The sequence below is a fragment of the Pecten maximus genome, chromosome 16, assembly GCF_902652985.1.
Source record: "Pecten maximus chromosome 16, xPecMax1.1, whole genome shotgun sequence".
Classification (NCBI taxonomy): Eukaryota; Metazoa; Mollusca; class Bivalvia; order Pectinida; family Pectinidae; genus Pecten; species Pecten maximus.
The window spans coordinates 13,997,208-14,069,296 of NC_047030.1; the positions used below are offsets into that span (position 1 = coordinate 13,997,208).

General features: G+C 37.6%; 2 protein-coding genes across 3 annotated transcripts in view; one reads left to right on the plus strand and one right to left on the minus strand.

Annotated features, from left to right (window-relative positions):
* LOC117345388 (transmembrane and coiled-coil domain-containing protein 4-like) overlaps positions 1-12,746 on the plus strand; it is an 18,504-nt gene extending 5,758 nt beyond the window's left edge. The window contains exons 6-14 of the mRNA XM_033908462.1: positions 2,038-2,135; positions 2,500-2,643; positions 4,372-4,521; positions 5,308-5,469; positions 5,840-5,976; positions 6,801-6,885; positions 9,132-9,249; positions 9,682-9,802; positions 11,120-12,746. Coding sequence (XP_033764353.1) covers positions 2,038-2,135; positions 2,500-2,643; positions 4,372-4,521; positions 5,308-5,469; positions 5,840-5,976; positions 6,801-6,885; positions 9,132-9,249; positions 9,682-9,802; positions 11,120-12,106 — 2,002 coding nt within the window. The 3' untranslated portion in view covers positions 12,107-12,746. The remainder of the gene's footprint in view (positions 1-2,037; positions 2,136-2,499; positions 2,644-4,371; positions 4,522-5,307; positions 5,470-5,839; positions 5,977-6,800; positions 6,886-9,131; positions 9,250-9,681; positions 9,803-11,119) is intronic.
* Positions 12,747-27,289: 14,543 nt separating this feature from the next.
* On the minus strand, positions 27,290-51,623 carry LOC117345279 (protein polyglycylase TTLL10-like). 2 transcript variants are annotated; one of them, XM_033908329.1, is made up of 10 exons: positions 51,181-51,623; positions 42,683-42,935; positions 40,305-40,423; positions 36,981-37,181; positions 36,575-36,737; positions 35,953-36,124; positions 34,149-34,289; positions 33,514-33,630; positions 31,880-31,973; positions 27,290-29,996 (listed from the first exon to the last, which is right to left on the minus strand). In XM_033908329.1, the coding sequence occupies exons 1-10, from the start codon at positions 51,203-51,205 to the stop codon at positions 28,666-28,668; spliced, it is 2,616 nt and encodes an 871-aa protein (XP_033764220.1). In that variant the 5' UTR covers positions 51,206-51,623; the 3' UTR covers positions 27,290-28,665. The 2 variants fall into 2 exon arrangements, with proteins under 2 accessions (XP_033764220.1, XP_033764221.1); XM_033908330.1 differs by lacking the exon at positions 51,181-51,623 and adding an exon at positions 48,138-48,169.
* Between the last annotated feature and the right edge of the window lie 20,466 nt (positions 51,624-72,089).

The window sequence follows — 72,089 nt, forward strand, 5'->3', positions numbered from 1 at the left end:
TGTTGATGATTTGCCTATAGTAGATGACCTATTCAGTGTAATTCACGTAACATTCTGTAGAGACTGTGAATGATTACAAGGTGTTGTGTAAATGGTCTGGTTTGTGTGTAGAATAATAATCAAGCTGGAACTAGAATAAATCAATGGAGATTCAAATATTTATGGTAGAGAGAGAAAATCTATTTAAGGAAATCAGCACTCAAACCTAGGTACATACATATTGACTCATTGTGCTGTGGTTACTGTCCTCAGGTGAACTTTTTTCTTCCTGGGATATTTGCAGATAAAAGATTATTACATGTATTTCAATCTATTAATTATGTTATGGGTGTGAGAGAATCAATTTAAGAAAATCATTATTCAAACGTATGTACATTGGGTCTGTATGTTGTTGTAATTAGGAACTGTATTCTTCCTTGGAGATTTGCAGATAAAAACATATACCGGTATGTAATTAGTCTATTTCTTTGATAAATGGTAAAATATATACCGGTATGTAATTAGTCTATTTCTTTGATAAATGGTAAATTTCATTTATAGTTATAAGTTGTGATACCTGTGATAACAAGTATACAACTACAAGTTCATTTTTAATTGATACTGACCAGATATAAAGGACAATTCTAATTTAGAAGGGAGATAACTCCACCATGTTTTAAGATGCATATTCAACTAATACAAACAATTACTGGTTCTTTCCTGTTTCACAGAGCGATGAGGTAAAATGGCTGCTAAATGATCCGTTTTGTTTCTAGTGCAATATATGTTGTTGACACAATTCAGTTTCAGAAACAAATTTCATTCAAAATATAAAGATATTAGAAGTCTTTAGTTTGACTACCGGTAGTTATTTTATTTGTACCAAATTACTGATGTTATCATGTTTGTTTTTGCATCCTCCTTCCACTCCCCAACGTTAAAGTACCCTCCACTCCTCCACCCCCATACCCATTTCATTTGTTCATCATTTACGCATCACTATTATGTGATTACAAACATTCATTATAAGTTATGATATTTGTATACTGTATATTTAATTTTGAATTCAAATTGCCTTTTATTTCAAGTTGAGTTTGCATTCGTTATAATAGATAATTTTATTGCATGGCAAGTATTTGGCTTATTGCTTTTATAATAAATTAGAAGTTTTATTGAAGTAGTCTCTAAATGATAGGTTGTATATGTAGAGTACATGTGATGACCTGTTAAGTTTAGCTATTAATACATGTATGTTATTTTTTTAACATATCAGTGGATAAAACCGTAAGTATTCAAAGTGTTATAATAGTATATTTAAAGTATCATGCTTAATTGTTTCATATACATTTTATACTGTGATATTATCTAGTGATATCTAAATTTGTAACTATATATGTTGGCTATATACACAGCCATGATTCTGAAGTTTATAGGACATAATTAGCTCTATAGGATGATAAACTTATCATTTTATCACTATGATGGCAGATCCAACATAACAGTTATTTGCTGTTTTCTCCTTTTCAAAGACAATTTATGTGATGTTTTGCTGGTTTTTTTTTAAAAATATTAATGAAAAAAAGTACTACTTAAAATCAAATTCACTAATGAAAACTCCGAAATGTACCAGGTTTTCCACAGATGGTGCACTAGCTACATATCTTACAGTATAAAGTACTTGACTGTTAACAACAGAAATATTCATTCATCGCCAGCGAAATGTTCATTTACATTGATATAAGAAGGAAAATTCTTTTCTTATGGAACTAAATTATGTTAATTATATTTTCATACTATGTAGCTGTTTGTGTTAACTGTCATAATGGATTCACATCACAAAAGATCAAAACTTTATAGGATTTTTGCAGGTAGGACATTTCCGCAGTATACCAATGTTTGATTCAGACTTGTGTTTTCAGCTTGTTGTTCCTTATTAAGCTCTAGAACACTCTCTGCTATTCACATTGATCAAGTGTTTCAAACAGTAATTTAAAAAGTGATATGATATGATATGAAATCAGCACGTCATTGGATTGTATCTGGTTGTTTGTAAAACAGGGAAGAAAAGAAGGAAAAACAGAGGAATTCAAGGAAGGAAAAGGCCAAAAGATTTGCTCTTATCGGTCTAGCTACAACTGTGGGAGGAACGTTGATAGGTAAGTAAACAGCTACTGTATTAGTATATATCGAATTTGTTTATAAATTAAACTCCACAATAATGTAACTGTGAGGTGATCTGTGTAATATGTACCACTATAATATAATTACATGTAAATAGAGATTTCTACAATGTATATAATTCAAGGTTTGACCAGAGGTCTTACAATGTATGTAATTTAAGGTTTGACCAGAGGTCTTACAATGTATATAATTTAAGGTTTGACCAGAGGATTTACAATGTATGTAATTTAAGGTTTGACCAGAGGTCTTACAATTATGTAATTTAAGGTTTGACCAGAGGTCTTACAATGTATATAATTTAAGGTTTGACCAGAGGTCTTACAATGTATGTAATTTAAGGTTTGACCGGAGGTCTGGCAGCACCGCTGGTGGCGGCAGGTGCGGGGGCAATCATCGGTGGAACTGGAGCAGCAGTGCTGGGGTCATCAGCAGGTGTGGCCATTATAGGCTCCCTGTTCGGTGTGGCAGGGGCTGGACTCACAGGTCAGTAGCTGGACATTCTGGCTTAAGATAAACAAGATTTTTACCTGATTCTCTAGGTTCTGAGGACGGCATACCTAGTATGCCGAAACATGTAAACCATTAAACCAGTTGAAGATCTTCCTGCGGATGTTGTCTGGTCATCTTTACTTATTATTACTGATTCTCTAATGCAAACTGTAAATTGTAAGCATGTTTGACTGTTTCCCATGAAAATAGCTAGAAAATCACAACCTGGTGAATAGTTTTGACTGTTGACTGGCATGGAACATCTGAATGTGCCCAAGGATTGAAATGATTACTAGCTCACCTGGTCCGAAGAACCAAGGTGAGCTTATGCCATACCATGGTGTCCTTTGTCCGTCGTCCATCCGTCGTCTGTCCGTCAACAATTAACTTATTTTACTTCTTCTTCATAACCGCTGATCGGAATTTAAACAAATTTGGTCAGAAGCATCCCTGTGGGTAGGGGACTCAAAATTGTCCAAATGATGGGGCTGACCCCCTGGGGGCTTCTGGGGTGGGGCTTAAAGGGGTCAATTTGGCTATATTGATATAAACGGCTTCTTCTCTGAAACCGAGCAATGGATATCGCTCATATTTCCTAGGTAGCATCACTATGGGGTGGGGATTCAAAATTGTACAAATGATGGGGATGACCCTCCAGGGGCCTGAGGGGCGGGGCCAAATGAGGTCAATTGGGCTATATTGATATAAATGACTTCTTCTCTGAAACCACGTAATGGATATTGTTCATATTTTCCTGGTAGCATCACTATTTGGTGGGGATTCGAAATTGTAAAAATGACAGGGCTGACCCCGGGGGGTCTGAGGGGCCGGGCCAAAAAGGGTCAATTTAGCTATATTGATATGAACAATTTCTCCTCTGAAACCAAGCAATAGATATTGTTCATATTTGACTGTGGGCATCCCTTTGGGGTCAGGATTCAAAATTGTACAAATGGTGGTGCTGACCCCCCGGGGACTGAGGGGCGGGGGCCAAAATGGTAAATTTTGCTAAATTAATATAAACTACTTTTTCTCTGAAACTAAGCAATGGATATCACTCACGTTTGTATGGTAGCATGGTCATGGGGTGGGGATTCAAAATTGTACAAATTTTGGGGTTGACCCCCCGGGGGGCTGAGGGGTGAGGCAAAAAGGGGTCAATTTGGCTAAATTGATATGAACAACTTATTCTCTGAAACTTAACAATGGATATAGCTCATATTTGACTGGTAGCATCCTTTTGGGTAGGGATTCAAAATTTATAAAGGAAGGAACTGACCCCATGGGGGGCAGAGGGCGGGGTCAAAAGGAGTCAATTGGTTTAAACAACTTCTTTTCTGTAACTAAGCAAGAGATATCACTCACATTTGTGTGGTAGCATCCCTATGGGGTTACGCCAAATGTCAATTTCATTTCATGGATTAATACATTTTTTGGCATAAAAACCTCACGTACCTATATAAAATGCCTATGATATTTTGACATAGCAATACCAGTGACAAATATACTTAAGCATCATTCTTGTTTCATATCTCATGAAAACCAAGTGAGCGATACAGGCCCTCTGGGCCTCTTGTATTAAAGTGTACTTCTGATGAAAACTGGAAATTTACCATGGTGTGAAAATCACAAAATCTCCCACAACACTATGGCAATCTTTTATAAATAAACATTTTAGATAGAAAAAGCTTGATATTGATAATATGGCATTATTTTTCTCAGGATACAAGATGAAGAAGCGAGTGGGTGCTGTTGAAGAATTTGAGTTTGAGCCACTAGTCTTTGGATCATGTCTCAATGTTGATCCTCATCCCGCCAAACAACTACACATCACAGTGGCAGTGTCCGGCTGGCTCTCCACCTCCATGACAGGTAAGAAGGAAACAATCAAAATTTAACATTTTATAATCAAAGATATGATAATTCCTTGTTCTGCCCCCGCCATGAAATGGGGGGCATATAGTATAGGGGGTATATACTCATGTCCATCCTGCCTCGTCCTGAAGCAATGTTACTAGCTAATCTCGGGAACTGTCGAGGTTTGGGGCATGTCAAGTGGCATTGGCGGCATTTATGTCTTACAGACATTTTCTAGTTATACCTTTATGAAGGATGACTGAATACGATATATATATATATACAGGCTAGAGAATAGTCTGCCAACAGTGGCAAATGTAGCCTATGATGAATTTTTATAAGAACGTAAACTTGACCAAGTGTAGACTACACTGACTGCATGGGGACGTGCACTGTCACCAAACACATTCAGACTCCGTTCTTGTGGAAACCAATTTATCTTTTACGAGTACAATATCAACCTTTTTTGCATTTCTCAAATTTAAACCATTGAAATATAAATCCTGCAGTTTTATGTGATTATTTTCTTAGTCATCGTCCCAAACAACTTACGCCAACATAGATTTGAAATTCCAAAGTGACCATGGCTAATGTGGTATGATTTATTTTTTGAAATTGTATTAAATGTACAATATCTAATTATAGAATTATCTCTTGATAATAAGAAAATAAATGTTTTTACCACTTGGTGATTAAATTACTATTTGTTAATAATAGCTGCTTAATTAATACCTGTGCCAATTAGATGAATCAGTTTTCATACAGATGACAAAACCTTAATGAGACGTTCAATATTCACAGACTTTCGGTACCCTTGGTACTCCCTAGCCGAGTCTCGGGAACAGTACAGTCTTCGATGGGAATCCAAGTACCTGATCCAGCTTGGACGGGCTCTCGACTACCTCCTAGGGGGCGCTATGTCTGTAGCGACACAGGAAGCCCTCAAATACACAGTACTGTCAGGTAAGGAAATGCTTAGCTCTCGGGAATGTCGAGTGGTCATATATAAGTCATATATTAAGTACTTTATGATGAAGTTTTTTCTGACTACATTTTCAAGAATAGAGTAAAAATGAAAGGAAGCCCATGGCCAGCTAGCTTATTTACATGTAGCACTTGCAGGTTAGGACGAATCTCTCCTGAGGAAGGTGCCATTTATTCATGATTTCTGCGAGATGGAGTAGCTTTCTGTTTTGGAACTGTCTATCCTACAATGGGTTTATAATGAGTAATTTAAGAGGTGGTTTCTAGTCATAATAGTGCCTATATAAACTGGTATGGTGTCACTCACTCTATCATATCTCGAGTTTCTACAATATTGATTCTACTACAGGTATCTTGTCTGCCATTACCTGGCCAGCGACCCTGGTTTCTATGGCGGGTGTGATTGACAATCCCTGGAGTGTGTGCATACAGCGAGCGACAGCAGTGGGCCGGGAGCTGGCAGAGGTGTTACTGGCAAGGGAACAGGTATAGAATTTGTTTGAAGGAAACAGATGATTGGCAGATTTTAGGAAAACAAAAACAGAGTCCATGGATGCTTCTATGAATAAATAAAAACTATACATTCTTATTGTGGACTGGCAAATGAATGTAGAGTGCATGTGGTAGACCGGGTAGTCTTTTCATTGGTTCATCAGGAGTATAAATTCAAGACTGTAAAGTTACAACTGTAGCTTAAAACAACTAGAAGAATTTTAGTTAAATCTAGATTGAACTAGCTGTCCCTTAGTCAGGAATAAAGGAACAATTTTCTCTAAGTGAAGGATGGCCAGGGGCACCTTCAGGACAGATGGGCAGTGATTAAAGATGATGTGGTCAGATTTTGAATTAAGGGGTGAATTAATGTTAATGGGGCTCTCTAGATAAAGTTTGTGTTACAAGAATATTCTGGGTATTATGGTTTGATCAGTAGCAGTATTCTTTAACTTTGACCATGATACAGGAAAGCAATACTGTACAGAATTTAATGACTATGATACAGGAAAGCAATACTGTACAGAATTTAAGGTCAGTTCCTTACCTAACAGTTTCGCCTTAAATCCAATAATGCTATCCAATACATTTTTTAATTCAGGGAATGTTGATAAAACCAGTGCCACAATTCACTATATATATAAGATAAACAATAGACATTTGTTTATTTCGTAAATGGTCATACTAATAACAGCTAAAAAACCTGTATACCTACAGATATGATATTTGTAAAGTAATTCGTAAACAGCTTAAAAACCTGTATATCCAAAGATATGATATTTTTGGAAGCAGAACTGTTCACTCTTCCTACTTTATAGGGTCAGCGACCAGTCACTCTGATAGGATTCAGTCTTGGTGCCAGAGTTGTCTTCTCTTGTTTAGAGGAACTCTCCAAAAGAAAGGGTAAGTTACATTGTACATACTCTGAGTGAGGTTGATTATCATCTATTTACTTTGGTCAGGTTGTTCCATCAAATGTGATTACATATACACTGTACTGATAAACAACAAACAATCACTACCATGCATTCAAATGGTGACACATGCGTAGATGAAATCTAGTTGCCATTGTCGAACCAAGGTAAAGTTGGTGGTTGAACCATCGACCACTACCATAGACCACTAGACATGCACATTTTAACTTGTTGGATAACATATAACCAAAGTAAGTTCTACTCTAGCTAGACCATAATCACTATCAATAGTTTCTGATCGAACTTGCTCAATAGCTTTGCACATGCACAGATTCTTTGCCTATTTGGTGTATTAGAAGTACTTTTACAACAATATGTAGTGGTCACCATCACAATGTAATGGTCACCAGTGTAATGGTCACCAATGTAATGGTCACCGATGTAATGGTCACCAAAGTAATGGTCACCGATGTAATGGTCACCAAAGTAATGGTCACCGATGTAATGGTCACCAATGTAATGGTCACCAGTGTAATATATGGTCACCAATGTAATGGTCACCAAAGTAATGGTCACCAAAGTAATGGTCACCAATGTAATGGTCACCAATGTAGTGCCCACCAATGTAATGGTCACCAAAGTAATGGTCACCGATGTAATGGTCACCGATGTAGTGGTCACCGATGTAGTGGTCACCGATGTAATGGTCACCGATGTAGTGGTCACCGATGTAATGGTCACCGATGTAATGGTCACCGATGTAATGGTCACCGATGTAGTGGTCACCAATGTAATGGTCACCGATGTAATGGTCACCGATGTAATGGTCACCGATGTAGTGGTCACCAAAGTAATGGTCACCGATGTAGTGGTCACCAATGTAGTGGTCACCAATGTAGTGGTCACCAATGTAGTGGTCACCAATGTAATGGTCACCAATGTAGTGGTCACCAATGTAATGGTCACCGATGTAATGGTCACCAATGTAATGGTCACCGATGTAATGGTCACCAATGTAATGGTCACCAATGTAGTGGTCACCGATGTAGTGTTCACCCAATGTAGTGGTCACCGATGTAGTGTTCACCCAATGTAATGGTCACCAATGTAGTGGTCACCAATGTAATATATGGTCACCAATGTAGTGGTCACCAATGTAATATATGGTCACCAATGTAGTGGTCACCAAAGTAATGGTCACCGATGTAGTGGTCACCAATGTAATATATGGTCACCGATGTAGTGGTCACCAAAGTAATGGTCACCGATGTAGTGGTCACCAATGTAATGGTCACCAATGTAGTGGTCACCAATGTAATATATGGTCACCAATGTAATGGTCACCAATGTAATGGTCACCAATGTAGTGCCCACCAATGTAGTGGTCACCGATGTAATGGTCACCAATGTAATGTTCAACAATGTAGTGGTCACCAATGTAGTGGTCACCAATGTAGTGGTCACCGAAGTAATGGTCACCGATGTAATGGTCACCGATGTAATGGTCACCAATGTAATGGTCACCGATGTAATGGTCACCGATGTAGTGGTCACCAATGTAATGGTCACCAATGTAGTGCCCACCAATGTAATGGTCACCAATGTAGTGGTCACCAATGTAATGGTCACCAATGTAATGGTCACCAATGTAATGGTCACCAATGTAGTGCCCACCAATGTAGTGGTCACCAATGTAGTGGTCACCGAAGTAATGGTCACCGATGTAATGGTCACCGATGTAATGGTCACCAATGTAATGGTCACCAAAGTAATGGTCACCAATGTAATGGTCACCAATGTAATGGTCACCAATGTAATGGTCACCAAAGTAATGGTCACCGATGTAATGGTCACCGATGTAATGGTCACCAATGTAATGGTCACCGATGTAATGGTCACCGATGTTATGGTCACCGATGTAATGGTCACCGATGTCAATGTGAGATACAAGAGGAGGTTTCAATCTCCTTCAGAGTTGCTAACCAAATGAATGAATTCATTTTTGAGAAAAATGTTGCATGTGTAAGATGTCATCAAAGCAGGCACTTATTTTTTGGTTGATCACATGACATTTTGAATAATCAAACCAAATTGAACAGAAAAGCTTTGTATAACCAACAAAATCACAGGTGTCCTCATTGCTTACTAGACTAAATATGGTACACTCACTGACAGGTACATGATGTTGTATTGTATACAAGATGTATGACTAAAAATCAATGTTGTATTATACAGGAAGTGAGGGGATTGTGGAAGACGCTATACTATTGGGTGCCCCAGTGTCAGGTGACCCCAAACTTTGGTGTGGCCTAACGAGAGTTGTTGGTGGGAAAATCATCAATGGTTACTGCAGGTAAATACTCCCTCTACATCCATGTACAAACACCCTGGATACATAGTACTGGGTAAAGGTGTTATATGATATATTGTATAGAGAGGAAGATCGAATAGAATAAAGAAGTATACATTTTTACCAATAGTATGAAATATTAATTATAAGTGTCCAGTTGATTCATTTCAATCACGAATATGGTGCTTTAATTGTTTTAATTGTCATCTTTTGTTCTGTCGATGATTTTTTTTGTTGAATATAATTATATAAGTCATAATTAAATCATCATTATAAAAACAAAGTTCTATCATTGACTCTTTTATCTAAATATAACGATAGTTCTAACCAGTGATAAAATCATGTATATTTGTTCTGTCAGTGATTGTTTTTATAAGATATAGATAGTAAATCTTAATTAAATCATCCATATTAATTTGTTCTGTCGGCGACTAGAGGTGACTGGCTGTTGAAGTTTTTGTTCCGTACGGCGTCAGTCCACTTAACAACCGTTGCTGGGCTGAGCCCTATCAAATTGGACAACCGTCGCATGCACAACATTGATCTGAGTGACGTGGTGAGTATGAGTTAATACATGCATGGAGAGAGATAAGATATGATAGTGTTGTGTTCTATATAATACAGTAATACTGTAACAGTCCACATAGAGAAAGATAAGATAGTGTTGTGTTCTATATAATACAGTAATACTGTAACAGTACACATGGAGAAAGATAAGATAGTGTTGTGTTCTATATAATACAGTAATACTGTAACAGTACACATGGAGAAAGATAAGATAGTGTTGTGTTCTATATAATACAGTAATACTGTAACAGTCCACATAGAGAAAGATAAGATAGTGTTGTGTTCTATATAATACAGTAATACTGTAACAGTACACATGGAGAAAGATAAGATAGTGTTGTGTTCTATATAATACAGTAATACTGTAACAGTACACATGGAGAAAGATAAGATAGTGTTGTGTTCTATATAATACAGTAATACTGTAACAGTACACACGGAGAAAGATAAGATAGTGTTGTGTTCTATATAATACAGTAATACTGTAACAGTACACACATAGAGAAAGATAAGATAGTGTTGTGTTCTATATAATACAGTAATACTGTAACAGTACACATGGAGAAAGATAAGATAGTGTTGTGTTCTATATAATACAGTAATACTGTAACAGTACACATAGAGAAAGATAAGATAGTGTTGTGTTCTATATAATACAGTAATACTGTAACAGTCCACATAGAGAAAGATAAGATAGTGTTGTGTTCTATATAATACAGTAATACTGTAACAGTACACACATGGAGAAAGATAAGATAGTGTTGTGTTCTATATAATACAGTAATACTGTAACAGTACACATGGAGAAAGATAAGATAGTGTTGTGTTCTATATAATACAGTAATACTGTAACAGTACACATGGAGAAAGATAAGATAGTGTTGTGTTCTATATAATACAGTAATACTGTAACAGAACACATGGAGAAAGATAAGATAGTGTTGTGTTCTATATAATACAGTAATACTGTAACAGTACACATAGAGAAAGATAAGATAGTGTTGTGTTCCGTATCAATTCGTTATTTTATAGCAGATGTTACATAAATTTTGTATAATGTTTTTTTCCGTGTATTTCATCTCTTTCTACACTTAGTATCATTATCTTAATGGGCCCAATATTTGGTTCAAGGGGCATATAATTGCTTGCTCATGGTTATAATATCCCGGTTATTATAATATATTTTTCAGGAAAGTAGAATTTTATTGTATGCAGGATCGGTGCACTGTGTAAACAAAAGTAGATCCGATTAGCTTGTCTGATATTAGAATGATTTAACCAGGATATTTAACTCTGTATCCACCAGGTGAATGGCCACAAAGATTATTTGAAACAGCTTGATGTCATCATGAAAGTTGTTGGGGTAAGAACAAAAGGAGATGTGAGTTTGCCTTCCAAGCCTGGAGAGTCGAAGTCTCGTAGGGACAGCTGTGATAGTTTTACAAGCAGTGAAGGTGAAGTAGACACCAGTTCTGATGTCATACGCAATACCGACCTCCCGGCTGACAAAGATCTAATGGCAAGGTGTTCGGGAGGAAATGTGGACGAATCTGATCTAAGTTTTGTGATTTTACCTAATGGAACCACATGTGGAGAAGGTGGTGTCGATTCTGAACCGCCACATTCATCCACTGATGAGGAATCAGTGCATAGTAATGACATGTTGAGTGGGGATGAAAATCTGATTAAGTCTAAACCAGTCTCAACAGAGCAGTCGGATCTAAGCTTGGAGCCTGATGTAGCTAAAAATGCTTCCAGGTCGGAAAAATTCTCAACGGATCCGTCAGATTTAAGCTTTGAACCTATAGCTGAAAATCCTGGCATGTCAAAAATAGAGTCAAGGGATAATTCTGATCTGAGCGTAGGGTCTGGAACTGAAAACCATGGCACGTCTAGAAAAGTCAAAGATCAAGCAGACCTTAGCTTTGAACATGTAGCTGAAAAACCAAAAGTTTTGAAATCCAAACATGTTAATAAAATCTTTGAAGATGATAATTCCACAGATTTGAGTTTCATGCCCATTGATGATGTACACAGAGAGCAAGATATTCAACTCGAGCAACAGGTACCATGCAGTTTTGAAAATCTAAGAATTAAGAAAGAGGACGTTGGCAAGGATATTTCAAACACTCCTCCTGAATGTACTATTGACCAATCAGATTTGAGTTTTGTGAAAATAAGTGATGACAGTTTGGAAAAGGATGGTGAGGATCAAATTTTAGTAGACTTGTCTAACACAAGTTTTAAACAATACCTTGGAACTGTGATCGATTGTGATCTGGAAGGAGATTGATCAACAGAATGTCACATCCTGTATCATATCAGCCTCAACTTTGTGCAATGTTTTTGTTTTCTTTGTACTTATTGATCAATGGAGAAATTACCAAATGTCAGTTAGGACTGTTCCATAGTTATTTGTGTTGGAGGGGTTGGAGGTCTTTTTTCAGAGGCGTACCCCACCGTCCAATAAATAGTTAAACATGATTATAATAATATCTATATCCCCATCATCCATAAATCTTTAAAACAACATCTCCAACCCCCCCAACACACAAAATTCTGGAATACTCTATTTATGTTCATGGTCTGAATTTTACTATCTTCACAACAGAGGGATAAAACTTTTTAGTCTCCACTTTTTAACCAATACTATATCTACGTATACTGGAAACTCCTTCAGTTGGATATGGGTGTCAAAACAAAGTAGATTATCCTCACTGGACCTGCATTATAAGGACATTTATATCTAGATAAAGGAGAATACCAGGTTTAGGCCTATTCCTGTAAAACATATCGGGAGGACTGCATAACTATAAAGACATTCTATGTATGATGTGTGCTGGAGAAAATGTGTCTTTTATTTCGAAATCCACGTGGGGCAGTTGCCTGGTATTGACCATAGGTCAGTGGTTTTTCTCCGGGTACTCCGGCTTTCTTCCACTTCCAAAACCAGGTACGCCCTTAAATGACCCTGGCTGTTTATAGGACGTTAAACAAAATAAACCAAAAACTTTCATTATTGATATGTTTGAAATAAATCGCTTCTATGAGTGGTCCCTGTTTGACAACTTTGCAGCCCTCTTGTTGGGTAGATAAGTTACAAGAATAGCCATAACTGAAACACATATATATTTTTAGCACTAGTTGACGTGTAACTACATAAATCAATAGAAAATGATAAGACTTGGTATCGCTGCTCATAAGGAGCATTCAGGAATTTTAATATTAATAAGTACTAATGAATACAGATGTAAGTATCAGACCGTTACTTAATGTGATCGATAATGATATGTTAAAAAGTGGGAATCATGTGGGGAAATTACCATATTTGTCCTTCAATATGTCCAGTAGGAAGTCTATGACTGGATGGGTTTATTGTAGGACACTGAGATATACATGGATGGGTTTATTGTAGGACGATGAGATATACTTTGGTTTTCCAATTGGAAAACTAATTTGGTGCTATTTCTATAGAAGAGCCAGCAACATGAAAGTTGTACATCCCCTGAGTAAACCGTCAGTAAACCATTAGTAAACCGTCTGAAATCCAGAGTTATTTTGTACCAACAAGGTAGCTCCATACTAAAATGTCATGATAACCAAATTTTAATATTTATAGTTTTAAGTTTTGATGATTGTTGATACATGTAGGACCCAGCGTCCATTTGGTCACTACTATTATACATAAACATATAGTTATAAGTTTTCATATGATAACATTAACCAATAATGGACCTATAAGCTTTTGAGGTAAATATTTGTATAGATATATACCTGATATAATTACATTTTTTGTATAATCGAAAAGATAGACCAAAGGCAAATATTTTCTATTTTACATGTACCTGGTCAGTATAACACCATATACTGAAACAAAGGTCTTAAATTTTTATATTAGATATGAAACTGAATTGTTTGCAAATGGCTGGAATGGCATTATATTTATCTTGCTAACAGAAAATTTACAATAGGGCATTGTGATGTCATAATGAATATGATGTCACAATGAATATGATGTCGTAAACACAATATTGAGATGTATCTTTTCATGACAATACTATTTAATTTTTTTTAGATATTCAACACAGCGACTGGTCCGCGCACTAGATATTGTATACAAATTGTACATATTTGTAGTTCACAGATAGTTCCAAGATGCCATGGTGATTTTTCAGTTGAAATTGTTTAGTAATTGTTACATGTACATGTTTACGCTGTTCTACTGTTCACGGTACATGTTACAGTTGTGTATGTACAGTATAGCTGGAGTTTATAGCTACATGTATCCATATATGTGGTTTACTGGGGAAGAGAAAAAAGTATCTAACCATATTTTTGATCAAATGAATAATATCAATTAATGAAACATAATTATGATTTATGGTACAAAAACACAATACAATAATCAACTTAATAAGTGCACCCACACCTTTTTCCAGAGAAAGAGGATGAGATCGTTAATTGAAAAAAGTTCCTCACTGATCTGCCAATATAATTTTCATTCTTAACCAAAGACTCCAGATTATTTGCTTCATATGTAAATGAAAAAAATGATATTTAATTCATCTAGATTTCACATGAAAACTTTTCCCTATTCATGGTTATATATTAAGCACACCCCTTTTGTGTTTTAGTAAGTACTGTGATAGAACAGTAAAAAATCTATCATCATGATATAGTGGTACTGTTGACATAGGTGTGTTACTGTTAGTTTTTGTTAATTAATTTAAATGAGTTCCGTGTATGGCAACAGCTTGTTTTAAACAAATAAGTTACTCTAAGACTTGTACTATGCATGTACATAATAGAATGATGAGAGAAGTGGTGTCGGATGCAGACCGTTTAAAAATGCACCAAATGTATATATTGTACATAAAATTATAAACATAATGTAACTGTCATATTGGTGTGACATTATGGAGATATAATGTACATGATACATGTATCTGTACCTGGGTTTACAGAGGTATATGATAAATGTATATGTATATGTACCGGGGTTTACAGAGGTATATGATACATGTATATGTACCTGGGTTTACAGAGGTATATGATACATGTATATGTACCTGGGTTTACAGAGGTATATGATAAATGTATAATATGTATATGTACCTGGGTTTACAGAGGTATATGATACATGTATATGTACCTGGGTTTACAGAGGTATATGATAAATGTATATGTACCTGGGTTTACAGAGGTATATGATAAATGTATATGTATATGTACCTGGGTTTACAGAGGTATATGATACATGTATATGTACCTGGGTTTACAGCGGTATATGATAAATGTATATGTACCTGGGTTTACAGAGGTATATGATACATGTATATGTACCGGGGTTTACAGAGGTATATGATACATGTATATGTACCTGGGTTTACAGAGGTATATGATACATGTATATGTACCGGGGTTTACAGAGGTATATGATAAATGTATATGTACCTGAGTTTATAGAGGTATATGATACATGTATATGTACCGGGGTTTACAGAGGTATATGATACATGTATATGTACCGGGGTTTACAGAGGTATATGATAAATGTATATGTACCGGGGTTTACAGAGGTATATGATACATGTATATGTACCTGGGTTTACAGAGGTATATGATACATGTATATGTACCTGGGTTTTACAGCGGTATATGATACATGTATATGTACCTGGGTTTACAGAGGTATATGATACATGTATTATGTACCGGGGTTTACAGAGGTATATGATAAATGTATATGTACCTGGGTTTACAGAGGTATATGATACATGTATATGTACCTGGGTTTACAGAGGTATATGATACATGTATGTGTACCTGGGTTTACAGAGGTATATGATACATGTATTATGTACCGGGGTTTATAGAGGTATATGATACATGTATATGTACCTGGGTTTATAGAGGTATATGATACATGTATGTGTACCGGGGTTTACAGAGGTATATGATAAATGTATATGTACCGGGGTTTATAGAGGTATATGATACATGTATATGTACCTGGGTTTATAGAGGTATATGATACATGTATATGTACCTTGGTTTACAGAGGTATATGATACATGTATATATGTACCTGGGTTTACAGAGGTATATGATACATGTATATGTACCGGGGTTTACAGAGGTATATGATAAATGTATATGTACCGGGGTTTACAGAGGTATATGATAAATGTATATGTATATGTACCTGGGTTTACAGAGGTATATGATACATGTATGTGTACCGGGGTTTACAGAGGTATATGATACATGTATATGTACCTGGGTTTACAGAGGTATATGATACATGTATATGTACCTGGGTTTACAGAGGTATATGATACATGTATATGTACCTGGGTTTACAGAGGTATATGATACATGTATATATGTACCTGGGTTTACAGAGGTATATGATACGTGTATATGTACCTGGGTTTACAGAGGTATATGATAAATGTATATGTATATGTACCTGGGTTTACAGAGGTATATGATAAATGTATATGTACCTGGGTTTACAGAGGTATATGATACATGTATATGTACCGGGGTTTACAGAGGTATATGATACATGTATATGTACCTGGGTTTACAGAGGTATATGATACATGTATATGTACCTGGGTTTACAGAGGTATATGATACATGTATATGTACCGGGGTTTACAGAGGTATATGATACATGTATATGTACCGGGGTTTACAGAGGTATATGATAAATGTATATGTACCTGGGTTTACAGAGGTATATGATACATGTATATGTACCGGGGTTTACAGAGGTATATGATAAATGTATATGTACCGGGGTTTACATAGGTATATGATACATGTATATGTACCTGGGTTTACAGAGGTATATGATACATGTATTATGTACCGGGGTTTACAGAGGTATACGATACATGTATATGTATATGTACCTGGGTTTACAGAGGTATATGATACATGTATTATGTACCGGGGTTTACAGAGGTATATGATACATGTATATGTATATGTACCTGGGTTTACAGAGGTATATGATAAATGTATATTTACCTGGGTTTACAGAGGTATATGATAAATGTATATGTACCGGGGTTTACAGAGGTATATGATACATGTATATGTACCTGGGTTTACAGAGGTATATGATACATGTATATGTACCTGAGTTGACAGAGGTATATGATACATGTATATGTACCTGAGTTTACAGAGGTATATGATACATGTATGTGTACCTGGGTTTACAGCGGTATATGATACATGTATTATGTACCGGGGTTTACAGAGGTATATGATAAATGTATATGTACCGGGGTTTATAGAGGTATATGATACATGTATATGTACCTGGGTTTATAGAGGTATATGATACATGTATATGTACCGGGGTTTATAGAGGTATATGATACATGTATATGTACCTGGGTTTACAGAGGTATATGATACATGTATATGTACCTGGGTTTATAGAGGTATATGATACATGTATATGTACCTGGGTTTACAGCGGTATATGATAAATGTATATGTACCTGAGTTTACAGCGGTACATTTGTATATGATAAATGTATATGTACCTGGGTTTACAGAGGTATATGATACATGTATATGTACCTGGGTTTACAGCGGTATATGATAAATGTATATGTACCTGGGTTGACAGCGGTATATGATAAATGTATATGTACCGGGATTTACAGAGGTATATGATACATGTATATGTACCTGGGTTTACAGCGGTATATGATACATGTATATGTACCTGGGTTTACAGAGGTATATGATACATGTATATGTACCGGGGTTTACAGAGGTATATGATAAATGTATATGTACCTGGGTTTACAGCGGTATATGATAAATGTATATGTACCGGGGTTTACAGAGGTATATGATACATGTATATGTACCTGGGTTTACAGAGGTATATGATACATGTATATGTACCTGGGTTTACAGAGGTATATGATACATGTATATGTACCGGGGTTTACAGAGGTATATGATACATGTATATGTACCTGAGTTTACAGAGGTATATGATACATGTATATGTACCGGGGTTTACAGAGGTATATGATACATGTATATGTACCTGGGTTTACAGCGGTATATGATACATGTACATGTATATGTACCGGGGTTTACAGAGGTATATGATACATGTATATGTACCTGGGTTTACAGCGGTATATGATACATGTACATGTATATGTACCGGGGTTTACAGAGGTATATGATACATGTATATGTACCTGGGTTTACAGAGGTATATGATACATGTATATGTACCTGGGTTTACAGAGGTATATGATACATGTATATGTACCTGGGTTTATAGAGGTATATGATACATGTATATGTACCGGGGTTTATAGAGGTATATGATACATGTATATGTACCGGGGTTGATAGAGGTATATGATACATGTATATGTACCTGGGTTTACAGAGGTATATGATACATGTATATGTACCGGGGTTTACAGAGGTATATGATACATGTATATGTACCTGAGTTTATAGAGGTATTTGATACATGTATATGTACCGGGGTTTACAGAGGTATATGATACATGTATATGTACCGGGGTTTACAGAGGTATATGATAAATGTATATGTACCGGGGTTTACTGAGGGTATATGATAAATGTATATGTACCTTGGTTTACAGAGGTATATGATACATGTATATGTACCTGGGTTTACAGAGGTATATGATAAATGTATCTGTATATGTACCTGGGTTTATAGAGGTATATGATACATGTATATGTACCGGGGTTTACAGAGGTATATGATAAATGTATATGTACCTGGGTTTACAGAGGTATATGATACATGTATATGTACCGGGGTTTACAGAGGTATATGATAAATGTATATGTACCGGGGTTTACAGAGGTATATGATAAATGTATATGTACCGGGGTTTACAGAGGTATATGATAAATGTATATGTACCGGGGTTTACAGAGGTATATGATAAATGTATATGTACCTGGGTTTACAGAGGTATATGATACATGTATATTTACCGGGGTTTACAGAGGTATATGATACATGTATGTGTACCGGGGTTTACAGAGGTATATGATACATGTATGTGTACCGGGGTTTACAGAGGTATATGATACATGTATATGTACCTGGGTTTACAGCGGTATATGATACATGTATATGTACCGGGGTTTACAGAGGTATATGATACATGTATTTGTACCAGGGTTTACAGCGGTATAAGATACATGTATATGTACCGGGGTTTACAGCGGTATATGATACATGTATGTGTACCTGAGTTTACAGAGGTATATGATACATGTATATGTACCTGAGTTGACAGCGGTATATGATACATGTATATGTACCGGGGTTTACAGAGGTATATGATACATGTATATGTACCTGGGTTTACAGAGATATATGATAAATGTATATATGTACCTCGGTTGTACAATGTATACCTGAGTTGACAGCGGTATATGATACATGTATATGTACCTGAGTTGACAGCGGTATATGATACATGTATATGTACCTGGGTTTACAGAGGGTATATGATACATGTATATGTACCGGGGTTTACAGAGGTATATGATACATGTATATGTACCTGAGTTGACAGCGGTATATGATACATGTATATGTACCTGGGTTTACAGAGGTATATGATACATGTATATGTACCTGAGTTGACAGCGGTATATGATACATGTATATGTACCTGGGTTTACAGAGGGTATATGATACATGTATATGTACCGGGGTTTACAGAGGTATATGATACATGTATATGTACCGGGGTTAACAGAGGTATATGATACATGTATATGTACCTGGGTTTACAGAGGTATACGATACATGTATATGTACCGGGGTTTACAGAGGTATATGATACATGTACATGTACCTGGGTTGACAGCGGTATATGAAAAATGTATATGTACCCGAGTGTTTAGGATTTTGTTTCACACTGATGTATTTGATCAATATAAGAATGCTGGGCAGTGTAACCTGGGTAGATTGTGGAATTATTTGAAATTATTACAGAACTTTGCAAATTTATCCAATAATTAACTGTGATAAACTCTTTTTTTCTGTAAATTATGGTGAAAAGACAATTACTGTCCAGCCCTTGGTCCAATCATTATATGATCAACTGGTAGGGAAAAGGTGCCAAGTCTCCATGGAAATGCTAGTCTCATTATCTGAATTGTGCTCATTGTATTATAATTATATCTTACCACAGGGACTTGGCACACATTCTCAGGCCACGGTCGATATATCACAAATCATATGGACTCTGTGAGTTGGGAATTTGTGTCTAATCCCCGTGGAAACTAGTCTCCCTACTTGTGAGAGAGGTGTGCTCAGTATTGTAATCATCTAGTCAAGTATTACTCATACCATTTGAAACATTTTTGAAATTGTAAAATACTTCTTGCTGTTAAAATGTTTTTGCAGATTTTTTTTGCTTGTAAAATTCTGCGAGATCCTGTTGTACAGTTTTAATGTAAATACTGTGTTAACCAGAACATTTTTAACCATAAGTGATTTTGAATTCCACCTTTAGTTATTTAGATTGTTAACTGAATACTTGTATGTATGTACCATATTTGACCTAATAAGGGCGCAGGGCGCGAGTAATTGACAGTGGGGGCGCCCTTATTAAGATTAGTTATTCTGAAGTTTTATGAAACAGACTATACCTTATAGCAGAATACCCAAGGTTGTGGAAACGGTAAAATATTCAGTCATAAAATTATTCCAGATGAAGATATCTATTCATTATCATATATTAAGCTTAAACATCACTTGAATATTCCTGTAAACTTGTAAACCATGCCAGCTGATCTTTAGACCAGAGAACGTGTGTTCCACCATTTATGTTAAATGGAACTCTTTTGTGTTCTATTTATAGAAACAGGTAATTTCCCAGATCATATCAGACATCGTTTTCTTTGACCTATAATTGATTTACAATGTCTTTTACTAGATTTCTGTTCTGAACAAAAGTTATTTATCAACAAGAATGAAGTCTTTAGTTTATCTTCAAATAAAGATGGTAATTATTATTTGTATGTGTGTTTAGTTTTGGGTGCTCTTTGCACTGACATGTCATCTGTAGCCTGTAGGAATACACAAAATGTGGCGAAAACATGTGTTCCAGTTACTTAATTTGCTGAAGAAAATTGAACACATAAAGTAGCAAAATATTTCTCATAAATTATTACTTTTGAACACCATTTTGACACTCAGTCAAAGATTTATTTCCTTGAAAAAAGGTAGGGGCGCCCTTATTAGGGCAGGCGCCCTTATTAGGTCAAATACGGTATGTGATTATAAAAAGTGCAAAGAAAAAGACATACCCAGGTAATTCGTATTTCACTTAGACTATACACATGTACCAAAAAGCGTGAGGATTCCAAAAGTTAGAAATATTTTGTGTATCTCATTTTGGTGGCCACAAGCAAAGATTTATTACCTTCTACAAAAACAGCATTCAGGTACATGTGTACTTGCTCGCCAAGAGTTACATATTGCCTGTAGTCTTTACAGGGTGAATTAAGAGGAGTAGGCAGAACAGAACCCTTTAAAATTGGCTCACCAGTGGGTCGCTAAGAAGTGTCACATATATACCTGTTAGTCAGGATGACCTCAGCTCCATAATCTGGTGGTATTCCAGGTGTCATACTCAAACATGTTAATTTATTCAAATAATATCCCTTATATCATTTTTTTTTTAATTATTTTTATTACACTTTGATTCAAAACACCAGGAGTAACATCACTGGCTGCTGGAAGATGAAGGGGATATATCCCTCGAAGCATGGATATTGATCATACTTTACATGTAGTTTATTTTGTAGTGTTTTCTACTGGCTGTTAGTACAACTTTGAATTTGTTGTGATTACAAGAGACATCAGTATTAAGTGGCTATCAGGTTTTATAGATATGTAACAGTTATAATTTTGTTTTATCATTTTGTGTTTATTGTAGCTTTATATGTTTTTGTTATTGACACTGTTAGTGATGTTGCAGAAATCACTTTCTTCAGACTTTGATATGAATGTATCAGCCTTGGGTGAAACTAGAAAGGCAAATTATCTGTGGGAACTAATTAGTTGTGGGATGTATTTATGATGGCGTGTCGGCGACAAATAGAAACTTTGGTAAATTAATCTATGGTAACAATTAGAATACTGAAATAATAATTTTGGTTTTTTACTTGGCAGGAATTGGGGTAGATATATTCAAAGGTGGATACCAAACTTTGTGTAATTTTTACAATCATTTTAAGACTACACTTATATATAATACATGTATTTGAATGAGACAAGAATTAGAAATGGAATATCTTAAAATGGACCCAATATATGGTATCCACTGCAATGCCACAAGGATGGTATAACAACTAAGTACATTATTCAGAAATGGTACCCAGACTTTTGCTGAAATTGTTTTTTCCAAATAACCTGGTACTTATATAAAGGATGTTCAGTCTGTCTGATATCAATGCTTTGAGTAGAGTTCTATTGAATCTGTATCATTAATAATCAAATAAAAAATGTTTGTTATTGCATAACTGAAGAGTTATAGTTTTAAGTCATTTTACATGTATACACTGGCCAGATAACCTATACATATATATACATACTATATCTACCGCCATCATGCCTTGTCTGTCATCATGCCACATCCACAAACTTATTATAATGTATCATGATATTTGCAATTTTCCCAAACTAATTATTCAATTTGAACAATTTGTGTTCAAAACATTCAATATCACTTATCAGTCACAGTGCAGACAATAGTTTGTACTCGCATTAACAAGAGGCCTAATGGGCTGGAATCGCTCACCTGCTTCTAGAGCAACTTTGAAGTTGATCTAGGTTATATTATATGTAGATACTCGCTGGTGCTGATCACCACTTCAGAGTTGAACGGCTGGTGGACGCCACAGCACAGCATATTTTAGCTCCCTTACCCTTCGGGCAGGTGACCTTATAATAAATAGGGTTTGAGATGTTGATGACAACCATGGAAAAGTTTTCTAATTGTCATGATCTCATTGGGAAATATTCCTTTTTGATATTAAATACCTTTTGGTTCTGTCACACTGTCAACATCTTATTTCTTATTTCAAGAATGTGACATTGACCTATATTTACAAGGAATGTGCATCTATGAAGCAGAAGAGGCAAACGCATCTTATTCTTCCTGTATGTTTTCTAGGGTCTCAATTTATACCTATAATGTTTTGCCCCAAACTTAATTCATTTTGAGAATTACGGTGTTAAATACTGAAATCAACAAAAAGCAAGAACTTTAAAAAAAAAAAATTGAATCAAAATTCTTTTCAGGAAAACACATCTCAATATCATAATTATAATGTATACCAAGTTGCAAAGAGATCGTTCAAACAATGTACGTAGGTCTCGGTATAAAAATAAAATACTGAAAGAAACAAAGGGCAAAAACACTTATAAAAATAATCAAATGAGATTCTTTTCAGGAAAACAAAAAGGTGAATAATTTTTGCAAAAATAGTTGAATCAAAATTGGGAACACACAGCTTCATATCATGATTGTAATATATACCAAGTTTCAAAGTGATAGGTTGAAAATGTGAAAAAACGCGATACCATATACTCCCGTCAAATTTTGACTTGTATATAATAATCACAATTGCTGTAAATAATCTTTGCAATGTTTTATTATTTCAGTAATAATAACATAACATGTACCACAGAAAACAACATTTAGAATAACATATATTAAATGCTGAGAAAATAATAATAAAAAAATAAATTTTTACTCTAACTAAATTCAACTAAGCAGTGCATCTGTTCACATCACCTTGTAGTCTTAACCTAGTCCTGAGGAATTTCAGACTTTTTTGGCCACACAACCCCAACAGGGCTTACAAACAATAGCTAATTACACAATCTCACACCAATATATAGATACGTGACATGGAGGTATATTTTAAGCACTTATCTTAGACTATAACCATTACATGTATATGAAAAATGTCTTGTTTTCGTAGATCTGTACATAAATACACTGATGATGTTTATAAAGTCATTATCAATTTCAACTCAATTGTAAAAGTACCAAAGTTATTGAATACACACTAGTTAATATATCTTCATAAAAATATCTCAAACAAAACCCAAATTTTCAGATTTCATATCTTTTTACCTCCAAATTTAGATTCATTTGTATTAAAGGCACTTGTAGTTTGGAAAATATATTTTACAAATAAAACTAAACCATACTTACATACACACAGAAAATAGGTACGTAGATATTACCTCCAGGACTCGTCACAGGACGAAAGAAAAAAACAATGGTATATTATCTTATCTTGACAATGTGTTCAGAATTTCAGTTCAATGCAATATGCATTGTTATGATAAATGTGGTTCTAGCTAGATCATGAAAACTTTGCAGGATGATTCTTATGATAAATACATGAACTGTCAAAGCTAGATTGTAGAATTACGTCAATGTAATAACAGTGAGGATGATGCTGTTTATGATTACTGCTCACGGAAACCTTACAGGATGATGTTTGTTACGATAACTATGGTAACAGTTCACAGAAACCTTACAGGATGATGTTTGTTACGATAACTATGGTAACATTTCACAGAAACCTTACAGGATGATGTTTGTTACGATAACTATGGTAACAGTTCACGGAAACCTTACAGGATGATGTTTGTTACGATAACTATGGTAACAGTTCACAGAAACCTTACAGGATGATGTTTGTTACGATAACTAACATTTCACAGAAACCTTACAGGATGATGTTTGTTACGATAACTATGGTAACAGTTCACAGAAACCTTACAGGATGATGTTTGTTACGATAACTATGGTAACAGTTCACAGAAACCTTACAGGATGACGTTTGTTACGATAACTATGGTAACAGTTCACAGAAACCTTACAGGATGACGTTTGTTACGATAACTATGGTAACAGTTCACGGAAACCTTACAGGATGATGTTTGTTACGATAACTATGGTAACAGTTCACAGAAACCTTACAGGATGATGTTTGTTACGATAACTATGGTAACAGTTCACGGAAACCTTACAGGATGATGTTTGTTACGATAACTATGGTAACAGTTCACGGAAACCTTACAGGATGATGTTTGTTACGATAACTAAGGTAACAGTTCACGGAAACCTTATAGGATGATGTTTGTCACGATAACTATGGTAACAGTTCACAGAAACCTTACAGGATGATGTTTGTTACGATAACTATGGTAACAGTTCACAGAAACCTTACAGGATGATGTTTGTTACGATAACTATGGTAACAGTTCACGGAAACCTTACAGGATGATGTTTGTTACGATATCTATGGTAACAGTTCATGGAAACCATGCTTTCATTTTTCTGACATGCGTCAAATAGGCCATTTTTCAAGAAACAAATAATGCATGAGGAATTTGGATTTCTGTTTAAAAAAGAAAATTGGCATGCTTACATGTATTTTATGTAAGAATTACAGATATAACTGCAATGAAATTTAATGTGTTAATGCATTTAGTGTTTGGTGGAGTAATGCAACACCAATCAGCCTTTGTTTTTTTAGTAACCATGACTTGTTTTATGGATTTAAATTTTACATTAATGAGACTTGAAATAACATAATCACAGATTTGAATCATTTCAACTAATTAAATCACAGTTGCTTTGATTTCAGCTTATGAACAGTTAAAGCTAACATCACAGTTGCTTTGTTAACAGATAAATATTCAATAATGCTCAGTAAAAAATCTTTTTAACGACAAAGCAAAAACAGTTAAAAAACAATTACAGTTAAACAATCGTGAGCCAGTGTATTACTGGTGTATTTTTATAAAACCTGGAATGTGATGACATTTAAAGCTCACACGTATACATCATGCAACCATAACATATACTGTAAATCTCTCTGATTTATACAGTGTAGGTAAAGTTTTAAAAGAAAATTGTACGCTTGACAAGGAGCTTCTGTACGGTTCCTGTACTTTAATTACACACTGTACAAAAAAATATACTTATTTTCTTAAAATATTCATTGATGAAGTTTATATACATTTTTTATGTGAAAGCTTTAAATTAGTTTTTACAGCCTCTTTGGGTTTTCGCTTGGTAGGGGTTTCATACACATAATTACACACTGAAACAAAATTTAGAAAAAACAAACAAATAAACATGACTGCAAAATACAATGAAATACATAAAATTATAGAATTATTAGAAGGAATCCCCAGAACTACAACAGTATTCAACAATAAAAAACCACACAGAAGCAATATAACTGCTTAATAAGTATGAGAAAGTCCTGCAGCTCACAAAACTTATATATAACTAAGTGCATGGTCAGACAGCCAACACAGGGAATGTACTGTATTTATCTATAAATAAATACCTGCATACCCACAAATAAGCCTCAGTCCAGGAATAAGCCTTTCTAGCCTCTTCAATTTTGCAGAACCATCAGTTTTAAAATAGAAAGCTAAAAGTGGTTAACAAATTAAATAAGCCCTCCCCAATGATTAATACTAAACTAATTTGACACTTACACTAGGGAAGGCTGGGGGCTCACTTGGGGATAAATACAGTATTATATATGTTAGTGAAGGCTGGGGGCCCACTTGGGGATAAATACAGTATTATATATGTTAGGGAAGGCTGGGGGCTCACTTGGGGATAAATACAGTATTATATATGTTAGGGAAGGCTGGGGGCTCACTTGGGGATAAATACAGTATTATATATGTTAGGGAAGGCTGGGGGCTCACTTGGGGATAAATACAGTATTATATATGTTAGGGAAGGCTGGGGGCTCACTTGGGGGATAAATACAGTATTATATATGTTAGGGAAGGCTGGGGGCTCACTTGGGGGATAAATACAGTATTATATATGTTAGGGAAGGCTGGGGGCTCACTTGGGGATAAATACAGTATTATATATGTTAGGGAAGGCTGGGGGCTCACTTGGGGATAAATACAGTATTATATATGTTAGGGAAGGCCTGGGGGCTCACTTGGGGATAAATTCAGTATTATATATGTTAGGGAAGGCCTGGGGGCTCACTTGGGGATAAATACAGTATTATATATGTTAGGGAAGGCTGGGGGCTCACTTGGGGATAAATACAGTATTATATATGTTAGGGAAGGCTGGGGGCTCACTTGGGGATAAATACAGTATTATATATGTTAGGGAAGGCTGGGGGCCCACTTGGGGATAAATACAGTATTATATATGTTACCAAAATGATCATTGATGATAGGATTGTAATAAATTAGATACAATTCATCACAAAACAACAATTAAGTTCTGGATGATGAAATGAGATATCACAGACATGTAAACGGTTCTATACAAAATAAATTATTTTTATAAAACATTAACAAGTGTAAGAGAACCCTGTTAAAGGGAGATAATTTCCTCTTTCAAAATATATATAAAATACAGGATATACAGCCAAGGATTCAAACATGTCTACACAAATTGATATATTATATCTCTGTTGTAATCATTGCATTTTTATCGTTCAGTTGTCGTGAAAAACTTCCCATTTCCTTGTGTAACAGGAGAGGGGAAAATGTAGCGGCCAGACCGGGGTTCGAACCCAGGACCTCCGAACACTAGCCGGATGTTCTACCAATTGAGCTACCTGGTCACCGATGATTGACCCAGTCCAGTCCCGCTACACTTGTATTCAGCTTTCATTATCTTAGTAATCTTTTTCTCTGATACTGTATGAATACTCATGTACTGTACTCATTATACTTAGTACAAGTCAAAAGCACCCCATATATATACAGTCATACCTGTCATATTTGACCTTCAGTGGGATCTTGGCACAATAAAGGTCATATATGACAGGTGGTCTCTTAATCCAGGTTTAGGTTACTATGACAGTATTTTACATTTGGAGGAAAACAATATGGTCACATATGAGAAGGAGTTGCTTAACTCGGGTGGTCACTTAGCTTGGCAGTTTGACTGTATACAATACAGACTTGTATAATACTGTGTATAATGTGGTACTGTTGACACATTTCCAGTTTTTCAGTTTGTGGTAATTAATACATTCACATCATAAAATCAATTGTAACTTGTTAGTCAAAACTTTCCAAAAAGGGAGATTGAATTTTACAGGATCAGTGTCTTTTAATTACTGTGAAAACGACATTTTGTTTGTGGGTTTGGTCTCAAAAAAATCCACAGCAAAAGACTGAAACTAACTGTAATCAAAATTGTATGTTTAAGAGCTATTGCAACTTATAAGGTATTACATGAAGATTAAATGAAATTAATAAAATTAAACAATGTTTTAAAAATATTTTTGGTTTGATAAATATTTATAGATTTTAAGTTTACACAGAAACAACAAAAATTAAAAATTGTACAAGATACTGACCCAGGTAATGTCTGAGTGTACTGGTAATGAAAATCTTAATTGATTGAACCTAGCTACACAAAATTAAATAAATTTAAATGCTTTTGAGAAAAATAACAATACTGTTGCTATACTGAGATAATATATATACATGTATTTGAAAAACAATATTATTGATTGAATTAATTGTAAAATAAAAACATGGGATTTAGTTTTCACTCCTCAAACTTTTTCAGGTAAACCTTACATGGCCAATAATATAGTACATGTATTATTATATCTCTTATATATAGTTTTTTAACATGATACGGCTAACCATACAAAAACATAACTTACATAATTTTGCACTTTAAATTGATTTTTAAGAAAATCTAGTAAAATTTAAAAGTTTACAGTTGACTAAATGTTTAAACCAATCGATTATTAGTTTCCACGATCAGGCCTGTCTTTGTCTCTATTCCTTCTGTGTGCAGATGTCAATGTGCTTTTTGAGGACGGGCGTGCCAGGGTATTATCAGAAGCTCCAGTAAAATTGGAGCCAAGTAATAGAGTGGTGCTACTCTGGCTATGACCAAGTAAAGAAGATGTAGACAGACTTGTGTCCCCGTGGCCAGATGAGGCTGAGCTGGCTCCAGCAATACCTGGAAACAAGATAGCCGGTTTGGTGGTGAGAGCTGACTCAGGACCGTTCATTTGGAGGCCGTTGGAGCCTAGAGTCCAGGTATGGCCACCAGCACTAGACCCTGAGGATGTGGAAGTCGATTTTGGTATTTCCCCGTTACTGTTTGTACTAGACGTGAAAACTTCACTCTTTATATGCTGGGTTGGAACATTAGAACTACTAGAGGTTGTCAGTGAAAGTGTTGGTAGTGTGGTCGTCAAGACAACAGTCTTTATTGGAGCACTGACAGGGTTTTTTACGTTTTCACTTGATGTTGTGGTTTTGGCCATCGATGATAAAGTTGGCTTAGAGGAAGTACTTGTCCTGAGCAATATTGGCTTATTTTTAGTATCGACTGACTTCACAGCGGACTTATTGGCAAATTTACTTGTAACATCTGCCGTTTTTGTCCGATTGTTAGTGTCAGCATTTGATACTTTAGTAGTTGTGTCTTTTGTGGCCGTGTCTTTAGTAGTTGTGTCTTTAGTAGCCGTGTCTTTAGTAGTCGTGTCTTTTGTGGCCGTGTTAGTTGTGGCCGTGTTAGTGGCCGTGTTAGTTGTGGCCGTGTTAGTTGTGACTGTAGTTTTGGTGCTATTGGAAGATGTATCTTTGTTTGTAGGAGCGGATTCTGTTTTAGTACACGATGCATCTTTTGTTGTTACAGCCGTTTCTTCAACCACTTGAGCGTCAGTGTCATTGGAGTTGTTTTTGTTTGCATTGCTATGAGTCATTTTTAATGCCACTAAATCATCCGCTGTTGGCACAGGTTTGGATACAATTGTTTCCGGGCTACATTCCTTCACACTAGCCTCTGTGTTTTTATTGCCTGTTGAAGCTCCTACCACCGGTGTACTGTTAGTCATCATACGATGACTCTTCACCGGAGATGCGTTCCGCGCTACAGCAGTGCTTGCTACAGTCGTCCGTGATCTCTCATTTGAAGAGTCTTTTACGGGCGATACACTGCGCGTGGACCGGGAAGACACATAAAATGGACGAGTCCCACAGTATAACACACAAAAGCCACGCTGAGAGTTAAGGGGAAGTAAGGATTGATGTCGCTTGGCCTTCTCAAAACACTCTATACTGATATCTGTGGAGTAAAACAATATACTGTAAGTAAAAGTAGATAATAAACTAGACAACATTATTACAAGAGATCCCAGAGGGATCTATGCACAAGTAGCTACGGATTAATGAGATCCATGAAGACCTGTCTGAGAAGTAGTGACAACAAACTTCAACTGACAAAATTCAAAATGGTTGCTTGTCGGCCATCTTGTTTTGTAATCAGTCTTAAAATTGTTCATGCTTATGTAACTAGGGACAGAGAAGTCAATTGCACCTACCTAAATGAAATATGAGAGAGATGCATAAAGAACCTTTGCACTAACAACTTTTGGAAAATTATGGACGAAAAGCAATTTGATTAAAAAATCAACATGAATGCTCCAAGCTGCAATTTACAACAAAAATATTAATTTAAGAAATAATTAACAATGATTCGTGTATTGTTGCAGGATATACCACGAGGACGAGGATATCTTGCAATTAAATTAATAACGAAGGCCACAGGCCTGAGTTATTAATTAAAATTGCAAAATATCCGAGTCCGAGTTGTATATCCGGCAACAATACACGAGTCAAAGTTGATTATTTCTATTCTACCATGTACTGTTTAGTTCTGAGATCGACCTCTTTCTAATAGAAAACCAGCAAAGAAACCCCGAGAAAACCTTGTAATTTATTTCTTGAGTATTGCATTATTTGTTGATGAAATATACAGGCAATACAGTACTACGATCAAGAGCATCTATCATATGGCATTGATTTTGAAATTTAAAAAAAGGATATAAAAGGAGGCCTCCGTAGGATTCGAACTCGCTTCGTGATAAAAAATTATTGAAAGACAAACCCTTTAGCCCACTAGGCTATAGTAACCTTTTAAAAAAAATCGGTGAATATTAGATATATAAAATTGTAACAGCCGTGATTCACGACCGTGTATTATTGGCACGAGCGTGGGTTATTGGAAAATAATACATGGTTTTAAACCAATCAAAAATGGCGTTGCATAGCAAACATGGTAGAATATACAATAATGTATGTATAGACAAACACTGAAGTGATGTAGCAAGCTAGGATAACGATTCCCTGTGTTTCTATTTATGATAATGGTGACCTCAATATTGACCTGATGGCCTTGAATTACAAACTCTTTAACAAGATCCTAAAACTGGTGATGTGTAATATCACTTAATTAAAAACAACTTGCTCAAGGCAACACTTAACTGGTCACATGTCTTTATAATAGCTAGGTGACATTTGAAGGAAAATTCATATCTGTGAAGAGCAGATGATAATTTTCATGTGTGTAAATTCTAATTATAGTAACAGTGACCTAGATATTGACCTTGTGACCTTGATTTATGTTTGAGGTATACTCATGGAAATGATGATATGTTTATAGTTTGGTGATGGATGAAGGGATGTTGCACTGTAAGAGAAAGGAGAAGGCCCTTTTTTACTGACCAATGGACATTGACTGCAACACTAACATATCCTATGATTTCAGGAACACATACAAACTTGGGACTGTCATGTAGACTTAATTTACTTTTTTTTTTTTATTATTTACTGGTTCTTTCCTCTATTATCTTCATTTTTTGATAAGATGATAAATCTAAAAAAATAGAAATAAATAAAACTGCTGGTGAACATATTAACCATTTATAATAACTTTTGTAGTTCACTTTTTAGAATTAGACATAGAAGTCAATCAGAGGTCCTCTTTCATGTTGAAGCCTTATTTTTGAGACCTCAATTCATTGGTTTAAGCTTTGTGGATTTACAGGAAATTGTAATTTTTAAAACAGAATCAATTTTTTTTTCTGGTGTTTAATTAACATCTGAGTCATGAAGTTTTTGAATCAGTCAGGCCATAACTTCTGGTAAAAGTTTTCTTTAATGACTTACGTAGTGATTCCTCCACAACTAGTGGGATGACCTCCTTCAGTGCTGAACAGTTACAATGGAGCGCTGGGTTAACATTGACTTCAATCAGCCAAACCTAAAACAGACATTCACATCTTACATAGTGTTATCTATCAAATATCACACAGCAAGCCCAATATAATACAATAAAATTAACTGTAAAAACATTTTAACATGAAAATACAATTCTTTTTACAAGCATATGTATCTTATCAAAATCATGTCCAGGAGTTGTTTTCTTTGTACCTTACTATTTATCATTAAAAGTAGACAGCCAGATAACTTTAGTTAAAATTATGGAAAATCATATTTACTCAAGTACAATATTATCACAGGGGTTTGACATGTTCTTTATGACCCAGAATGAAATATTACCCCTGAGTATGTCCCCCTGGGGTAATATTGAATTGGGGGTCGGATCCTGGGGTAATATAAATCTGGGGGTCGGATCCTGGGGTAATATTAATCTGGGGGTTGGACCCTAGGGTAATATTGATCTGGGGTTCGGACCCTGGGATAATACTGATCTGGGGTTCGGACTCTAGGGTAATATTAATCTGGGGGTCGGACCCTAGGGTAATATTGATCTGGGGGTCGGATCCTGGGGTAATATTGATCTGGGGTTCGGACCCTGGGATAATACTGATCTAGAGGTCAGACCCTGGGGTAATATTGATCTGGGGGTCGGATCCTGGGGTAATATTGATCTGGGGGTCGGATCCTGGGGTAATATTGATCTGGGGGTCGGACCCTGGTGTAATATTAATCTTGGGGTCGGACCATGGTAATATTGATCTGGGGTTCGGACCCTGGGATAATACTGATCTGGGGTTCGGACCCTAGGGTAATATTGATGTGGGGATTGGACCCTGGGGTAATATTGATCTAGGGGTCAGACCCTGGGGTAATATTGATCTGGGGGTCGGATCCTGGGGTAATATTAATCTTGGGGTCAGACCCAAGGGTAATATTGATCTGGGGTTCGGACCCTGGGATAATACTGATCTGGGGTTCAGACCCTAGGGTAATATTGATGTGGGGGTTGGACCCTGGGGTAATATTGATCTAGGGGTCAGACCCTGGGGTAATATTGATCTGGGGGTCGGATCCTGGGGTAATATTGATCTGGGGTTCGGACCCTGGGATAATACTGATCTGGGGTTCGGACCCTAGGGTAATATTGATGTGGGGGTTGGACCCTGGGGTAATATTGATCTGGGGGTCGGACCCTGGGGTACTATTGATCTGGGGGTCGGACCCTAGGGCAATATTGATCTTGGTTTCGGACTCTGGGATAATATTGATCTGGGGTTCGGACCCTAGGGAAATATTGATCTGGGGGTCGGACCCTGGAGTAATATTGATCTGGGGGTCGGACCCTGGAGTAATATTGATCTGGGGGTCGGACCCTGGGGTAATATTGATCTGGGAGTCGGACCCTGGGATAATATTTCATTCTGGAACATTATATGAACATGTCAAGTCCATATGGTATGTCAATGATATTAGTGATATGGGGACATTCATTCAGTGAAATCAGAACGTGTCAAGCCCCTGTGGTGTATACCCAATATAGAGGCTCGAAACAGAGGTTAAAGGTTATGTAGTTTGATTACCTTCATGTCTTGATCGACCATAAAGTCGAGGCCGAACAGGTCAAAATAGCCCACTCTAGCCTGCAGCTTGTGTTTTACACTGTTGAAGCAGTGGATCATTATCTTCTGCATTTGTTTCTACAAGTACAAATAATATTACTATTGTTATTGGTTTGTTTCCTCATTTAAGGGTATATGCTGCCATGTACATCAGTTACCTCCCTTTAAAGTCCATAGCTTGCATTTTGATATACAGTGTATATATTTTTTTATATCTGAATGCTGTCACCATATATATACATGTATATGTAACAATATAATATGAATTAAGACAGAAAGGCCTTGCAGAAAATTAGGTCTGCTAATCTAAAAAAAAATGTTTTCCTTAACAAGGAACTAATTTTTTACATTAATTAAATAATCAGGTTTCTACTAATTGCCACTCATTAAAAAATTATTTGACAAATATGACTGGTTGCTGACTTGCAGTAAATGTTCTGATTGGTTGAATTAACAGTGGTTAAGTTTTGATTGGTTGTTAGAATTAGATATCTCATTGGTTGTATCATCTTCAGTAAATCTTGATTGGTTGGTATACTTAGGGACCTGATTGGTTGTAATATAAATGGTACAATTTGATTGGTTGTTGTACTTACAGTAAGGGTATTGTAGACCCAGTCATGTTCTATATTTGCCTGTGACTTTATATGCTGATTGACATAGTCATTGAATTTATCCATTGACCATGCTGAATCCTCTTTATTCTCCTTGTAGTTGGGGTCCTTCTTCTGGACAAACTATCGAGAACAAATACAAAAATAGGATCAGGTCCCTGTCTCTCACATAGGTTAATGTTACTCAAATAATACACAAGAGTAATGTCATCCGTATAAAACTTGACTCACATTGTAAGACTAAACCTCACACTGGCATTAGGGGGTAAGTTCACAATCTAGAATCTATTTAGCACTATACTGGTATCCTAACAGTAAAAATTGTAACAGAAACAGACATAGTATGAATTACTTTAATTAGGCTTTACATTATAGAAAACATTGTGGCAAGAGAGCAAACTAGACATCATACACGTCAGCCTCCATAACTATGGGGTAACACAAATGGAAATACCAGTATAAAACTCTTCTGTTAGATTCGACTAATTTTCCTTGACCTTTTGGACCAAACATGCTTTACCTTTGGCCCAGGACCTTGATCTCTGGACAGTTGATTCCTTGTTTAATTCTGACCAACTTTACCTCATAAAGTCTTCCCAAAATGTTGGTGAAAAGGTACAAAATTGGACCTTGACCCATAAGCAGTGACCTTTATATTTGTCAAGTAGACTCATTTAAATTCCAACCAACTTTGATTCATTATCTCATAACTAAATTTTTATCAGTGATAAATATGTAACCTTGGCCTCTGACCCCAGTAACAATGACCTTTACACCATGACCTTGATATTTGGTCAATTGATGCCTTGTTTAATTCTGAACACTTTTGCTTCTCTTGTCAGGACAAAATTTTCATTAACAAAAACATACAAAACGTGACCCTGACATTTGACCCAATTACCTTATTTTTAATCAGTGACAACATGTTTAATTCTTACTAGCTTGCTTCATATTGTCATAATTAAATTTTTATCAGTAAAAAGATACAAAATGTGACCTTGGCCGCTGACTCAGTGCCCTTGACCTTTTGTAGAATGACTCCTTGTTATGTTCTGAACAATTCATAATGTCTTAACCAAATGTTCATCAGTGAACAGATACCAAATATGACCTTGACTTTTGACCAAATGACTTTGACCTACCTGAAACCAAATGTACACTTATAAATGAGTTGACTGATTCCTTTCAACACTTACACCAAAAACTTAACATTGTAAGAAGTAATCGTAAGACCCACAGGCAACCCTGAAACCAAATACTATAGCCCCAGTACACTTATAAGGAGTTTATTGATGCCATTCCATAAGCTCCCCTTCTCTTCAAGAGGCAAGCTAAAAACAGTTAATTTGGTGTTTATTTTTATAACAATTTCGTTTACCCATAAACAATTTGTATGACATATCAATGTACTTTTGCTTTCAATGATTATACACTAAATATTACCAGCTTAACTAAATTTGAGCAATGCAAAAGACAAATGAAGCAAAACCTATTAGTTTAAAACGGAACTATTATTTTCACAAGCAATCACAACTGTACAAAGCACATCCAACACATTCCTACATGCTTAAATATATACTTTATTTTGATTGTTGATTTGTAAGCCTTTACCTGATTGGTTGTGTGTGTCCCATATTGTTGATTTGTAAGCCTTTACCTGATTGGTTGTGTGTGTCCCATATTGTTGATTTGTAAGCCTTTACCTGATTGGTTGTGTGTGTCCCATATTGTTGATTTGTAAGCCTTAATTTACCTGATTGGTTGTGTGTGATTTGTAAGCCTTTACCTGATTGGTGAGATGTGTCATGAGACTTGTGTCCTTTGTGTCGTACTTGGTGCAGCAGAGACGTACGTATCCTTTGTGATAAAGGACAAGAAACGGAACTGTACTTCCAATCAACATGTACGCACGTATATCAAATTTCCGGCTGTCCAGCAGTAGGGGGTTATTTATATACCTAGTAAAGAACAATAAATCCCCTGTTAGTCATTATCTTTAAAATCTTCCATATTTTACTAGAAATATTAATCTTAGTTTTTTCACTTCTTAAAAACAAAAACTTTATATCAAAAATATATTTCACTAACACAACTAGTTAAGAAGCATAATTCTTTCATAATAGGCCAAAATTAATGCATGTAGTTCTTCCTCTATTTTTTATGTGTTTCAATAAATTTGTCTAATTTTGTATGAACTTTGAACTCTGCAAAACCTCTGACCTCTAACATTGTGCAATGTTCATGACCTTTAGAACATTTTCTTACCTTTTTAATTGGACCTCTTAACTTTTAATATCAGTTTAACTTTATTTTCTGTGAACTCGTTTGACCTCTTTATTATAACATCTAACCACTAACTTGAACTTCTGCTGACCCCTGTTTGACTTTTAAACTTTTTTGACCCTGACCTTTGCACGACCCTTGTCATAAGTGGCTTGGTGCCCTTTTGAGCCTGTTCCTTTTTGTGAACCCTCTCCTCCAATAGTTTGATGATCTCGTCATAGGAGCGGATGATAAAGATTCCCTTGCCTTGGTTTAACCCTGTTGGCTTGCATATCCACATTTCTCCATCTGAAATATTAAATTTCAATATGTGTTGATCAATTCCTTGAATAATCTTGCTGCAAGGAGGGCAATTTAAGCCTGAATTAATTATAGAGCACTAAAATCTTAAAACATATTTAGGAATAAACAGTTTTAAATTGTCTTTTCTTTAAATAATTTTAGAAGCAAATTACAACCTAAAGCAATACATAGCTATTGCATCATTGAAGAGAAAGATGCTATTCTGACATTGGTACAGTTATAAATTACCTTGATAAATTTTCAGAAATTCTTCTTTATCTTTTGCTTCGTCTAGCCTGTAGGTCTCTGGGACAAAGTCTGTGAATCGTAATCGGGGTGGTCTCCCCTTGGTACTGAGTGTGACCCGTTCATACTCCTGAAGACTGTTGAGCAAGCCCAGTTTATTGGTGAGGAGGTTTCCATTGGGGATGTGGTTCACCAGCTGATCTCCTGTCAGACAGATATTACAGACATTAATCCCATTGGCTATTCAAGCACAGATGTTATAGACATTCTCATTGGCTATACAGCCAGACAAGCACAGATGTTACAGACTTTCTCATTGGCTATACATATCAGACAAACACAGCTGATGTTACAGATATTCTCATTGGCGATATACAGTCAGACAAACATCATAAGCTGATATTTAACAGACATTCTCATTGGATACAGTCAGAGAAACATAGCTGCATGGTGTTACAGACATTCTCATCAGCTACAGTCGGATCAATGCAGATTTTATTTAACGTTCTCATTGGCTATATTGATTAAAGATCATGTCGTCATGCATTGACAACAAAAGCAACATCTTGCATGGTCAAATCTGCCATTGTAGACATGGCATCAATCCTTGAATGTATCAGATGTAGTTCATTCATCATACGAATGTATTATACATGTTCCTAAATGTAAACAATTAATATGGCTGATTAAACACATGGATTTGAGATGATGAAATATCAAACCATATCTTCTTAAGCAGATACCAAGTATACCTGTAGACTAAAAACTCACACAAGATCACCGAGTATACCTGTAGACTAAAAACTCACACAAGATCACCGAGTATACCTGTAGACTAAAAACTCACACAAGATCACCGAGTATACCTCTAGACTAAAAACTCACACAAGATCACCGAGTATACCTGTAGACTAAAAACTCACACAAGATCACCGAGTATACCTGTAGACTAAAAACTCACACAAGATCACCGAGTATACCTGTAGACTAAAAACTCACACAAGATCACCGAGTATACCTGCAGACTAAAAACTCACACAAGATCACCGAGTATACCTGTAGACTAAAAACTCACACAAGATCACCGAGTATACCTCTAGACTAAAAACTCACACAAGATCACCGAGTATACCTGTAGACTAAAAACTCACACAAGATCAGTCTCTCAGCTAATGCGGTGACATTATTATATACAATCTGCAGAACAAATTAATTGGAAGTACTGTAATACTGAACTCAAGAGACGAAGGAGAATAATCCCTGAAAACTTTCCAATGAGGAAATAACCTTAAACTCTATATAGCAGTGTAACTGTCATCTTGCAGAATAAATTCGAAAATTATGATTTGATATTTGATAAACATTTTCCCTATACATATATATTTCTGTTTATATGTGCATGAGCGAATGATAACTGGACGTCTATATACAGCTTGGGGAAATAAACAGGTAAATACAATTATATTGTTTTTGTTTGTTGTTCTTTTTTCACTTTTTTTTCTTGCCCAGCTAGGCTAAATCCACCTGTTTAAGAAGAATCTATAAACAGGTTGATGACTAATACATATAAATGACATTGTTTTTTTTCTCTTTGCTTATCAATGCTAAATCCGCCAGTTTCAAAAATATTCTATAAACATAATTTAAGTAACAGGTGACCTTTAGGTGGCCTTATGACAAACATACCTACATACAAATTTTAACATACCTACATACAAACATACCTACAAACTGTTGTACAGTAATAAGTTATATAAACTTTCAATACTATTACACAGTATATATTCTTGACATTGAACAATGCCTTAAGCTGATAATCGCCAATCAGTTAGTAAGTGGGTATTATTTAATTGAAATTTCACCTGAACTGCACAGTAAGTAGACGTCCCAATATATATACCAGTGTAGGGTGAACTGAACATTAGGCTGTAGTTACTGTGTCTGGTGAATCCCTAAACATTTGGAACCTACTGTAACATGCTGAATATCTTATCATGAGAAGCAAGTTATATGATGCTCCCTTGAAGAATGTTGAAGTAAATGATACGTGATATTTTCTTGGCAGACATTGAAGCAAATAATATGGAACTCCTTTGAAGGACAATGAAACATAAAGAGGGGGTCCATTGGGTTTGCAGAAGCAAAAATATGGGAATATTCCTTTTGGGAATATTGAAGCAAATATTTCAAGGCCCCTTTGGAGACTGTATGTTGAAGCAAAAAATGAGAGACCCCAATTATTGCATGTTGAAGCAAATAATGAGAGACCCCATGTTGAAGCAAATAATGAGAGGCCCCCATGGGGAATGTTCAAGCCTGATGACCTCTGGGGGATGTTGGAGTACTGTAAATCTCTTAGATTTCACAAACACTTTGTTTCCCAAACTTACCTCTTCAGACATATATTCATAAAAACATATGATTTTGCAAAGGTTAACTAGAAATGACTTTAAAATTTGTAAATGATGAACTATTAGATCCATGGACTCTACAAGACTCCTATATCAGTAGCCAATAGCTTGGCAACCATCCAAAGGTGTCATTTGTACAAATAATCACGATTAACTCTCCTTGCGACTATTAACATGAAAATAAATCCCACACAAAATATCAATGATATACAGTAGATGATACAGGATTCCCTCCCATGACCAACAAGTCTTGTCCTTAGGAGCTTTAATGGCCTCTTAAGGAGGATGTTGAAGCAAATGATGTTGAGTCCATTGCAACACATTTTATCAATTGCTCCAATGTGAACCATTGACTTCTTCTTTCTTATCATGTATGTTCTTTTGCTTTAACATTGGCTAGCTATTATAGATAAATGTGTTACTGGAAAGAATGTACAAATTGTGACAATTCCTTGCTGTGTTGCTTCATACATTTGTTTAACAATACATCTTGTATTAAGCTTCATAAAAATAAAATTCAATGAGTCTTTACCTCAGCAATATACAGTTTCATGCCTTTATTTATTATACAGTCAGAACTATTTCCCTGAGGTTATACTGGGGACCATGGGATGTGAACTGTCCTGAAGCAGCCTATACTGTTTACATCAGCAATCATGATCAGAAAGGGTACTTCATCATAATCATTTGAATGCTTAGAGGAGTGCTGAGATGTTTCATGCTATGGTCAACAGTTTTGATTGTAACGACAAGCTTGTTATGATTTTCTAGCAGTTTTACCTGAGAAACGTTGTAAAAAATACTCAATCTACGAAGGGAACCTGAATCGACTGCCTGAGATGACAATAGTGCATGTCTCATACTTTTAGGAATAAAACAAATCCTAGCTGTTTATGGTTGATTTTAAGATACAAACCTTCCTTATGGGAGCCATAGTTGATCCTTGTCTTGCACTCTGTCCACTTGAGTTTGAATCGCTCGTCGTACTTGTCCATAGTCCTTTTCCATCCCATTGCTGTCAAAGCCGATTCCACCCTAGAAATCATACAACATAATATAAAAGTTTTATACAGGAGTGGGTCAGTACGAGTGTGACTTGTAACTGTACCTGTATTATAGAGTCCTTACAGTGTTTTAATTTCATATGATCTTTAGTCTTAGGAAATTTTTATTTTAAAATGTGCAGGTCGTGGTAAGTCACCATAAATACTTTGAGACATGTTTCATTAAAAAACTCATATGAAAAGAAAATGCTTTCTAAAGATACTTATATTCTATCAATCAGGAAACTTGTACTCTGTAAGGTTTTATAAACAAGATGTGGTGGTAAATGAGGTAGTCTTTTTGTTGTATAATTTCTCATTCATGACATAATATCACTAATCTTAATATCATGATATCAAAGGTATATACCAGTGCAACCAATGAAAACACTCGAGGGTATGTTACACTGACATTTAGTGACAAAAATGTTACATGTGTAAATTCGTATAGTACTAATTAGATCTATTATTATGTGGTAGGTAGTATTGTCATATGGTCACTTCATTGATTAAGCATGCTTTTTATATATATATATGCTCATGCAGTTAATAAAGACCCATGGATTATCAAACAGAGGTCTCGGGTTCGATTCCTGTCAGCCAGCTGGTCCAATAATGGCAGCTAGGCCTGTGTTTCCTTTCACACATGTACCCAGTGTACAGTATTTATATATTAATGCACTAGCTACCTGAACACTTCACCTCAATAGAGCAGAGTCATCATATAATGATTAGCTATCAGTTTTAATTAATCGTTATTACTATAAATAGGAAATGCATTTTCCTAGGGCAAATAAATATTTGCAGGTAATTGAATCATATAATTGAATGTGTGTTTGGATACCAAGTCATGAAATGTTACCACCTTTCTGTCAAAAGAGTCATCAATATGTCAATACAATGAATTAGTTAGGGACGGATAATGGACAGTAAGTGCAATTCTATCATGGGCCTATGGTGTCACAGGCTGGGCATTGATTAACGAGAGAAATGCAGGTAGACATACAGGTGTGTCACGCTCTAGACAAATAGGTATCATAGACTTTATTGATTGTGACTTTTGGACCAGTACATACCCTAATTATACCTTGTTAATATGCAACACTTATTCCTATAAATAATGGCTTAAGTGTTTTAATTGATACCAGTATTATATTGCTAATTGGCAATCAGTGAATCTCTAATTGAATTAGACAGCAAAATTCTGACAGAAGTGTTTTCCCAGTACATTGTCACCCTGTGTTTCTGCTACACTGGCGATACTACAGCACTAATTGACAGTGTATACCAATAAATGGGCTGGTTTAACACTGTCTAATTGACAGTTTATACCAATAATTGGACAGGTTTAGCACTAATGGACAGTGTATACCAATAAATGGACAGGTTTAGCACTAATGGACAGTGTATACCAATAAATGTGCTCGTTTAGCACTAATTATGTATACCAATAAATGGGCAGGTTTAGCACTAGTTCACAGTCTATAACAATAAATGGGCTGGTTTAACAATTATTAACTGTATGTACCAATAATTGGACTGGTTTAACACTGTCTAATTGACAGTTTATACCAGTAACTTGACAGGTTGAGCACTAACTGACAGTGTATACCACTAGCTGGACAGGTTTAGCACTAATTGGCTGTGTATACCAATAACTTGACTGGTTTAGCACTAATTGATAGTGTATACCAATAATTGGACTGGTTTAGCACTAATTGACAGTGTATACCACTAGCTGGACAGGTTTAACACTAATTGACAGTGTATACCAATAACTTGACTGGTTTAGCACTAATTGACATAGTATAACAATTAACGGTGTACACCTCTAATTGACAGCATGTGTCACTAATTTACAGTGTGTGACACTAATTGATAGCATGTGACACTAATTGATAGTGTGTTACAGTGATTGATAGTGTGTGACACTAATTGACCCATTGCGTGACACTAATTGATAGTGTGGCACTAATTAATAGTATGTTACAGTAATTGATAGTGTGTGACACTAATCGATAGTGTGTCTAACTGATAGTGTTACAGTTATTGATAGTGTGTAGCACTAATTGACAATGTGTTAAAATAATTGATAGTGTGGAAAACTGACAATTTGTTAGACCGATTGACAGTGTGTTACACTGACTGACGGTGTGTTACACTAATTGATAGTATGTAAGACATGTTAATTGATAATGTTCAATACTTATTGACAGTGTGTGCGTGTAATTTAAATGATAACTGTACTTACAGAGATACACCATTGCCTCCACCTATGTAAAAGGTTGGCTGCATGTTGTTTGGAAGACTGCATGATGGAAGTTTGGATTGTTTTCCCCCTGGGGACTTCTTGCCCCCGATCTTTTTTACTGATTTAGACTGTGTATCTTCCTTCAATGATGAAACTTCCGGTGGAGCTGAAGCGGGGGTAGGGCCAGGAGCTGACCCCGGGACTGACCCGGGAGCTGACCCTGGGGCAACTGACTTTTCTGTCTCACCTGGATCTGTGAAATAAAAAAGAAAATCATTAAAATCACAGTGACTATTTTAGATTAACCAGGCATAATAGAGGGGCAACCAGATTAGTGGTGACTGGACAACCAGATTAGTGGTGACTGAACAACCAGATTTAAAGTGGTGACTGGACAACCAGATTAGTGGTGACTGAACAACCAGATTAGTGGTGACTGAACAACCAGATTAGTGGTGACTGAACAACCAGATTAGTGGTGTCTGGACAACCAGATTAGTGGTGACTGGACAACCAGATAAGTGGTGACTGGACAACCAGATTAGTGGTGACTGGACAACCAGATTAGTCGTGACTGGACAACCAGATTAGTCGTGACTTGACAACTAGATTTAGTGGTGACTGGACAACTAGATTTAGTGGTGACTGGACAACTAGATTTAGTGGTGACTGGATAACTAGATTTAGTGATGACTGGATAACTAGATTTAGTGGTGACTGGACAACTGCATTTAGTGGTGACTGGATTAAGAGACTGGGTATAAGTCCAGGGAACAACTGGATTAATGGTGGCTTGATTTCAAATAAACCTCATTAGGAATATATCAATGAGAATAGTCTTGATTAGATGTGGCTTGATGAACCTCTCTGAAGTTGTATATGATACGTTATATTCACAGTAATTATTAAAAGTCATCATAATCATTAATATCCTGTTATTAAAATAAAAATACATTTGGCACAAATTCCAGATCAAAGGTTAAATGACTTGTTACCTGATGATACTCTTGCCCTCACAAACCCTGCAATGGTGTTTCTCCTCTGAATTCTAACTCGATCAAAGAAATATGTTGCCTTAGCCCGGTCGAGAGAGTTAGTGACCTTTGTCTTGTCATTAGTATCCACTCTGTGCAGCGTGACCCTCTTGTTTTTAGACACGGCACATTGCAGTGCTACAGAACATTGTAAGGGAGGCAGCATGACCTTATACAATGTAGATAAGTCACTCTCCAGTCTGTGTTATGATATATAAAACTCTTTAGATACAGCTGTTCTGTATAACACAATTCAAATGTCTTCTGAATATCCAGTCCGCCAATCAACCAAAATGACTACTTATTACGATTTTTGTCATTACAATGAGGTATATCAATTTCTGCACTTAATTCACCTGAGTGTGATTCTCCAAAATGATGTCATTATAGTCCTTGAAAATTAACAGACACTGATCTGGCTGTCTGCGTTTGACAATTAAATATATCAAATTCTGTGATCGTCCTGCAGATCAGCAGAGAGTTAGGTACCTGATCACTCCTCACAAAGTTTAACACTGGCCGGGCAACTGTTGTGGCGTTGCTACTAACAAGTGATAATAAAAATCCTTTCAGAGTATATCTTGAAAGTTTAAAGCTTCAAGCAATGACAGCTATATATCACCTTAATTATAGCTTACACTCAGACGCCTCATGTTTTTAAATACTTCAACATTTGCATTTTTCAAACAAAGTCGACAAAGTTCAAGCTGAATAATTCAATCCTGTATTTCCTCACGAGAAACAAATGAAAATCTATCGAACTATATTATGATGAAAGAGAATGTAAAAATGGCTATGGTTTTTTTCTCCTAGCAACATGCATGCTAACACACTTGTAAATCCAAGTGCCAGAACAACCTGGCACTGTATAGACAGATTATATCTATCGCAAACATCATATTGACTATAATCAATTATAAAGGAGGCTTATGAATATTCAAAGGCTTATTCTTCCTCTTTCAAATAAAATGTTTAAAAGGAAGAAAAGGAATTATGATCACAGGTGATATTGGCATTTTCTGCTCTGCACGTAAGAACAGAATACTCAAAGCACATGCATTTAAACTCATAGAAATTGGACCTTTTGGTACACAATTTAGAACATTAACTCCATAAAAGGTCCATCATGTTCAGCTATGGTTTCACTCATACAGAAGGCAAAACAGAGACAGTTTGACAGAGCACAATGACGGACCAGAATCAATATGGGGATATCAATATGTCTACAGCTTCCAGATCGGCTCTAATCGATAGCTCTCTTTTCCTCCACAAGTCAACCGTACGGTAAATAGCTGACACGTATCAATCAATACATTACACTTATGCTTTTCAGGTAGGGGTTTTTTTCATCATTCAACCTTCTCCATGCAGACTGGCCCTTAAATTCATATCACGGAGTCTTAATTTTACATTCATATGCACTTATGGTAAATTAAACTGCTATTTCACTGCAAAATTGTTATTCCGATCATTGATGAAAAATCCTTATGATTCACCTTAATGAACATGAAGTTGTGTATGCTGTAGACATTAAAGGTATCTGGGTACCAATTAATATGCAGGAACTTGTATACCCGTCACTGACAGCGATGCATGATATTTCAGACTTAGAGGTCTGCTGTATAAATGCTGAGCTGGGTTTTTATGACATAGATTTTCATGGTTTTAAAGATCATTTTTGCAGAAAATGTGCAATGGGTTAAATTTTAAAAATTTATTTCCTTCATTAAGTTGCCTTTTTTATGATTCTTTGAAAATAGCAAAAAATTAAATCCCTGAAAAAAACATCTTTAAGCTAAAACTGGACTTTTTTAAAAATCTAAACATTTTCTCTTGGGCCAATATTGTATAAAGCCATCTTCCCCTAAACATGAATGGGTATGTGTATAGGCATGCAAAGAGTCCATATTATATAACTCTGAAACATTGTTTTGTAGCCATGATACAATACCAATGTGAACAATTTTCCACATAATCTTCAGGTATCTGAAGTGTAATCATGATAAAAACACCATAATACTGAAGACACAATAATAACAAATTAACATTTCAAAGTAGGCTTATCAGGATTTTTTCAAAAGCAAAACTCAACCATATGATGTATTATGCTTTAAAAACTTCAAATGTCTCCATTGTGTTATAAATAACATAAAACAAAAACAAAAAACAGAAATTTTAACTCATATGCGTTCAGTATGGTTCAGATGTTTTGAACATAAAGACTAATTTAATTTGTGCTATGTGTAGGTTTTTATTATACCTATAGACATAGGAGAACAGATTGTGGACTCAGAACAACAAAAGGCACAGCTGATCACGGACCTGGAGTCACTAGGCCCTGTTTAGTGCGTTGATCCCTTTACGAGATGTGATATGCATGATGGATCCTATTGGGCACACATATAAAGATATTCATGTCCCACATAATATAGTCCATTATGTACTTATATACAATTCCAATATGATCAAAGAGGTTTATAAATTCTTCTGTGCTATATTACCAAAATATACAAACTGTAAACACACTAACTTATCAGTATATTTTAGAATTATAGATAAAATATTATTATTGCATTATTGCGTCACATTTCAAAATTATATATACAAAACATAAGTTAATTTTTTTCAAGTTTAAATCCTATGTGAGAAATGGGTTTATAGCATTAATTGCTGGCACTTTACTTTTATCAGAGTGTAAATTCCTCACTATATATATGTACAAGTATATTCCATTTGTTCTGGGATTCCAATACTTATTGTATGCTAGCTATAGCGCACTACATGGTCATCATTTTGTTTGTTTATTTGTTTGTTTACTGGGTTAATCACCCCAAGAATAGCCAGGGTCATTTTGAGGCGAGGTCTTCTAGCTTGTAGCAGTTAATTGGTGACTACGTATACCTCACTGAACAATACATAGACGACCCATCATATGTCATCCAGATTAATTAGCATAAAGTTTCTTGCCCAAGGACACAGCAGCTAGTTTCTCAGATTCTGAGTTAAACAAAAACTAACACGGGTAGGAAGCATCAAACCACAGTGTACATGTAACATACAAACATTAGGTCTCAATAGATAATACTGCTGCAAGGTTTAGATTATTTACATTCTGACACATTAATCTGGATCTGTTAAGTGCTTAATCAATATTCTCATTCACTCTACATCCGAGTCAAACACTCCAGAGATACGGAAGGTCAACACAATATTGGTATACATGACAAACATTCTACTGGTTGAAATAGACATCATTCTAAAAGCATAAAAGATAATCACCTTCAGAGATTTTAGTACTTGTGCTTTAAATCATTTATGTAATATTTATATATTTTGATATATATATACAGGTAAACCTACACACTATTAAATGTAGAATTTGTTGGCCTAGTGTATAGAATATGTAGGGTATTTTCAGATTCTGTGTTGACAGACTCGTAGCTTTTGTAAATATATCAATAAAGCGTTTTCCATATATCCCTGACTTTACACAAACAAAGATTTCATTGTGTAGCAGGTGTCACTATAATACCGTTTTGAAAATTGCTCTGTAACGATCATTATTTGTTCTTGTGCATATAGCTGCAGAATAGCACAATGGAACATGTATATACATTGTACACCAAAGAACATATAATCTGATCCTATCACATCCCAACAAGAGAAGTGACACTTACAGTTTAGGAAACACAAATCTAATGGCGGCATGATTGTGGGAAATGTTCAGTATTATTTCACTGATATAATGGACAGTATTGACCTCGACTTAATACACTTGTAACATTTAACCCTCAGATTGCACTCTGATACACCTGTTTGAATCCTTTTATTCATACATCTCTGTATTTTTTTCTAATAGTGCTCAACATGTACAAAACATCTTCCTGATTGGTCCATCTGTATGAGTCCTCAATCATCTTAGAACAATGTATCATTCATTTCATTGCAATGTACACAACCCCACCTTACTAATCCTCATCTTGATATACCTGTATGAAACCTTCTTTTGATTTACTTTAATTATTTGAATTACTTAAAGTTAATTACAAGTTTGAATATTTAGATTTTAAGAAAAGTGTTACACATATTAAACATGTGGCCCAAATATTCTTATGCATGGACTTTTTTTTAAGATATTGGTTTCTAATATACATGTAGCCTCTGGTGAAACTTGTCATATAGAATTGATAACTACTTAATTCAATTCCAACCATTATATGTTTAAAATCTTTAAATGACATACTATAGTTGGCACATATCTTATTGATGATAAATGACCTTTATAATGCCTTTTAAATATATTACTTGTATTTATTCAGGTTGCTTGTGAATGGGTACAGAAGATTTTATATAAATATGAATGTATATAGGCTGTTGAATGCCTACAATTAATTGATTGATGGTTTTATTTGGAAACCTACCATTATTGCTAGAGTCATTCTGCATAGTGACGGTATGAATCCTTGTCTTGATACACCTGTATGAATCCTTGTATAGATACACCTGTATGAATCCTTGTATTATAAGATACACCTGTATGAATCCTTGTTTTGATACACCTGTATGAATCTTTGTTTTGATACACCTGTATGAATCCTTGTATATATATAGATACACCTGTATGAATCCCTGTATAGATACACCTGTATGAATCCTTGTATAGATACACCTGTATGAATCCTTGTATAGATACACCTGTATGAATCCTTGTATAGATACACCTGTATGAATCCTTGTATAGATACACCTGTATGAATCCTTGTCTTGATACACCTGTATGAATCTTTGTATAGATACACCTGTATGAATCCTTGTATAGATACACCTGTATGAATCCTTGTATAGATACACCTGTATGAATCCTTGTATAGATACACCTGTATGAATCCTTGTATAGATACACCTGTATGAATCCTTGTCTTGATACACCTGTATGAATCTTTGTATAGATACACCTGTATGAATCATTGTATAGATACACCTGTATGAATCCTTGTATAGATACACCTGTATGAATCCTTGTATAGATACACCTGTATGAATCCTTGTATAGATACAACTGTATGAATCCTTGTATAGATATATATATATATACACCTGTATGAATCCTTGTATAGATACACCTGTATGAATCTTTGTTTTGATACACCCGTATGAATCCTTGTTTTGATACACCTGCATGAATCCTTGTTTTGATACACCTGCATTAATCCTTGTTTTAATACACCTGTATGAATCCTCATTTTAATTGATTTGTATCGGTCTTCATCATTGAAATTTATATAGAATATGTATTAACCCTCACCTGCACACTAGTATGAGTCCTAATATCTTCAATAAGCTGTATGATATCAGTCTTCATCACTGAACTGTCATTAAATCATCACCTGTATACACCTGTATCAGTCTTCATCATTGAACTGTACCTAAATCATCACCTGTATACACCTGTATCAGTCTTCATTACTGAACTGTACCTAAATCATCACCTGTATACACCTGTATCAGTCTTCATCACTGAACTGTCATTAAATCATCACCTGTATACACCTGTATCAGTCTTCATCATTCAACTGTCCCTAAATCATCACCTTTATACACCTGTATCAGTCTTCATCACTGAACTGTCATTAAATCATCACCTTTATACACCTGTATGCTACACCTGTATCAGTCTTCATCATTGAACTGTACCTAAATCATCACCTTTATACACCTGTATTCTACACCTGTATCAGTCTTCATCATTGAACTGTACCTAAATCATCACCTGTATACACCTGTATCAGTCTTCATCATTGAACTGTACCTAAATCATCACCTGTATACACCTGTATCAGTCTTCATCACTGAACTGTACCTAAATCATCACCTGTATACACCTGTATCAGTCTTCATCACTGAACTGTACCTAAATCATCACCTGTATACACCTGTATCAGTCTTCATCACTGAACTGTCATTAAATCATCACCTGTATACACCTGTATCAGTCTTCATCATTCAACTGTCCCTAAATCATCACCTTTATACACCTGTATCAGTCTTCATCACTGAACTGTCATTAAATCATCACCTTTATACACCTGTATGCTACACCTGTATCAGTCTTCATCATTGAACTGTACCTAAATCATCACCTTTATACACCTGTATTCTACACCTGTATCAGTCTTCATCATTGAACTGTACCTAAATCATCACCTGTATACACCTGTATCAGTCTTCATCATTGAACTGTACCTAAATCATCACCTTTATACACCTGTATTCTACACCTGTATCAGTCTTCATCATTGAACTGTACCTAAATCATCACCTGTATACACCTGTATTCTACACCTGTATCAGTCTTCATCATTGAACTGTACCTAAATCATCACCTTTATACACATGTATTCTACACCTGTATCAGTCTTCATCATTGAACTGTACCTAAATCATCACCTTTATACACCTGTATGCTACACCTGTATCAGTCTTCATCATTGAACTGTCATTAAATCATCACCTTTATACACCTGTATTCTACACCTGTATCAGTCTTCATCATTGAACTGTCCCTAAATCATCACCTTTATACACCTGTATCAGTCTTCATCATTGAACTGTACCTAAATCATCACCTTTATACACCTGTATGCTACACCTGTATCAGTCTTCATCATTGAACTGTACCTAAATCATCACCTTTATACACCTGTATGCTACACCTGTATCAGTCTTCATCATTGAACTGTCCCTAAATCATCACCTTTCTACACCTGTATCAGTCTTCATCATTGAACTGTACCTACATCATCACCTTTATACACCTGTATCAGTCTTCATCACTGAACTGTCCCTAAATCATCACCTTTATACACCTGTATCAGTCTTTACTATTGTATTTCATTGTAACATACATTTATTTTTATATTCATATGAATTTTTATACCTTTACTTTAGTTATTCATTTTTTTAACCGCATCAATTCTTGATGTGACAAATCTCCAGCCTCCTCATCATTTTCCTAAGTTCCCAATATTGATCAGAAACGGCAGTATTGTACAGACAATAACATTTCCTATTTGAATTACTTAAAGTTAATTACAAGTTTGAATATTTAGATTTTAAGAAAAGTGTTACACATATTAAACATGTGGCCCAAATATTCTTATGCATGGCTTTTTTTTAAGATATTGGTTTCTAATATACATGTAGCCTCTGGTGAAACTTGTCATATAGAATTGATAACTACTAAATTCAATTCCAACCATTATATGTTTAAAATCTTTAAATGACATACTATAGTTGGCACATATCTTATTGATGATAAATGACCTTTATAATGCCTTTTAAATATATCACTTGTATTTATTCAGGTTGCTTGTGAATGGGTACAGAAGATTTTATATAAATATGAATGTATAGGCTGTTGAATGCCTACAATTAATTGATTGATGGTTTTATTTGGAAACCTACCATTATTGCTAGAGTCATTCTGCATAGTGACGGTAAGACACCCAGGAGTTTGTCCTGTAGGCTGACCTCAGAGTCTCTCCACAAGTAATCCAGTAAAATCACCAATTTATTCCACATGTGTTAGTCGTACCAAATTGTAGAATTAATACTCTTCATCCCCATATTAGGAAAATCACAAGGGAGTGGATGAGGAGGGCTCATTTTGTCGTTAAGTTGAAGGTCCTGACATTGTATGTGTTTACGAAGACTCCTGTGTATTATAAGGCATTGCCAAAGTATGTACTGGTGTTTCCGATACAAACAGCACACACACATACATAATACACCTCCATGTAAGAGTTTTGTTCAATAACCGTTATACCTATCTATACACTATGTAACTTAACGATATACGTTTGGCACAGGTAGTTAACGATACACCTATGGCACAGGTAGCGAACAGTATCCTCACACACACCTTTGGTCTATGTCGTTAACAATTTACCTGTACAGGTAGATAGGCAGGTCCGATCAGGTCCAGGCCTATATCATATAGCCCTCAGCCTTAGCCAATGACAACACCAAAAATATAACCCAGGCTGAACTTTCCAAGACATTCCAAATCAGAATTTCTTCACAAGCATGATTTACTTGATTCACGAGTTTATGTATATATATGATCATTAACTGCACTGAGAGCAATGACTTAGAAATGTCAGAAAATCATATTATTAATTTGATAATGTCAGAAAATCATATTATTAATTTGATTTCTGGCACAAACAAAGTCTTTCACTACTTACATAATCATATCAAAAATGATAAGGAAATGCAAAATTGAAATTACAAGCTAACAAGGCTTTATAACATAAGACTTGGGCAGCTATTGATAGATCTGTAGATTATAATCTCCAAAATGTCTGATTCTTTCTGTCCTCAGTGCCTTGTCATCTTAACTTGAAATTATCATAACGATAAAAAAAAACAAAAAATCAAAATCCATACATCCTACCTAAAAACTATATCTACCCTATTAAGTTACATTTTTGAGGCTCTTTCTCGTCTTTTGATAACTTTAAGAATGCCATATAACCACATATCTAAGATACTGTAAGTTGTTCAGTCTTTGAACTCTGTCCTATAAGTACAGATTTCTTCAATAGGTGAGCTTTAAAGTCTTTGTAAGGCTGCCATTGACAATTCTATAAGCTAATGGTCAATAGCTGTTATTAGCTGTGAAAGGAATGGCCTGTATTTACAATCGGGATCTAGTTATGAACAGAACAGCTTATCTTTAAGAATACAGTATTATTATGATTTAAATATGTTAACAATATTGATTTATCTCCCTTTGAATGAGTCCATTAGACTCATCTTTTGTGTAACAGAATATTGTATATTATATACTATGGAATATTTTACCAAATTGGCTGACATTATATATAAGGTAACTAATGAAGCGTAAAAAATTTGAATTCTTTATTTAACTTTTATGAATTATATAAACAAAAAATTACAAACTTAAAGTTTTCAAATTTGTCATTTAAAACTTAGTTAGCTTTCACTAAAACACTCATAATTTATCTATAGTGAAATCTTTATGAAAAGAACAATGATCATAAGTTAAGGTCCAGTTCAAGCTATCAATCAGTTTTACAATAATTAAGAACCTACATACTCTATGGAAGATTGTATATCTTAAATCTTAATTCTTCAAAATAATATTAAAACAGAGTTTGATTGACAAGTAACTGTATATGACAACCTACCTGGAATATTATGATTGTGTAATTTATAGACATGTATTGCTCATTTAAACAATTAATAATTTATACAATTTTTATTTCCATTTTTTAGCATTTCATGAATTCATAAGAATAAAGAAATCATTGACAAACTTCTAATTTAAATTAATTGATGCAACCACTTCAGTAATCAAGACTTTCCTGGTCTTGTCTAAAGAAGGTAAACAATAGTTCCATGGTGTTTGAAATTGTTTGACGTTTTCTGTTTTCTTTCTCTGTGACATTATACACAACAGCTTTATATGAAGATTGAGTTATTTCCCTTCAATCAGACAAAATTCAGTTTCTTTATGAAAAATAACCTTCATTTTATGGTAAATAACAATATTGACGACAACAAAAAATTGCAATCAATATGGACCATGTGATGTTTCCTAGATCCCATTATAAACTCTTACAATTAATGCAAATTACAATGATTTCAAATTTATAAATACACTAGTCCTTGAAATGATTTTGAAACATCATCACATTTTTCAACTAAAAACTCTTGATTTGTCACCTTCTACCTGAAAATAATAATAAAGTCTACACTTTCATCCTGTATCCAAACAAATTGATTGGTTGTCTTTGAAAACATATATAATATTATATCTAGTCTGTTATTGGTTGAGGATATAATCTGTATTTAATTTCATTTCAAAATAATTTTATCGTTCAGATCTATGACACAATAGAAATCTAACAGCCTTTTAAAAGAATTACAGTAATCATGCATCCTGTAAATTAAAAAAAATATTGACCTACAGTCAAACCTGATCTAAGGACCACCTGTCTATAACTACCCATTTTAAGATTTCTCATGAAATTTTATTATATAATGACCCTCTGTATAGCGACCACCTGTCTAATGTAACTAACGACCGATTACTTTAGAACGGCGGATGGGGGAGGGAGGAGTAGGATTAATGGTGATTGGGGAAGGGAGGAGTAGGATTAGTGGTAGTTGAGGGAGGGAGGAGTAGGATTAGTGGTGAGTGGGGAAGGGAGGAGTATGATTAGTGGGGGATGAGGGAGGGAGGAGTAGGATTAGTGGTGAGTGGGGGAGGGAGGAGTAGGGTTAGTGGTTGATGGGGGAGGGAGGAGTAGGATTAGTGGTGAGTGGGGAGGGAGGAGTAGGGTTCGTGGTGAGTGGGGGAGGGAGGAGTAGGGTTAGTGGTGGATGGGGGAGGGAGGAGTAGGATTAGTGGTGAGTGGGGGAGGGAGGAGTAGGGCTAGTGGTGGATGAGGGAGGGAGGAGTACGATTAGTGGTGAGGGGGGAGGGAGGAGTAGGGTTAGTGGTGGATGGGGGAGGGAGGAGTAGGATTAGTGGTGAGTGAGGGAGGAAGAGTAGGATTAGTGGTGGATGGGGGAGGGAGGAGTAGGATTAGTGGTGAGTGGGGGAGGGAGGAGTAGGATTAGTGGGTGATTGGGGAAGGGAGGAGTAGGATTAGTGGTGAGTGGGGGAGGGAGGAGTAGGATTAATGATGACAAGGTTTGATGGTGGTTCAGGGAGTGGAGAGAGAAGCAGGTTTTGTGGTGGGTGGGGATTGGAGAGAGGACCAGGTTTAATTGTGGGTGGGGGAGTGGAGAGAGGACCAGGTTTAGTGGTGGGTGGGGAGTGGAGAGAGGACCAAGTTTAGTTGTGGGTGGGGGAGTGGAGAGAGGACCAGGTTTAGTGGTGGGTGGGGGAGTGGAGAGAGGACCAGGTTAAGTGATGGGTGGGGAGTGGAGAGAGGACCAGGTTTAGTTGTGGGTGGGGGAATGGAGAGAGGACCAGGTTTAGTTGTGGGTAGGGGAGTGGAGAGAGGACCAGGTTTAGTGGTGGGTGGGGAGTGGCGAGAGGACCAGGTTTAGTGTTGGGTGGGGGAGTGGAGAGAGGACCAGATTTAGTGTTGGGTGGGGGAGTGGAGAGAGGACTATGTTTAGTGGTGGGTGGGGAAGTGGAGAGAGGACCAGTGTAGTGGTGGGTGGGGAGTGGAGAGAGGACCAGGTTTAGTGGTTGGTGGGGAGTGGAGAGAGGACCAGGTTTAGTGGTTGGTGGAGGAGTGGAGAGAGGACCAGGTTTAGTGTTGGGTGGGGAGTGGAGAGAGGACCTGGTTTAGTGGTGGGTGGGGAGTGGAGAGAGGACCAGGTTTAGTGGTTGGTGGGGAGTGGAGAGAGGACCAGGTTTAGTGGGGGTGGGGGAGTGGAGAGAGGACCTGGTTTAGTGGTGGGTGGGGAGTGGAGAGAGGACCAGGTTTAGTGGTTGGTGGGGAGTGGAGAGAGGACCAGGTTTAGTGGGGGTGGGGGAGTGGAGAGAGGACCAGGTTTAGTGGTGGGTGGGGAGTGGAGAGAGGACCAGGTTAAGTGGTGGGTGGGGAGTGGAGAGAGGACCAGGTTTAGTTGTGGGTGGGGGAGTGGAGAGAGGACCAGGTTTAGTGGTGGGTGGGGAGTGGAGAGAGGACCAGGTTTAGTGGTGGGTGGGGGAGTGGAGAGAGGACCAGGTTTAGTGGTGGGTGGGGGAGTGGAGAGAGGACCTGGTTTACTGGTTGGTGGGGGAGTGGAGAGAGGACCTGGTTTAGTGGTGGGTGGGGTGTGGAGAGAGGACCAGGTTTAGTGGTGGGTGGGGAGTGAAGAGAGGACCAGGTTTAGTGTTGGGTGGGGGAGTGGAGAGAGGACCAGGTTTAGTGTTGGGTGGGGGAGTGGAGAGAGGACCAGGTTTAGTGGTGGGTGGGGGGGGGGGGGGGGTGGAGAAAGGACCAGGTTTAGTGGTGGGTGGGGGAGTGGAGTGAAGACCAGGTTTAGTGGTGAGTGGGGAGTGGAGAGAGGACCAGGTTTAGTGGTGGGTGGGGAGTGGAGAGAGGACCAGGTTTAGTGGTGGGTGGGGGAGTGGAGAGAGGACCAGGTTTAATGGTGGGTGGGGGAGTGGAGAGAGGACCAGGTTTAGTGGTGGATGGGGAGTGGAGAGAGGACCAGATTTAGTGTTGGGGTGGGGGAGTGGAGAGAGGACCAGGTTAGTGGTGGGTGGGGGAGTGGAGAGAGGACCAGGTTTAGTGGTGGGTGGGGGAGTGGAGAGAGGACCAGGTTAAGTGATGGGTGGGGGAGTGGAGAGAGGACCAGGTTTAGTTGTGGGTGGGGGAATGGAGAGAGGACCAGGTTTAGTTGTGGGTGGGGGAGTGGAGAGAGGACCAGGTTTAGTGGTGGGTGGGGAGTGGCGAGAGGACCAGGTTTAGTGTTGGGTGGGGGAGTGGAGAGAGGACCAGATTAAGTGTTGGGGTGGGGGAGTGGAGAGAGGACTAGGTTTAGTGGTGGGTGGGGGAGTGGAGAGAGGACCAGTGTAGTGGTGGGTGGGGAGTGGAGAGAGCACCAGGTTTAGTGGTTGGTGGGGAGTGGAGAGAGGACCAGGTTTAGTGGTGGGTAGGGAGTGGAGAGAGGACCAGGTTTAGTGGTTGGTGGGGAGTGGAGAGAGGACCAGGTTTAGTGTTGGGTGGGGAGTGGAGAGAGGACCTGGTTTAGTGGTGGGTGGGGAGTGGAGAGAGAACCAGGTTTAGTGGTTGGTGGGGAGTGGAGAGAGGACCAGGTTTAGTGGGGGTGGGGGAGTGGAGAGAGGACCTGGTTTAGTGGTGGGTGGGGGAGTGGAGAGAGGACCAGGTTTAGTGGTGGGTGGGGGAGTGGAGAAGAGGACCAGGTGTAGTGGTGGGTGGGGAGTGGAGAGAGGACCAGGTTTAGTGTTGGGTGGGGAGTGGAGAGAGGACCAGGTTTAGTGGTGGGTGGGGGAGTGGAGAGAGGACCAGGTTTAGTGGTGGGTGGGGAGTGGAGAGAGGACCAGGTTTAGTGGTGGGTGGGGGAGTAGAGAGAGGACCGGGTTTAGTGGTGGGTGGGGAGTGGAGAGAGGACCAAGTTTAGTGGTGGGTGGGGAGTGGAGAGAGGACCAGGTTTAGTGGTTGGTGGGGGAGTGGAGAGAGGACCAGGTTTAGTGGTGGGTGGGGAATGGAGAGAGGACCAGGTTTAGTGGTGGGTGGGGGAGTGGAGAGAGGACCAGGTTTAGTGGTGGGTGGGGGAGTGGAGAGAGGACCAGGTTTAGTGGTGGGTGGGGGAGTGGAGAGAGGACCAGGTTTAGTGGTGGGGGAGTGAAGAGAGGACCAGGTTTAGTGGTGGGTGGGTAGTGGAGAGAGGACCAGGTGTAGTGGTGGGTGGGGAGTGGAGAGAGGACCAGGTTTAGTGGTGGGTGGGGAGTGCAGAGAGGACCAGGTTTAGTGGTGGGTGGGGGAGTGGAGAGAGGACCAGGTTTAGTGGTGGGGGGAGTGGAGAGAGGACCAGGTTTAGTGATGGGTGGGGAGTGGAGAGAGGACCAGGTTTAGTGGTGGGTGGGGAGTGGAGAGAGGACCAGGTTTAGTTGTGGGTGGGGGAGTGGAGAGAGGACCAGGTTTAGTTGTGGGTGGGGAGTGGAGAGAGAATCAGGTTTAGTGGTGGGTGGGGAGTAGAGAGAGGACCAGGTTTAGTGGTGGGTGGGGAGTGGAGAGAGGACCAGGTTTAGTGGTGGGTGGGGGGGTGGAGAGAGGACCAGTGTAGTGGTGGGTGGGGAGTGGAGAGAGGACCAGGTTTAGTGGCTGGTGGGGAGTGGAGAGAGGACCAGGTTTAGTGGTGGGTGGGGAGTGGAGAGAGGACCAGGTTTAGTGGTGGGTAGGGAGTGGAGAGAGGACCAGGTTTAGTGGTGGGTGGGGGAGTGGAGAGAGGACCAGTGTAGTGGTGGGTGGGGAGTGGAGAGAGGACCAGGTTTAGTGGCTGGTGGGGAGTGGAGAGAGAACTAGGTTTAGTGGTGGGTGGGGGAGTAGAGAGAGAACCAGGTGTAGTGGGGAGTGGAGAGAGGACCAGGTTTAGTGGGGAGTGGAGAGAGGACTAGGTTTAGTGGTGGGTGGGGAGTGGAGAGAGGACCAGGTGTAGTGGTTGGGTGGGGAGTGGAGAGAGGACCAGGTTTAGTGGTGGGGGAGTGGAGAGAGGACCAGGTTTAGTGGTGGGTGGGGAGTGGAGAGAGGACCAGGTTTAGTGGTGGGTGGGGAGTGGAGAGAGGACCAGGTTTAGTGGTGGGTGGGGAGTGGAGAGAGGACCAGGTTTAGTGGTGGGTGGGGAGTGGAGAGAGGACCAGGTTTAGTGGTGGGTGGGGAGTGGAGAGAGGACCAGGTTTAGTGGTGGGTGGGGAGTGGAGAGAGGACCAGGTTTAGTGGTGGGTGGGGAGTGGAGAGAGGACCAGGTTTAGTGGTGGGTTGGGAGTGGAGAGAGGACCAGGTTTAGTTGTGGGATGGGGGAGTGGAGAGAGGACCAGGTTTAGTGATGGGTGGGGAGTGGAGAGAGGACCAGGTTTAGTGGTGGGTGGGGAGTGGAGAGAGGACCAGGTTTAGTTGTTGGTGGGGGAGTGGAGAGAGGACCAGGTTTAGTTGTGGGTGGGGAGTGGAGAGAGGACCAGGTTTAGTGGGGCGTGGGGAGTGGAGAGAGGACCAGGTTTAGTGGTGGGTGGGGGAGTGGAGAGAGGACCAGGTTTAGTGGTGGGTGGGGGAGTGGAGAGAGGACCAGGTTTAGAGGTGGGTGGGGAGTGGAGAGAGGTCCAGGTTTAGTGGTGAGTGGGGAAGTGGAGACTGAGGACCAGGTTTAGTGGTGGGTGGGGAGTGGAGAGAGGACCAGGTTTAGTGGTGGGTGGGGGAGTGGAGAGAGGACCAGTGTAGTGGTGGGTGGGGAGTGGAGAGAGGACCAGGTTTAGTGGCTGGTGGGGAGTGGAGAGAGGACCAGGTTTAGTGGTGGGTGGGGGAGTAGAGAGAGAACCAGGTGTAGTGGTGGGTGGGGGAGTAGAGAGAGAACCAGGTGTAGTGGGGAGTGGAGAGAGGACTAGGTTTAGTGGGGAGTGGAGAGAGGACCAGGTTTAGTGGTGGGTGGGGAGTGGAGAGAGGACCAGTGTAGTGGTGGGTGGGGGAGTGGAGAGAGGACCAGGTTTAGTGTTGGGTGGGGGAGTGGAGAGAGGACCAGGTTTAGAGGTGGGTGGGAAGTGGAGAGAGGACCAGGTTTAGTGGGGCGTGGGGAGTGGAGAGAGGACCAGGTTTAGTGGTGGGTGGGGAGTGGAGAGAGGACCAGGTTTAGTGTTGGGTGGGGGAGTGGAGAGAGGACCAGGTTTAGTGGTGGGTGGGGAAGTGGAGACTGAGGACCAGGTTTAGTGGTGGGTGGGGAGTGGAGAGAGGACCAGGTTTAGTGGTGGGGGAGTGGAGAGAGGACCAGGTTTAGTGGTGGGTGGGGAGTGTGAGGGGACCAGGTTTAGTGGTGGGTGGGGGAGTGGAGAGAGGACCAGGTTTAGTTGTGGGTGGGGGAGTAGAGAGAGGACCAGTGTAGTGCTGGGTGGGGAGTGGAGAGAGGACCAGGTTTAGTGGTGGGTGGGGGAGTGGAGAGAGGACCAGGTTTAGTGGTGGGTGGGGGAGTGGAGAGTGGACCAGTGTAGTGGTGGGTGGGGGAGTGGAGAGAGGACCAGGTTTAGTGGTGGGTGGGGAGTGGAGAGAGGACCAAGTTTAGTGGTGGGTGGGGGAGTGGAGAGAGGACCAGGTTTAGTGGTGGGTGGGGAAGTGGAGAGAGGACCAGGTTTAGTGGTGGGGGAGTGGAGGGAGGACCAAGTTTAGTGGTGGGTGGGGAGTGGAGAGAGGACCAGGTTTAGTGGTGGGTGGGGGAGTGGAGAGAGGACCAGGTTTAGTGATGGGTGGGGAAGTGGAGAGAGGACCAGGTTTAGTGGTGGGGGAGTGGGGAGAGGACCAGGTTTAGTGGTGGGTGGGGAGTGGAGAGAGGACCAGGTTTAGTGGTGGGTGGGGGAGTGGAGAGAGGACTAGGTTTAGTGGTGGGTGGGGAGTGGAGAGAGGACCAGGTTTAGTGGTGGGGAAGTGGAGGGAGGACCAGGTTTAGTGGTTGGTGGGGAGTGGAGAGAGGACTAGGTTTAGTGGTGGGTGGGGGAGTGGAGAGAGGACCAGGTTTAGTGGTGGGTGGGGGAGTGGAGAGAGGACCAGGTTTAGTGGTTGGTGGGGGAGTGGAGAGAGGACCAGGTTTAGTGGTGGGTGGGGGAGTGGAGAGAGGACCAGGTTTAGTGGTGGGTGGGGAGTGGAGGGAGGACCAGGTTGAGTTGTGGGTGGGGAAGGAAGCTAGGAGTAGGGAGAGTTATGTGGTTTTATTCTGCAATTACACTATATTTCTACTGTTTTCTATTTACTAAAATATAAAATGATATATAAGATATATTGTATAAGCCATAGGGACTTACCATAGGCCACCTGATATAACAATTAACATTATCAAAAAAAATCATATTGAACCTATGACCGATAAGATCAACTGACAATACCTCAGTTAAACAATTAAATACTTATATATACCTGGTATATATACCTGCCTCTGACATCAGGTAAAATATCAATATACCTTTCTGCAGTCTCCCATCCTTTACAGAAGACGAACCCATCCTCAGTTGCTGTCTTCATTAGTATATTAATCAAATATGAAATTGTCTGAGATATTTAATGAGAGGTAGATCAAAATTAGTTGGGGTCATGGTGTCTTTTTAGTGTCACTATCAGAGCAGTAATGAATACAATAGAAGTTTTTTAAACCCACAGTATATTCTCACGTGTATGCTCAGCTAGGTATGGTAAAAACAGATAATTGTATCAAAGCAAATAATGCATTTATTAAAATTACATAGATGACATCATTGAAATGACATTATGTAAGAAAATACAGATCAAAGTTAAGTCTGTAAGAAAGGAATTTGAGACTTAAAACTTTGTCTTTCTAACGACGCAAAGCTGACAAATCGGGATAGTGTATAGTCCGAGGTCTGGTGGTATTTAGTACAGTGTAAAGGATCCAGCAGCTTCAATAGGTACATAAAAGGTTTCACAACAAAGGATTTAAAATACAAAAATGACCAGCACCTCCTGATAGATACAGGTAATTATAATTAGTTACAATTAAAACAGGACACTACAGGTACTGCTTAAACAACCAATTTAAAGTCATTTAAATTGTTCTGTAAACATAAAATGCTACAACTGTACATTTTTATTTTTCATAACAAAATCTGATAATGTAGGATGATTTATGAAATGAACACCAAATGATATAAATTTACTTCAGGAATGATTGACATAACTCTTCTAAGAGTTGTCTTTCTTCATATGAGTTTACTTACAGATTTTTGAAGGTAACTGGTATCATAAGTGCCTATTATATTAATATACATGATAATTTCATCCATTCAACTAATTTACCGTCAATGAACATCTTATAATGTATGGTACATGTTTGTTTTTGGGAGTTTGTGTGTATCATATTTATGCGTTAGTCTTTTGTGAGGAATTAATTATATTACATATTTGAATGTTTTCAGTAAACTGTATATGTTGTAATTTATATAGTTTAAGTTTGTTTTGCGGTTATACTTCAATTGCTTTTAATTTCTTTACCTTCTGATGCTACTTTCGTTTTTTCCATGTAGTGGTGTATATGCAAATCAGTATGGATACTTTTAACCAATCAGCATATTGCCTCTTTAAAAGAGGGGTCATGGTGGCCGAGTGGTTAAGGTGTCCCGACATTTTATCACTAGCCCTCCACCTCTGGGTTGCGAGTTCGAAACCTATGTGGGGCAGTTGCCAGGTACTGATCGTAGGCCGGCGGCTTTCCTCCACCTCCAAAACCTGGCACGTCCTTAAATGACCCTGGCTGTTAATAGGACGTTAAACAAAAACAAACCAAACTTAGAGGGGTAACCATATTGTTCAGCTTCAGTTTCAATTGTGCCTGTATGTGTAGTCGGATGCTCTTTGTTTACTTTCGTCATACCCTTCGTCCCCTACAGCACCGTTTTTGAGTTAATTTACAATTATACTGATATTGATCACTTTCTCTTTTATTTGGGCTACTCTCTCTTTGTTAGGGGCAGTTTATCTCTTTACAGCTTTTTAAATTCTTGGGGAATTTTCACCTGAAATATGTTTAATAAGTATATCTCTTTACTTATTTCAGTTGATTTACTTCTCCAATGTAATCCTCTGTTATAGTCGCTTCTCTAGATCCGCTCAGGGTCTAGTGACTAGTGCAGGCTCTTTGGAATATCTAGTTTGTTACTTGGCTTCCTTCTCTGTTACCTAAGAGTCTAGCCAGGTCTCTGCAGCATCAGGGTCCACTTGGAGCTTTTCTTGAGTCTAGTCATGAGCAGAGTCTAGTCATGAGCAGAGTCTAGTCGTGATCAGAGTCTAGTCATGATCAGAGTCTAGTCGTGATCAGGGTCTAGTCGTGATCAGAGTCTAGTCATGATCAGAGTCTAGTCATGAGCAGAGTCTAGTCGTGATCAGAGTCTAGTCGTGATCAGTCTAGTCATGATCAGAGTCTAGTCGTGAGCAGAGTCTAGTCATGAGCAGAGTCTAGTCATGATCAGAGTCTAGTCATGATCAGAGTCTAGTCATGAGCAGAGTCTAGTCATGATCAGAGTCTATCGAGGTTTAGCTTCTCTGACTTGTAGAGTCTAGTCACTTCTCAAGGAGTATCACCTTGAGTCTAGTGACTTCGACTACATGTAGAGTCTAGCTACTGTTCTAGCTCACAATTAGCTTCTCTGACTTGTAGAGAGATTTACTAGTTTGAGGCCCATTGCAGGGTATTTTTCATTACTCCTTTCTATTTAAGATTATAAATCCTTAATTAAAAATATGTTTCAATTCTGACTTATACTTTCTTTGTACAGCTTTTTGTATCACAGAAAAACGAACTAATTACAATGATTTATTGAAACAAACGAACTTCCTGAAAAGTTCTATATTTGTCCTATGAGATTGGCATCTAAAAGTACTCATTAAAAATTAAACATAAGCTGAAGTATCTGCATGACTTAACAAGTTTCATTAGTCAATTAGCATTGAATTTAATGCAATGCCCTAATGCATGGTTTATTTATGAAAATTCCCCTTCCATAAAATAGTTGGGAGTAAAATATGTATGGAAAAACAGTGTACACATTCCATAGAATATTTGGGATGCTGGTTGCTTAGCAGTTTTACATAATATTGTCAGGGAATTTCTACAAGTTATGATAGTAACCAAATAGCTACTCATTCATTTTACTGGTGATCTTTGGTGTTTGATCACAGACAACTTCATCTGAAGCAGTCTTAAAGTACACATGACCTAGTTTTTTTTCTTCCTCTGTTTGTTATTAAGTTGTAAACATGCATGATGTTTTGTATATTATGAGACAATAATTAAACTCATGAGCAGCAGTTAAATGTCCAGTTTCATGCACGCATAGTTAGCCAGGATCAGTAAAAGTTAGATAATTTCCATTTCAACAAGAGAACCCATAATTAAAAGTGAAAAAAAAAATCATAATTATAATTCATTCATGAATATTTGAAGTCTCAACTATAAACAGAGAATAGGTTTAAGTTACAGGCTCTCCGATATGTCCAGTTTTCAGGGAACGACTCTCATGGTAAATATACTGGTAATTTTCAATATACACACAGAAAATGTATAATATTCAAGGTACACATTATCAAATGACATCAATTCAAAATGGACAATGTTTTTGTGAGGATATATCTTAGATATTATGCATTTAAGTCTTCATTCATGAATGTTGATGGAGAATTGTTTTAAAAATTACAAATAAAAACAAGAGTTGTCTCCCTTCTATAATATTTGACCATCAATTTATATAGATATGTATACACATTTCATTGGCAACACAAAAACAGCCTTTAATTTCTTTTTTATTTCTATATCAAACCTTTATAATAGGAACAATGACCAATGAAATATATTTTCGCTTTAGATAGTTAATTGGTAAATTAACTATCAATTCTCCACCCAGGGGATGTGTCCATACATAACCTGCACTCACCTTCATCAATTCTCCACCCAGGGGATGGACCCATACATAACCTGCACTCACCTCCATCAATTCTCCACCCAGGGGATGGCTCCATACATAACCTGCACTAACCTCCATCAATTCTCCACCCAGGGGATGGATCCATACATAACCTGCACTCACTTCCATCAATTCTCCACCCAGGGGATGGATCCATACATAACCTGCACTAACCTCCATCAATTCTCCACCCAGGGGATGGATCCATACATAACCTACTCTCACCTCCATCAATTCCCCACCCAGGGGATGGACCCATACATAACCTACTCTCACCTCCATCAATTCCCCACCCAGGGGATGGCTCCATACATAGCCTGCTCTCATATCCATCAATTCCAAACCCAGGGGATGGGTCCATACATAACCTACTCTCACCTCCATCAATTCCCCACCCAGGGGATGGGTCCATACATAACCTACTCTCACCTCCATCAATTCTCCACCCAGGGGATAGATCCATACATAACCTGCTCTCACCTCTATCAATTCTCCACCCAGGGGAGCGGTCCATCTCCACCCAGGGGATGGGTCCATACATAACCTACACTCATCTCCATCAATTCTCCACCCAGGGAATAGATCCATACATAATCTACTCTCATCTCCATCAAATCTCCACCCAGGGGATGGGTCTATACATAACCTACTCTCACCTCCTTAAATTCCCCACCCAGGGGATGGGTCCATACATAACCTACTCTCACCTCCATCAATTCTCCACCCAGGGGATGGGTCCATACATGACCTACTCTCATCTCTATCAATTCCCCACCCAGGGGATGGGTCCATACATAACCTACTCTCACCTCCATCAATTCTCCACCCAGGGGATGGGTCCATACATAACCTACTCTCATCTCTATCAATTCCCCACCCAGGGGATGGGTCCATACATAACCTACTCTCATCTCTATCAATTCCCCACCCAGGGGATGGGTCCATACATAACCTACTCTCACCTCCATCAATTCTCCACCAAGGGGATGGATCCATACATAACCTACTCTCACCTCCATCAATTCCCCACCCAGGGGATGGGTCCATACATAACCTACTCTCACCTCCATCAAATCTCCACCCAGGGGATGGGTCTATACATAACCTACTCTCACCTCCTTAAATTCCCCACCCAGGGGATGGGTCCATACATAACCTACTCTCACCTCCATCAATTCTCCACCCAGGGAATGTGTCCATACATACATACATAACCTACTCTCACCTCCATCAAATCTCCACCCAGGGGATGGATCCATACATAACCTACTCTCACCCCCCCTAATTTCCCCACCCAGGGGATGGGTCCATACATAACCTACTCTTTTCTCTATCAATTCTCCACCAAGGTTATCAGTCCATATATATCAATTATTACCTATCAGCCCCAATAATGTGTACCAATTATTAAACAGAGGAATATTTTAACAAAGACAATTACCTTCAGGTAGCACACTACCATAATAAAAACACTAACATTAATAACTGATTGGTTTTCCACCCATCACCCATCAGTACCCAAGTGTCAGCTTGTCAACAACAATGAAGATGCATCTTTCATCTTAATTTGTTTTGAAATGTCCAGTGTTTAAGCTGAAACTATTCACTGCTCTTCTCATATAGAATTTATTAAGAATCTGAGCATGGCGGTCCTGTCCTCTAAAATCCTCCATCAAGTTTGAGTTTTTGTAACTGTAAATTGATCGTGTTTTGGTAACTGTAAATTGATAGTGTTTTGGTAACTATAGATTGATAGTTTTTTTGTTACTGAAAATTGATTGTGTTTTTGTTACTGTAAATCGATAGTGTTTTTGTTACTGTAAATTGATAGTGTTTTTGTTACTGTCAATTGATAGTGTTTTGGTACTGTAAATTGATAGTGTTTTGGTACTGTCATTTTCCAATGTTTGTAAAGCTGTTAGTTGACATTGTTTCCCTACTGTTGTGTTTGACATTACCATTGTTTCACTACTGTTGTGTTTGACACTACCATTGTTTTCCTACTGCTGTGTTTGACACTACCATTGTTTTCCTACTGTTGTGTTTGGCACTACCATTGTTTTCCTACTGTTGTGTTACCATTGTTTTCCTACTGTTGTGTTTGACACTACCATTGTTTTCCTACTGTTGTGTTTGACACTACCATTGTTTTCCTACTGTTGTGTTACCATTGTTTTCCTACTGTTGTGTTACCATTGTTTTCCTACTGTTGTGTTACCATTGTTTTCCTACTTTTGTGTTTTACACTACCATTGTTTACCTACTGTTGTGTTTGACACTACCATTGTTTTCCTACTGTTGTGTTTGACACTACCATTGTTTTCCTACTGTTGTGTTTGACACTACCATTGTTTTCCTACTGTTGCGTTGACACTACCATTGTTTTCCTACTGTTGTGTTTGACACTACCATTGTTTTCCTACTGTTGTGTTTGACACTACCATTGTTTTCCTACTGTTGTGTTTGAAACTACCATTGTTTTCCTACTGTTGTGTTTGACACTACCATTGTTTTCCTACTGTTGTGTTTGACTCTACCATTGTTTTCCTACTGTTGTGATACCATTGTTTTCCTACTGTTGTGTTACCATTGTTTCCCTACTGTTGTGTTTGACACTACCATTGTTTTCCTACTGTTGTGTTACCATTGTTTTCCTACTGTTGTGTTACCATTGTTTCCCTACTGTTGTGTTTGACACTACCATTGTTTTCCTACTGTTGCGTTGACACTACCATTGTTTTCTTACTGTTGTTTTTGACACTACCATTGTTTTCCTACTGTTGTGTTTGAAACTACCATTGTTTTCCTACTGTTGTGTTTGACACTACCATTGTTTTCCTACTGTTGTGTTACCATTGTTTTCCTACTGTTGTGTTACCATTGTTTTCCTACTGTTGTGTTACCATTGTTTTCCAACTGTTGTGTTACCATTGTTTCCCTACTGTTGTGTTACCATTGTTTTCCTACTGTTGTGTTACCATTGTTTTCCTATTGTTGTGTTTGACACTACCATTGTTTTCCTACTGTTATCTTTGACACTACCATTGTTTTCCTACTGTTGTGTTAGACACTACCATTGTTTACCTACTGTTGTGTTTGACACTACCATTGTTTTCCTACTATTGTGTTTGACACTACCATTGTTTTCCTACTGTTGTGTTTGACACTACCATTGTTTACCTACTGTTGTGTTTGACACTACCATTGTTTTCCTACTGCTGTGTTTGACACTACCATTGTTTTCCTACTATTGTGTTTGACACTACCATTGTTTTCCTACTGTTGTGTTTGACACTTCCATTGTTTTCCTTCTGTTGTGTTTGACACTACCATTGTTTTCCTACTGTTGTGTTTGACATTACCATTGTTTTCCTACTGTTGTGTTTGACACTACCATTGTTTTCCGACTGTTGTGTTTGACACTACCATTGTTTTCCTACTGTTGAGTTACCATTGTTTTCCTACTGTTGTGTTACCATTGTTTTCCTACTGTTGTGTTTGACACTACCATTGTTTTCCTACTGTTGTGTTTGACACTACCATTGTTTTCCTACTGTTGTGTTTGACACTACCATTGTTTTCCTACTGTTGTGTTTACACTACCATTGTTTTCCTACTGTTGTGTTTGACACTACCATTGTTTTCCTACTGTTGCGTTGACACTACCATTGTTTTCCTATTGTTGTGTTTGACACTACCATTGTTTTCCTACTGTTGTGTTTGACACTACCATTGTTTTCCTACTGTTGTGTTTGACACTACAATTGTTTTCCTACTGTTGTGTTTGACACTACCATTGTTTTCCTACTGTTGTGTTTGACACTACCATTGTTTTCCTACTGTTGTGTTACCATTGTTTTCCTACTGTTGTGTTACCATTGTTTCCCTACTGTTGTGTTTGACACTACCATTGTTTTCCTACTGTTGTGTTATCATTGTTTTCCTACTGTTGTGTTACCATTGTTTCCCTACTGTTGTGTTTGACACTACCATTGTTTTCCTACTGTTGTGTTACCATTGTTTCCCTACTGTTATGTTTGATACTACCATTGTTTTCCTACTGTTGTGTTTGACACTACCATTGTTTTCCTACTGTTGTGTTTGACACTACCATTGTTTTTCCTACTGTTGTGTTTGACACTACCATTGTTTTCCTACTCTTGTGTTTGACACTACCATTGTTTTCCTACTGTTGTGTTTGACACTACCATTGTTTTCCTACTGTTGTGTTTGACACTATCATTGTTTTCCTACTGTTGTGTTTGACACTACCATTGTTTTCCTACTGTTGTGTTACCATTGTTTTCCTACTGTTGTGTTTGACACTACTATTGTTTTCCTACTGTTGTGTTTGACACTACCATTGTTTTCCTACTGTTGTGTTTGACACTACCATTGTTTTCCTACTGTTGTTTGACACTACCATTGTTTCCCTACTGTTGTGTTTGACACTACCATTGTTTCCCTACTGTTGTGTTTGACACTACCATTGTTTCCCTACTGTTGTGTCTGACATTACCATTGTTTTCCTACTGTTGTGTTTGACACTACCATTGTTTTCCTACTGTTGTGTTTGACACTACCATTGTTTTCCTACTGTTGTGTTACCATTGTTTTCCTACTGTTGTGTTTGACACTACCATTGTTTTCCTACTGTTGTGTTTGACACTACCATTGTTTCCCTACTGTTGCGTTTGACACTACCATTGTTTCCCTACTGTTGTGTTTGACACTACCATTGTTTTCCTACTGTTGTGTTTGACACTACCATTGTTTCCCTACTGTTGTGTTTGACATTACCATTGTTTACCTACTGTTACGTGTTTGACATTACCATTGTTTTCCTACTGTTGTGTTTGACACTACCATTGTTTCCCTACTGTTGTGTTTGACACTACCATTGTTTCCCTACTGTTGTGTTTGACACTACCATTGTTTCCCTACTGTTGTGTTTGACACTATCATTGTTTCCCTACTGTTGTGTCTGACATTACCATTGTTTTCCTACTGTTGTGTTTGACACTACCATTGTTTTCCTACTGTTGTGTTTGACATTACCATTGTTTTCCTACTGTTGTGTTTGACACTACCATTGTTTCAATCAGGCCCTTCCAGGTGTATGTGGAGAGACATGAATATTTCATTAGCAGAAAAAACACCCAAGGTGATCCTCCAGGATTTGTCAGATAAATCCTTTATTACTAGCCAAGTTTTTAATAAATCATTCCAAACTACTACCTCAAACAGGAATTTTGCAATCACTCACAGAAAGTGTTTAATCTGATGGTAAAAGAATCAGTGATAACGAGATATAATGGGTACTTAGTGAAACCCAACTGATGAGTGACCAGTGCATCTCCACCTTAATTAGCAAGACTGGTCATGCAGATCTGGTGATCACACTGTGGTCCTACCTGTCTGTACATTATAGGTTCTAAAGGGTTTGTATCAATCTCTTACATAGAACAACACTGTTTGATTTGGAAACATGACATCACCATGGCAACCGTGTGTTTCATGATACTTGAAACTATAATCAATATAAGTATATATATATGTAATCTACCTAAACATCCTCTTATACACCACATTTCGTCATTTTTATCTAAAGACATTTTTCATCAAGTGTTCATCTGCATCCTTCAAGGATTCTATATATAAAAACCAACAGGTTATTATCCAGATTTCCGCTACAGGAATTAATCATTGACATTTAAATGACTTGAAGATTTCTCTAAGTTCCCTTTTTCGAAAAGAGTGTATCAATTATTTTTACGAAATTCAGTTCAGGTTTTAAATATGAATTCCATATTTTCTAATTTTGAATTCTGAATTCCCTATCAATTAAAAACAAGAGTACATTCATCGGTACAAGACCCCACTCACATTGTACATTTATATCCCTATACCTCACACTAGAAATAGGGGGCGAGCTCTGACCTACTGGGTTTTTATATATTTTCTATATTGCAATACATGTATATGTACCAGTATACCGATAAACACAAAAATATAGCAAAATATTGAGAAAATCTTGAGAAAAAGAATAAAACATTAAAATTGAATAGTAATTTCTTAGAATGGTAAACTGTACAGCTTTGTTCTTTAGGAAAATATTTTACTTTTTAGCCTACCCAGCTTTCTAAATGAGAAACAGCTTCCTGAGGAAGGAATCCCGTGAAAGACTGTTGTCCTTGCTGGATAGAGATTACCACAAACCTGAATACCATGGAAACCATAAATTGTCAGCTTGTTCTTTAAGTATGGCCACAATTAATATAATGGCTAATGGAAAAACTGGGGTAACCGAGAAGTCTGAATGAACATGCTTTGACCTACAAGTTATTGATGGTGAGAATAATTCAGCATGATAAAATATGATTTTTTATTTGAGGACAAGAACCTAAGGTGTGAGAGAATTAATGGTGTCCATTAGACTTAATGTGATATGTATCAGTCCTACGAACTCAACCATCAAACGAATCACTTCCTGGCCAGGCTCTGATCACTGACCATCCTCGTCCAATGGTTACAAATTATTTACTTGACAGTGAATCGATCAACACGTATGTTAATTAGACTGACCTACAGGTATAAGGTCGTTAATATATATATTAAAGTATATATACTAAACAAGCGTTAAGTTAATTCACAAACAATCTCTACTGGTATTTCACCATTTTCTGCAAGGCATTACCTGGTTTGAGGTTTGCTCACAAAACTGTTATTGAAAGTATATACATTATTACTTGTAATTAAAAGTATAGGGTATGCAGCTAAGATGAAGCAAATCTATCCAAATTCCCTCAACACCTAAACAAAAATGTAAATATGAACTTTATTGATTTTATGTCTATCACTTTTGTTGTCCGGGACGGAAGTGTGCAAGGGGTCCTACTGTGAGGGGAAACCCGAGTACCTGGGGTAGACCTGTTTGACAGGTAACCCCATACCTTAATTAATTTTAAGGTCCGATCGGGAAATCAAACTAGGTGAAAGTGAAGTGTTTTACCACTGTGCCAACTGACCAGAGTTTAATGGCACTAGAGACCAATACAGTGAACAATAATCTCTATCATTAAACCAGTTGGACTATAAATACGATAGATGTTGATTTTTCATTAGTCTGCCTGCGGGGAGGAGTGCTGTATGCTATATGCACGGTCAGTAAGGCACAGTCAACGCCAACAGGATAAATACATGTACCTGAAAAATGCATTCATATCAGATATTATACCCCTAAAATACAAACATCAGTGTTATTATCAACCCATTTATGGAAGAGTTGTTCTGATTGGCCGAGCCTGGTATCAGGACAGATCAACTTGTACGGAAGCTGGGAACATTAGAAACAACACCAGTGTTCAAAATATACATTAAAAACTAACGAAAAATATCATCATAAATCATTCATCAAGTGAAATAAATATATTGAGTATAACTTATAGCTGTAATCTATCAATAATGAAGAAAAAATAAAGTGTACAAGAATAAAATCAATTTTCATAATGCAATTAACTCATTTGCGATAATCATGTTTCAACGCCATCACTTAAATTTTATATAATTTTAACATCATTTATTAATGTGAATTCTGCTAAAAATATACATTTTGTTGTTTTAACTATAATGTACAGAGATATAAGTATTTTGTTACAATTGGGTAACACAAGCTGAGATAATTAAATCTGGGTGCTGATGATTCAATAGTCACATCATCAAGATCTGGAGAACTAACCAGACTACTATGGAAATGGCTGCTCCCTAGGGTAGACTAGAACAGGGCTACACGATATTCCGATCATCTGGCTGCTATATATAATATCATCAAATCACATACATTTTTAATTTGATAAACCTAGAGTCTGCACCAGTAATAATACTGGTGGGGGACTAACAGATGGAGTACAAACCTATAGTCCCCTCCAGTAGTACTGGTGGGGACTGACAGATGGAGTACAAACCTATAGTCCCCTCCAGTAGTACTGGTGGGGGACTGACAGATGGAGTACAAACCTATAGTCCGCTCCAGTAGTACTGGTGGGGGACTGACAGATGGAGTATTAACCTATAGTCCCCTCCAGTAGTACTGGTGGGGGACTGACAGATGGAGTACAAACCTATAGTCCCCTCCAGTAGTACTGGTGGGGGACTGACAGATGGAGTACAAACCTATAGTCCCCTCCAGTAGTACTAGTGGGGGACTGACAGA

Bases quoted from the DNA above. Each gene is read 5' to 3' on its own strand.
- LOC117345279 (XM_033908329.1), bottom strand. From the start codon at position 51,205: ATGCAGAATGACTCTAGCAATAATG. The intron at 36,738-36,980 runs GTAATTTATAAC...TTAATATTTCAG, and splicing joins ATTTCTGAAAATTTATCAAG to ATGGAGAAATGTGGATATGC. The intron at 36,125-36,574 runs GTCAGGGTCAAA...GTTCTTTACTAG, and splicing joins ATGACAAGGGTCGTGCAAAG to GTATATAAATAACCCCCTAC.